This window comes from Cibotium barometz, chromosome 55 (assembly GCF_041138505.1).
Source record: "Cibotium barometz isolate CiBa-2024 chromosome 55, ASM4113850v1, whole genome shotgun sequence".
Lineage (NCBI taxonomy): Eukaryota > Viridiplantae > Streptophyta > Polypodiopsida > Cyatheales > Cibotiaceae > Cibotium > Cibotium barometz.
In genome coordinates, this window is record NC_141100.1 from 36,670,866 (window position 1) to 36,742,954 (window position 72,089).

General features: G+C 39.0%; 1 long non-coding RNA gene across 1 annotated transcript; it reads right to left on the reverse strand.

The window, feature by feature from the left end:
- Positions 1–36,455: 36,455 nt before the first annotated feature.
- On the reverse strand, positions 36,456–37,662 carry LOC147607698 (uncharacterized). The gene is made up of 3 exons (XR_015264653.1): positions 37,492–37,662; positions 36,897–36,934; positions 36,456–36,800 (listed from the first exon to the last, which is right to left on the reverse strand). It is a non-coding gene; the product is annotated as an uncharacterized LOC147607698 (long non-coding RNA).
- Between the last annotated feature and the right edge of the window lie 34,427 nt (positions 37,663–72,089).

Sequence of the window (72,089 nt, forward strand, 5' to 3'; positions counted from 1 at the left end):
TTTGATGCTTAGGTTTGTCAGTCTTCATTTCTTTCACAAGGGGCTTTGCTCGTATGAGAGCATCCTGTAATGTGCTTGGCCTCATTGCTTCAAGGCGGGAATCTAAGGGTTCATTTATCCCTTGGCAGAAATGAGTCACTTGCTGGGAAGTAGTCATAGCTGGGGCATACTTCCGAAGAGTGATAAATTTGGAATAGTAGTCTTCAAGAGTTAAGTTGCACTGCCTAAGACTAAAAAACTCATTCATCTTTATGGATTCATGGGATGGGGGAAGATATCTTTCCTTCACTGCCTGCTTGATGTCTTCCCACGTTTGAGAATGCTCGGTGACTTCCTTGTCATAGCACCACTGTTTCCACCAGAGTTTAGCATCTCCGATGAGGCGAAACCGTGCAAGCATAGACTGATTTGCTACTCCAGTACCGGCGACAGAGAAATAATCGTCCATCGCCTCAATCCAGACTTCAGCATCCTTCTCAACCTTTGAACCTTCTCCTTTAAAGGAGGGAGGTTGCATTTGCTTAAGCAGGAGCTTCTTCTCCTGGGTATCAGTGTAAAGCGCATTGGGAAGTGGAGGGTGATCGTCTTGGCCACCATCATTGTAAAAACAATTTTGAGATTACAAGATTCATATTTGCACAACGCTTATTTTTGGAGAGTAAAACATTGAAATTATTTTATTTCCAAATATTTACAAGGACAAGTTTTATTACAAAGATCTGAGACTAATACAATTAGTCTTATTTGCTATCAAGGGAAATTCCTAGGCTTGACTATGACCTAAGGATAGAGGTCCACATAGGTGAAATATGGGGATTCCGCTATAGTTTCTAAGACTCTAAAAACTGATGGTAAGGGTGGTAGACTCTGGATTGGGGTAGATCCCAACACAGCTACTCTATCAGCAGGTAAGATCTGCTTTTGTCATACACCCAGTGATCTTGAGGTATGCGAATCCCATCTATAGTCACGGAGGTGTCGGCCTTGGGGGTACCGACGAACCAAAATAAACAGATCATCTTCAACTTTTCAATCCAACGAATCCGCTTTAGGTCGGTGGTGAGGTTCCCAAGTCGATCTGCTCGGATGAAGAAATATCTCGGCCCACGACTCCAGAAATATCTACCCCATCCTCTTTCAATACGAGAGAAATGAGGGAGGGACATCTTCTCTAGTATCTGCACCATGGTGTCGCAGAACTCGAAATTCGAGGAGTGACTAGCAGTCTCGAAGAAGATGCATTGGAAAACTAGAAACTTGGAGTAGGCATCTTCCTCTTCCTACAATCATTCAAACATCAATTCAACTTATTTGTTTTAGTAGGATGTTTTTACTAATTAGCATTATGTTAGGTAAAACATTCATTGCAAAACAATCCTTAAATGGCAATTCCTAGGAGCTAAGATCGGCTCTAATACCAATTGTAAGGTTCCCCCTTCTAAAATAGGAGAAACACTTAAGATAGTCCACTAAGTCTTAACTTTGGAGAAAAATTCCTATTTAGCGACACCTTGACCATGTAGAGATTCAAGGATACGATTCATAGGTAAGACCTAGTCCTATCCCACAGGGGAAGCGTGATCTTCTAAAAGTCAAATCACCCATAGGGTAATTTATCATAAATTGGGCAACTACTAGACTTGATTTCTAGAGGCAATGCTTTTTTCCTCATCCATGCAAGGCACAGCTGTTGACCTAGTCTAATAGAGTTGCCCAAGAACCTAATTATCTAGCGTAGGGCTTTCACTTGATTTGTTGGAAAGCTACCCGACTAATCGGGTCCACCCGTCCGTAGGATGGTGCCATCGGGGCATTCCATCCTCCCACTTTCCACCCTACTCATGCTTCAATTTGTTTTCTAATTAATCCTACCACACTGTTTGACATAAATAAACATGTTTCTTAATTACGGCCCTTTTCTTAAAACAGCCTTTTTACACAATATAATCATGCCAAAGATAAGATATATATATAAAAAGTTGATACATGAACCAATTCCATACAAGCCAAATCGGCTCTCTTATTCTTTTCCTTTATTCTGCCGATGATCTAGAATTCTTTTCCTTATGCCGATGATCTAGAGTTCTACGGGACCATAGACCTCATCGTCGGTCGGCTGGCAAGGACTCATGCCGGCCTGTCGCCCTCTCAGGCTCCATCGCTCGATCCTCCCGCCCCTCAGAGGGATGTCTACACACTAGGGTGGGCTTATTTATTGCACTAGCTTGGGCCCTCAGAACTAGGCAGCATCATAACCTCTCGCCTCAATCGGCGAACCTTATTCTTCCCATGGTACGAGGGATACCTTGGGCCATTCCCGGGCTTTGCTAACGACGTCGCCTGGCTACACAAGCACGGAACGGAGTTAGCATCGTAGGAGCCAGGAAAACTTGCACTCTTTAAAGAGACAACAATTTCAATGCAATTTATTAAATACAGCATCACACAATTCGTAACTTCATACAATTTTATGTCATTATTTCAAAAAGGAAGAGATACACATTTATTAGTAATATTTATAACAAAAACTTTTCTTTTAAAATCTAACCAATCTAACCTGGCCACCATCTCCTTGAGGAGCTTGAAGAGGGAGGGTTGGAGCATCTTCCCTAATTTTGTTGTTGCGTGCTCCTCTCGGGGCAATATTTTGACGTTTCTGGGATGGGGCCATCTTGGACATCGACTTGTAGGGCTCGCTGCTGCGGTCGAAACGCTTCAGTCGGATCTTGATTCTGAGATTGTTTGCTCGCCGTATGAGCAAAAGACTATAGCGAGTGAACTCTATCTAAAGGCAAAAATCCCTTATTAAAGTCTACGCAAATGGGGGGGGGGATTGTGAGATGTCCTTAAGACCAAAAACGTGGAGGGCTGAGAGGGCTGCTGTAAGTCTATTCACATGGGGGGGGGAAGGAGAAGAGTTAAGGACACTGCCTCTAAGCAAGAGGGGGATGGAGGAAAATTAGCTTATCTGAAAAGAGGCAAATGAGGGGGTGTGAGAGGGGTGGCTGTACTGCAGCAAGTACGCTACACAAGGATGGACGGTAGGTACGGACGACGGTACAACAGGGCATACGTAGCACAGAGATGCGTGTCGTTTGTGGAGCTCCCCGAGGGTTTATATAGTTGAGGGGTGAGGGTACGGGCGCTGCACAAAGCAAGGACAAAAGGACGGTGTACCGTCAAAGGCTATGGATCAGTGGCCTGCATGGGTCTAGGGGAAAGGTACGGTGTCGGTTGTCCGGGAAAGGAGTGGTATGCATGTACCTTATTTGGTCTGGGGCAACATGGGTGTAGGGGTACGTGTGGACCATACAGTGGGCGGCCATCCTTTGGTTCTTGGGCGGCCATCGTACGGCACCCTAGTAAGTGTGTACGGCCCAAATTTTGGGACGGGGTACCCAAATTTGGGACGCCCGTCTCGATTTGCGTGTCGGACCACCCCGAGGGGTGAAATTTTTTTTTTGTCCGGGAGGTTCTCCTGGTCGTTGGGGTTCAGACCGTTCGTCAATCTGACGCCCGGTCGTGCATTTATTAAGGTTTAAAGTCGTCACTTTTTAACTAAAATGACTAAAATTTGCATATAAGCTTGATCCGGTGTCCGTTTTGGATGCTGTAAAATCCTATATTAGGGTAAAATCATGCGCAGATTCCAAATTTGGGCTCAGAATTTGAAGATTCTAAGTAGAAATGACTCAATTAATAAAATCATTGATTTTTATACCATAAAAACTCATAAATTTATCTATTACATAAACATTTCTTTATTAGTGAAGATGGGTATGTTACAATACCACATTGCTTGAATTCTCCGCTTACGAGCGCCCCCCTCTCCACGACAAGTGTTTCAATGTGGTTGAGTAGCCTCTTATGCTCCCTAGATCCAATAGGAGTGCTTTTCATGTGGGAGACGATCTGTGTAAGGTTTTCCACACATGTTTGTCTCTCTTGATTTACACCCTCAAGCTCCTTGATTTTCACTTGAGCTTGAGGTAGGCCTTGGTGTACACTAGTAAGGCTAACTTGGAGTGTATGTAATTGTGATGACAAGTAGAAGACTCTACTAGCGTTAGTTGTTGCTAATCTCTTACAGTAGCCGAGCATCCCATTCTCACCATCTCCCACATACATAGTGAATACATGATTGTAAGATTCCTCCCTCCGGCTTTTGAGGTGTGCAGGTGTAAGAACCTCCCCTTTTGATCTTATAATTATTCCCCTCTCTGAAATAAAAGAAAGATCCTGTTTTACCCTGTTTTGGCCTAGAGAGAGAAAATGTCTAGAGGGAGGTAATTCAAAATTGATATATTTTTGGATATAAAAATCCTCCTAGTGTCTAAAATGGTTTCCCCTGAAATAGAATTTCAAAAAGAACTTTCCAATGTGCAATTGGAATTAATAAAAAATAGGTATAAAGGACCTTAGCCTAAGGGTCCAGATTTTCATAAATTTTTGAATAAGGTTCCTATGGACCAATAAAATTAATCCAAATGTAGGGAGGAGATAAATTGAAGAATAAAAGAAAAACCCCCAAAAATGAGTAAATACTCACATAAGATGAAGAGTTGACTAAGGATAAGGTTTATTAGTTAAAAAGAAGAGATATTTAGAGGAAATGATGCATTTTTGACACCTCAGTGTGGGGAATTTCCCTCATGAAGGAGGCGCCTATTTCACATGTGTGGAGGAGTTTTAAACTCATAAATAGTGAGATATGTTTATCTCTCCTCTCTCCTATTTCAACTAGATCCAAAAAGTAAGCTAAACTGACCCGAAAATGGCCGAAAATTGACCAAACTGATCTGGAAAATTCTAGAATCATTTTGCTTGGTTAGAGGCTCATTTTTTCCTATAAATAGTAGCCTCCCCCTTTGTAAAAGGTTAATAGTGTTTATGCACTGTTACTCTACTCCTCCCCAGAGCTAAAAACATTGAATTCACTTGATAATTCAATTGTTTTGACTAAATCCTCTACAAAGAATTGGTGGCTACTCTTGATCCAAACATCTTGATCCAAACAAGAGTAGAACCCTCAATCCCTCAAGCCAAATGAAAGCTCACAAAACTCCATGTAAGTTAATAATTCTACTTTTTTTAAAATTCTAATTTATGGTTTTCTGATTTCTTGCTTTTTTAATGTGAATATGGATGTTATGCCTTGATAAAAAGGCCACCCCCTTCTCTTCATTAAGAATTCAGCCTTTCTTTATCCTAAAATGAATAACAAATAAATTGATTTAAACTTTTCTTATTGTTTACTCTTTAGAAAGTGAAAAATTGAGTAGATTAGAGTGCTTTACTTCAACATGGGATTAATTTAAAGTGATATTAGAATGTAAAAATTGAGAAATGGTCAGCCATACAAAGGAGGTTATGGTAAAATTTTCTTAAATTTTATGGAGATAAAGTTTATCTTTATGTTATTCTAAAAGAGTAATCCTCACCATTTATGCATTCTAAAAGAAATTTTTATTATTATAAAAGTGTTATTTTTATTAGATTTAATTTTTATGCATAGAAAGATGCATAAAAGATTTATTTTTATTTCAAAAGTGTTATTCTCATTATAATTGAATTTATGCATAGAAAGATGCATAAAAGATTTATTTTTATTTCAAAAGTGTTATTCTCATTAAAATTGAATTTATGCATAGAAAGATGCATAAAAGATTTGTTTTTATTTCAAGAGTGTTATTCTCAATTATAATTGAATTTATGCATAGAAAGATGCATAAAAGATTTTTTTTTATTTCAAAAGTGTTATTTTCATTAAAATTGAATTTATGCATAGAAAGATGCATAAAAGGTTTGTTTTTATTTCAAAAGTGTTATTCTCATTAAAATTGAATTTATGCATAGAAAGATGCATAAAAGATTTGTTTTTATTTCAAAAGTGTTATTCTCATTAAAATTGAATTTATGCATAGAAAGATGCATAAAAGATTTGTTTTTATTTCAAAATTGTTATTCTCATTGAAAATTGAATTTATGCATAGAAAGATGCATAAAAGATTTGTTTTTATTTCAAAAGTGTTATTCTCATTGAAAATTGAATTTATGCATAGAAAGATGCATAAAAGATTTATTTTTATTTCAAAAATGTTATTCTCATTAAAATTGAATTTATGCATAAAAGATTCATTTTTATTTCAAAAGTGTTATTCTCATTAAAATTGATTTTATGCCTAGAGAAAGATGCATAAAGGATTTAATTTTATTTCAAAAGTGTTATTTTTCTTAAATTTGAATTATGCATAAATAGATGCATAAAAGGATTTTTATAAAAGTTTTATTTCCACTGAAGTTGATTTTTATGCATAAATAGATGCATAAAGAATCTTTATATCAAAAATTAGAATTCTCTTAAATTCTATGTTTAAATTCTATGAATAGATGTGATGAGATGTGATGTGAATCAAATAGATGTGAATGGATAGAGGGATGTGATGTGAATAGAGGTGATGAGATGTGAGGTGAATAGATGTGAATAGATGTGATGAGATGTGATGTGAATCAGATAGATGGGAATGAATGGATGGATGGATGTGATGTGAATAGAGGTGATGAGAATATGAGGTGAAAAGATGTGATGAGATAAGATGTGAATCAGATAGATGGCAAATTGGAATGAATGGATGGATGGATGGATGGATGAATGGAATGAATGGATTAGATGAATGGATGGATGTGATGTGAATAGAGGTGATGAGAATATGAGGTGAATAGATGTGATGCGAATTATGTTGAGATATCGAGCTCGTCGAGTGAGGCGGTGGACACTGATGACCCGCCTGGGGGATAGGCCCCACACTTACACCACTGGCATGGTTGGTGAGATCTTAGGTGATATGCGGCCAGTGGGATGTCAGGCTGTGTGACAGCCATTCTAGATACTGGCATAGTTATAGCACCAGCTCATTTAGTTGGGTTCACACTATAGAGAACCCGTGTATGTATTGGTTGAGTGCCTTTTATATTGTGTGTACTCTTATCTTTGTATATGGTGTGTTGAGTGTTGTGTGAAGAAGAAGAAGATTTCAGCCTCTCACCTTGTGTGTTCTCTATTAGGGTTTTGTGAGTGTGTGTGTGCTTGCAAGCGCTCAAGCTCTCTTCCTCCTTGCATCTTTTCATGGTATCAGAGCCTGGTTCGTGCTAAGGGCTGAGCTGCAAGCAAGAGAACCACAGGAAGCGGTACGAGGGTAAGAGCTTCAACTACTCTTCCCTATTTGTGTTGGTGACTACACCCTTGTTGGGAGCTCTACAGGAGGCACCGGCAAACGATCTCTGATTGAGGAGCTTTCTTCGCGGGAGTAAAGCTATATCGGACAAAATTTTCTGGGCCGAAAATGCGTTTTGGGTGCGTCTGGACCTCCGTTTTTCAGAAAGCAGGCGATTTCGAGCACTGCGGGTAAGTCATCGATTCTTTACAGAACTCTATTTTAAGAACTACAGGAAGACAGATTGACTGTGCAGACACTGTGGGTGCTGCAAAGAGGTCAACAGTTGCCATTGGGTGTATGCATGCACATTGAAGTCACTGGTTGTGACATTTGAGAGTACTACAGTACCGCTGCAGGAAATACAGCAATTTGTGCAGGACAAACCAGAGTTCTATTTCTGGTAAAATTGTGTGTTTGGCAAGATGTCAAATGATGGGATAACCCAGATTGTGGCTGAGAAGCTAGATAAGAATAACTTGCATGCTTGGAGGTTCAGGTTGACAAATTTCCTGATGGGAAAGGGCTATTGGGACTACATAGAAGGTGAGCATGAAGAGGCACCGGAGATACCGGACATAAATCCTACTGCTCTGCAGATGTGAAAGAGTTTAAAGACTGGAACCAAGGAGCCAGGAAAGTCATGTATTGGCTCTCCATTAGTATACAGGACACCATGATTGGGCACATTCAGGATGCCAAGTCCCCCAAGGAGGCATGGGACACCTTGGTAAAGCTTTATGAAACAAATACCAAGGCACGTACGATACAGTTGAAGAATGAACTTCATACTGTGGAAAAAAAGAGCATGTCTGTGAATGACTATGCGTTGAAGATAAAGGGTATTGTGGAATCCCTTGCATCTATTGGTGTGTCAGTAGATGATGATGATAAAGTGGAGGTCTTGTCTACGTGGTCTCGGGCCACAATACAAGGCGTTCAAGACGTCTATTCAAACTCGAGAAAACATTCCCAACTTTACAGATTTGGTGTCTATGCTGATTATAGAAGAGAAGAGCTTGGGTGAAGACCAACAGTCTTTACAAAATAAAAACAGTTCAGAGCAACAGGCCTTCTACACAAGTTCAGGAAGAGGATGAGGTAGAGGAGGTCGTGGACGCGATCAAGGAGGTGGCCGAACAGGTAATCAGAATTATGGACAGCAGCAGCAACAACAACAGTCCCAGAATCAACAACAACAACAACGACACGTAGGTGGAAGAGGCAAATTCAGAGGCAGGGGGAGTCAAAGAGGCCGTAGAAATTGGCAAACGCAATATAATGATGCACGTGAATGCTATTATTGTGGTAAGCCTGGACATGTGCAGGCAGAATGTTATAAGAAGCAGGCTGACATGCGAAATGGGAAAGTGCAACAAAACAACTATGCATTCTCCTCAAGCAGAAATAATGAGGATAATGAAAGGTTGTTTGTTATGCAGCATGTTGTGAATGCCATGTCTGAAAATGTTGATGCAGTACAAAAAGATGATGTATGGTATGTGGATTCAGGTGCTTCGAACCACATGACAAGTCATGGGGAGTGGTTCAAGGAGATGAAAAACCCAGAAAGACCAGGTTTTGTGGAAACAGGGGATGACACTGCTCATCCAATTGCCCATGTTGGAGATGTGCCATTGTCTATGCAGGATGGCAAAGTGAAGTACCTTGCAGATGTACTTCACATTCCAAACATAACAAAGAATCTGGTTTCAGTTGGCCAGATGATTGAGCAGGGTTTGCAAGTTCGGTTTAACCCTGATGGTTGTTATGTTGAAGATTTTAAAGACAAGTGCAGGTTGGTTGCAAAAGGAAACAGAGTGGGCAGAATGTTTACATTGAATGTAGACATGCCTGAAATGAGTGCTGCGATGTTTGTAAACGGTTCAGGAATTGTTGCAGACACAGACATTTGGCATAAAAGGATTGGACATGTGAATGTGCAGAGATTGAAGTCTATGTAGACTAAAGGAATTGTGACAGGACTACCAAAATTTAAAGTGGAAGGTATGCAGAAAATATGTGAAGCATGCCAATTTGGGAAGCAAACAAAGCATGTGTTTCCACGTAACAGGTATGTGAGCAGAAATGCACTAGATGTTGTGCATTCAGATGTATGGGGTCCTACGAAGACCATATCTATGGGAGGCTGTAGGTATTATGTGACTTTCATTGATGACCACACAAGGAAAGTGTGGGTATATTTCATGAAGGAGAAGAGTGAGGTGTTCACTCACTTTCAGAATTTCAGAGTTTTGGTTGAAAAGCAAACAGGGAAATATGTAAAGTGCCTAAGGTCAGATGGAGGGGGAGAGTACTTCTCCAATGAGTTCTCTGAATTTTTGAAGAAGAATGGTATTCGGAGACAGTTTACATGCAGATACACTCTGCAACAAAATGGAGTTGCTGAGCGGAAAAACAGGCACATTGCTGAGATTGCGTGAGCATTGATGGAAGAGAAGAATATGCCGCATAGCTATTGGGCTGAGGCTATTTCTATAGCAGTATACATCATGAACAGGACTCCAACTGCAGCCATACATGATGTAACTCCAGAGGAGAGGTTTACTGGTAGAAAACCAGATTTGTCTCATCTGAAAGTCTTTGGATGCATTGCATATGTGCATGTGCCAGATGAGCTGAGAACTAAGCTAGATCCGAAAGCTGACAAATGTGTGTTTATTGGATACTCCCTTGAGCAAAAGGGATACAGGTGTTATAACCCTGCTACACGTGAGTTGAGGGTAAGCAGGGATGTTGTCTTTGATGAGATGAGCAGCTGGTATGCTGCTGAAAAAGAAGCTATTGGGGCTGATGTGAGTGGAAGTGTGGTTGCACAGAATGCAGGTCAGCAATCACAGTCTTTGAGTGGACCAGGAGAGTCCTCATCTAGTGGGTCTGTTGATAGACCATGGAGTGGCAGGCTCGCATCATAATACCAGTCCTGCAAATGTGATTAGTACATCACGTAAAGGAAAAGAGAAAGTGGTTGAGCCCCTTGGTATGCCTGACATTTCTGCAGGGCATTCTCATGTTGATGGAGAGTCTAGTGGCTCAGATATGAGCCTTGATGAGGAGCTTGGGATCCCAGCTATGAGAACACCTGGTGTAAAGAAGGCTATGGAAGCCATGAATGTAAAGCTGCGAAGATCTGGGAGAGTGAAAAATCCTGTGTAGAGATTTACCTATGATGGTTATGTGGCACATCACTATGCATATATGGCAAAGGTTGTGCAGGTTGTTGAGCCCACATGCATTGATGAGGCTGTTGGAAATGTGTGTTGGGAGAAAGCTATGGATGAGGAGATGGATGCACTATATGGAAATGAGACTTGGGATTTAGTTCATTGCCTGAAGGCAAGAAAGCCATTGGATGCAAGTGGGTGTACAAAGTAAAACATAACAGTGATGGAAGCATAAACAGGTACAAGGCTAGATTGGTAGCCAAAGGATATGCGCAGACATATGGCATTGATTATGAGGAAACTTTTAGCCTAGTTGCCAAGATGGCAACAGTGAGAGTTGTGATAGCAGTGGCTGCGTCAAAGCAATGGTCTTTACATCAGATGGATGTAAAGAATGCATTCTTGCATGGGGATTTGCAAGAAGAGGTGTATATGTTGCAGCCACCTGGTTATGAGGATGTGGGTCACCCCTAGCATGTTTGCAGGTTGAAGAAAGCCTTGTATGGCTTAAAACAAGCACCAAGAGCATGGTTTGACAAGATTTCTGAATATCTTGTCACTATTGGCTTTCATGTAGCCAATGCAGATTTCTCGCTGTATGTGAGACATGGTGATAGAGGGGTTGTGCTTGTTGTCATCTATGTAGATGACTTGATCATTACGGGTGACCATGATGCAGAGATCTTTGATGTAAAGATCTTGCTTAGACAAAAGTTCGAGATGAGGGATCTGGGGGAGCTCAGATATTTCTTGGGCATTGAGGTGATTAGGTCACCACATGGTATTGGATTACTGCAGAGACAGTATGGCTTGGACATGTTGTCTAAGTATGGTATAACAGGTTGTAAGCCTATTTTTGTGCCATTGGATCAGAATGGCAAGTTGAGTGCAGATTCAAGAGAGATCTTGGAGGATCCTACTATGTATAGGCGCATAGTAGGAAGCTTGATCTATATGACGATCACCAGACCAGATTTGAGCTATGCTGTTGGGTTGGTGAGTTAGTTTATGCAGGTTCCACAGAAACCGCATTTGGATGCAGTGAGACGCATACTGAGGTATGTGAGGTCTACTTTGCATTGTGGATTATTCTATGAGACTGGGACAGAGATATGTGTACATGGGTACACAGATGCTGATTGGGCTGGTAGTATCTCAGATAGAAGATCTACCAGTGGATTCATGTTTTCTTTGGGGAGTGCTGCTGTGACTTGGAGCAGCAAGAAGCAGCCTACGATTGCTCTATCGAGTACAGAGGCCGAGTACAGAGGAGCTGCTATGGCAGCATGTGAGGTAGCTTGGTTGAGAAAGCTACTTGCAGATTTGGGTCTATCAGTGGATAGACAAGTTGTCATTTTCTGTGACAACATTAGCAGTATACAGTTGGCCAGGAACCCAGTCTTTCATGCTCATACGAAGCACATAGAGGTTCACTACCATTTCGTTAGAGAGAAGGTCTTGGCAGGAGACCTTGACCTTGTTTATGTTAGCACAGAGGATCAGGTAGCTGACATCTTCACCAAAGCATTGGGTACAGAGAAGCTCCGCAGATTCAGGGCTTCACTTAGTGTACATGAGATGGAGTTGAGCTCGAGGGGGAGTGTTGAGATATCGAGCTCGTCTAGTGAGGCGGTGGACACTGATGACCCGCCTGGGGGATAGGCCCCACACTTACACCACTGGCATGGTTGGTGAGATCTTGGGTGATATGCGGCCAGTGGGATGTCAGGCTGTGTGACAACCATTCTGGCATAGTTATAGCGCCAGCTCATTTAGTTGGGTTCATACTATAGAGAACCCGTGTATGTATTGGTTGAGTGCCTTTCATATTGTGTGTACTCTTATCTTTGTATATGGTGTGTTGAGTGTTGTGTGAAGAAGAAGAAGATTTCAGCCTCTCACCTTGTGTGTTCTCTATTAGGGTTTTGTGAGTGTGTGTGTGCTTGCAAGAGCTCAAGCTCTCTTCCTCCCTGCATCTTTTCAAATTAGATAGATGTGAATGAATGGATGGATAGATGTGATGTGAATAGAGGTGATGAGAATGTGAGGTGAATAGATGTGATGAGATAAGATGTGAATCAGATAGATGGGAAGGAATGGATGGATGGATGTGATGTGAATAAAGGTGATGAGATGTGAGGTGAATAGATGTGATGCTCGGGGGGTCACTATATGTTGAAGGGTGGTTGCAAGATGAGGTTATCTAGTTTCATGTCGTGGGCGCCCTTGGCTTTAGCTGAAAAACAGGCATTTTTTCGGGAAGAATAGCCAATCTCTCATAGTTAGCCAAAGAGTTTCACTTCAAGGTCTTCTAATGAAACATCATATGCAAATTTGGGCACCTAAAACTATAATCTGATTGAATATCCAATAATTGCAAATCCTCTTTTCTTTGGGAACCAAGTTTGTATACAGGCCCTGTCCTAGGTTTAGACAGGTATAGTGAATGTGAGTAAATTGCCTATAACTTTTACATTATTACTCATATGATGTTCCCACTTTGTATATCACAAATACAAATAACATAGAGCCACTACAAGACAATGCTGCCATACACGCGTTTCATACACGCGATAAATTACGAACGCGTGTATGGTCGCGCTTGTATTTGAATAAAATCGGGCGCGTGTATTTTAGCATTTAAATTCGCGTGTATATTTGCATTTATCAACGCGTGTATAAACGCGTTTATATACACGCAGTAATACACGCATAAATACACGATAATATTCACGGGGTAATACTCGCTATTATACACGGAAAAATACACGATAATATTCACGGGGTAATACTCGCTATCATACACGGAAAAATACACGCCACTGTACACGGATTAATACACGCATGGCAGAGAAAAACTGAATTCCTTAACAAAATTAAAAACTATTTTCCTTAAACCATCTCATAGTACATTACAGTATACATCATTACACAATCCCACTACATGCATTTACAACAATGAAATATATTCAAAAATAAATCATGCATATGAGATGATAGAAATGTCATCAATTTAGAACATACAGTGACGGATTGGTTAGGGTTCGATCTCATCTTCAATAAGATCCATCCTTGTCAAACGATCAACATCAATATCCATTTGATCAATTGGTAAGGCTACGATTAAATTTATTCCACTATCGATATTCTGTACTCCATTGATAATGGTATCGATGTCCTGATCATCCTCATCATCATCACCATCATCCTCAATGGTAGGGTCATTCTCATGATCATGAGAAATGGCATGCTCATCCTCATTATCACGATCATCTCTTATTTCTTGATCATCGATCACAACATCTTCAATGGCATGTTCGACGTCATCTTCATTGCGGCTTGTTACATCCTCCATATGCTCCATATCAGTGAATGTATTATACATCACTTTGGAACGTGGTGCAATAGGGATGACGTACCACCATTTGATGTCATGCACCATTGGTAGATAGATAACCTACTCAAATACCCACAGTACAGTAATTAATTAGCATATCAAAAGTCAAGGGGTACGCGAGCTTAGATATATATGTACATGAAACACATTAGTAAAAAAATGCATACCTGCTCACATTGTTGTGGCAATACGAGCCTATCTTTCTTTGTTTGCCAGAACTTTGTAGAGTCAATAGTTACATATCCACTTGCATGGCGTTTTATCGTTGCATCAGGCCCTTTTTCCACCACGTTCATTTGCCATTTGACATCCAAAACATACACAAAGAAGCGACGAAAGTCAAGCCTAAATATGTCTTGGATTATGCCACAATAATCATCCATTTTTCCATTAGCTCCCTCAAAGCTACTAATGACACCGCAATCTTGTGTATTTCTCTTTTCATCAATTCTTTGTGTTCGAAAATGCTTGCCTTCACACCATATAGCATTGAACATAGTGCACTGGACCAAAATAGAAGCAATATTTGTGTAAGCAATGTGAATAAATATTAAAAGAAAATCACTTACAACTAATGCAAAACATTAGTTCTATGTACCTTTGACATGCATCCTCGTGCATACTCCCATTCTTCCGCCGTGATATGCAGCCCCTCGTCACTCTCTGCTCTCTCCATTTCCTCATGCAACCAATCAACATGGATATCATTCGGAAGTGTTGCTAGATGCTTAGGGTACGCCTTCCGAGAGCCATGTTGCCTCCGAAAGAGAGCTCTTTCTGCTTGCCTTTTTGTCTTTGCATCCTCATATCTTGTAACCCATCTGCTCATCACATCACTATTAAGGATACAAGTGAAATTGAGATCATCAATCAATGTTCTGTCAATTACTTTACTCTGTCCTTTTCCTTGAGGCACAATAGAGGTCATCCTCAAGTCCTCTTCATTGCTCCATAGTCGTGGCAAAGAGCTGTCCACCTGACCAAGAAATTCTGAAATATATACAAGAGACTCTTGTATCAACCAACCCTCGGCCATGCTTCCTTCAGGCCTTGCACTTTGCCTCACAAAGTCTTTTAAGGTCTTCATGAAGCGCTCTAGGAAGAACATCCAACGTGCATGCACAGTACCACATAAAGCAATTTCGTCCACTAAATGCACAATGAGATGTAGTTGACTTGTGAGAATGGTTCGCGGAAAAGTCTCCTCTACCAAACAAACCACCTCCACTGCCATAACACGCGCATCATCCAACGTGGCTGGATCAATTGCTTTGGAACTAACATATCTGAAAAATAAATAAATAGTACGTTATACCTCATGCACGTTCATTTTGCAAGGTATAATGAAGGGTGATCTGAGCATGGGTTTTACATACCTCACAAGCTCGCCCATCTTATAAATACATTTTTTCAAACTCTTATTCGCACAATGGTCGATGCTAGTAGGTAGTATGAACTGCGCACATAAGAGCACATTTATGGTTTATGGCATTATAAAATTTAATTTCAACGTACGTACAAGACTTGGAAAACACTTACTTGAAGCATCTTGTGCCAATCGTGGGACTTCAACCCATATAGTTGCTCAACGCCTCTTTTCTTAGTGGTTGTAAAGGCTCCCTTCAATGATCTCATGCATCCAGTGGGAGTACGCAAAGTGGTGATGGCCTGCTTTACCTGCTTCTCCTCTTTCTTTGATATAATCCATGGTGCAGGCGGAAGACGAACGTGCCCACCCACCTCTCGTGGCCAAGCTTGACGCATACGTCCTGCGACCCGCAAGTCCTCACGTACGCTAACATTGTCTCGTTTACCAGTAATATGTTCCCAAATACCAGATCCCACATTCTTGAAGATGTGCATGGGATCAAGAAGATGGTTGATCTTAAGATGGGTCCAATATGGCAGCCGGAAAAAAATGGAGTACCTGCACAAGGGATTGCTCTATGTGACCTTTAATCCAATTAGAGACTACACAAAACAAGATTGAAAAAACATCACTATACCTGTTCATGCCATCTGGAGGAAGAATAGTTGTAGACTCCCAAATACGCTTCCAATCTTTTGCACGAAGTGTTTGTGGAGGAATGTTACTCTTACTAGCAACATATTTAGGATGATCTGAGGGGAGAAATCGATGATGATTATCGAATATAGTCTTACACAAACCATCAGCATACTCATGTACTAACGAAGGGCCACAAACAGGACATGCATGTTTACCCGATGTTTTCAAACCTGTTAAAATATAAATAAAAGTTAGAATAATAAAGTCAAACCGTCTAATTAATATATATAGCCAATAGTAATAGAGTAGGGAGGTAATTAGAATTCTTACCAGAACAATCGCTGTATCCTGGAAAGTCATGCATTGTCCACATCAACACTGCTTTTAAGTCGAAGTGTCGAGAGGAGGGAGGCCTACTAATGTCCACCACCGCAACACCTCTCCATAGTTCCTCCAACTCATCAATCAGTGGTTCAAGATAAACATCCATATGCTTGACTTTATGTTTCCCTGGAATTAGAAGGGATAACATAAGATGTCCCTTCTTGATCGCCATTGATGGTGGAAGGTTATAATTCACCAGCACAACTGGCCACACGCTGTACGCGGTGCTTTTGAAACCAAATGGATTCACTCCATCCATACCCAGGCCAAGTCTCAAGTTTCTGGGCTCTGTTTTAAAGCTGGGCCACTCATCTTCAATATGCTTCCAAGCAGGAGTGTCTGCGGGAATTCTCCACATGCCATCATCCGATCAATGTGAGGAATGCCATGACATGAGCTCTGCTATGGATTTGCACTTGAACATGTGTTTGATGCGAGGAATTATAGGAAAGTGTCGCAAGACTTTACGAGGTACATCAAAACTCTTCATATCTGTTCTGTACCTTGCTTCACCACAAGTGGGACATGTCAGAGCCTCCTTATGCGTCCCACGAAAGAGAATGCAATCATTGACGCATGCATGTATTTTATCATAATCCAGTCCTCCAAGAGATGTCACATAGCGCCTCGCTATGTCTCTTGAGGTGGGCAGTCTATTTTCCTTTGGAAGCATGTTTGACAATAGCCTGCATCCAATATCATCAATTATAATTAGTCTTAAATCCTAAACCTTAAACCACTAATTCAAATTTATAAGTTAGAATGCTTACTTCAACAATGCGTCAAGACTTGCATTGCTCCATCCATAAACTGTTTGTATATTAAGTAGTTCAAGGGAAGCACGTAAAACTGAGAATGTGCACCCGTCAAACACCGGTGTCGATGAAGCTTTATAAAGATGCTCTTGTTCCATATCATCGTCGTCCATACCTTTGGGATCATCCTTAAAAAGATTCCGCACCATATCATCAAGCACCTCCTCTTCCACAACTTCGTGGGGTGCAGGGCTATTGTCGTCCCTTTCCCACTCATCTCTGACATTAGATCCCGAAGCTCCAGCATCATCTCGTCGACGCTTTACGTGCTCTCGTCGCGCGTAGGGTACCATGTTAGGGTGTGGTACTGCATCCTGCTTCAATTTATCAAATTATATGTTACAACTCTATTAATTTAATTTGGATACCATGAGTCATTTGAATACCATCAATTTACATCTACTCACCTCTAAACCTGTTTGATTCCATTCTCCATACATGGAGATGTGATTCAAGGTAATTCGACGTGCTCGTACAATGCATCCTTGACATCGATTACACATACATTTGATCCGTTGTCCCAACCACACATCGCGATTACGATGACGCATTGTCTCATCTTCCCCAGAACTGCTTGAAGAGGTTGATGACATCCTGTGTACAAATCAGAAAACACAAACTCATTATATATTTTTAATGAAAGCACAAAAACGCGTGTATTCGCGCGGCTATCTCCTAAAACTTGCGTGTATAAACGCGGCTACTTCCTAAAAAACGCGTGTATTCACGCGGCTACTTTCTGCAAAACGCGTGTATAAGCGCAGCTGAAATCATGTACACGCGAAAATACCTGCGTTGATAAACGCGAACATAAACGCACCCATAAACGCGACGGCATATTTAAACTAAAAACAGCCCGCCTTCCCCAAATATAGATTTTGAACTTAGAAATCAACAGTGCATGCGTTTTCACCTGTTTTCGCCTTTTCCAACAGCAAGGAGGGAGCAGAGAAAGGAGCACACACACGGGAGAAGGAGGGAGCAGAGAAGGAGCAGAGAGGACTCACTTTTTCAGAGGTGAGTCACTTTGTCCTGTGCCTTGTCTCTTTTGTCAGATTTGTTTACTTTGCTCTTTGCTCTTTGGGTTTGTCTTTTTGCATACGATTGGGTTGCTGCATCCTGACAGGGGCGACAATGGCTGGTCCTTTTATAAGGACATTCTGTTTTTGTCGGGGGTCGGTCTTTTCGAAAAATTTGTTTCGCAGGTCGCGTGTACGAACGCGTGTAGGAGCGCGTGTAACCTGTCTGCAGAGTTTTTCCACGCGCATATACACGCGTTTTTTGCCGGGTATATACACGCGTTTTTTAACGGGTGTATACACGCGTTTCTGCAGACAGAAAACTGCGGCGTTTCAGATTTCATGGTTTGCAGGCATTTGACTTGTGTAATGACAATGTGTGCGTCAATGATGTACATGATGATGTTTGCTGCAGGTTCTTTATGGATATTCCAGGTTCTTCATCCGATCCATTTGCGTATAGCAATTGGTTGATGGAGATGATGAATCACTTTGGGCGCCAACCTGGTCCGGTTGAGCTTACAGAGTATATGTATGCTCATCCCCCTCCTTCCCTGCCTGGTGTCTATACCCCTACCGCGAGTATCCAGGGCACTCCAGTGCCGTCTATTCCTCCGAGTCCGACGAGACGGCATGCAGCTTCTCCTCTTCCACGTCCACCGAGGAGACATACCTCGTCCCAGACACACTCACGTACACCCTCACAGCCACCATCACGTGCTCCCTCAGAGCCACCGTCACGTCAGGGCTCACAGCCACCGTCACGTAGACAATCCCCCAGTCGTGACTCCACCCGCAGCAGTAGGAAGAGTGGGAGTGGAGGATGCGGCGGGTGCTTTGGTGGGGGAGGTGGGGGAGGTGGGGGAGGTAGTAGGGCACGGGATGAGAGAGGAGATAGAGGGAGAAGAGTTAGAGGAGACAGTTCGGAAGAGGAGGAGATGAGAGAGATGGAGAGAGTGGTTTGCTATGATGTGACGGATAGGGGCGGGATAGTGATGGATGCGAGGGGGAGGGAGGTAATGGAGTACATGCGTGGGGTAGTATCAAACTCATATAGAAATTGTTTTATTAAATTTAAAGATCAAAATAGCCGATTAGTTGGGGAGGTGATAGAGGCTGTACACAGTCGGTACCCCAATCCCCCACATGCTACATTCTCGGATGTATGGGGAAGGACGCGAATAAGGGAGATCTTAAGTAATAAAAGATCTCACCTTAAAAAACTCGCGTACGATGACCGGCTAAATGTAGCTGCGGGTGGCTATCCTGCCGAGAAACCTGCCACTGCGCACAAACGCGAGTGGAAGGAGGCAAAGAAACGAGCAGAGGGTGGCGTGAAGAGCAGGCAGCATGTGGAGGCACGACGGATCCAGATGGAGACCGTTGGATCTTCGCATTTCGGATCTGGCGGCGTCGAGTCATGGGAGGCAGAGTTCGTAAGTATCCTGTCACTTTATTTGATTGTTTACTTAATTCATTGATTCTATGAATTGTTTTAATCTTACAAATTGTGTTGATTATGATACAGCGACGGGTTACGGGGAGGAAGCCCACAACCCACGATACTGCGTATGCTCGCCGGCATAGCAGACGTGACACGTGGGCCATCTTCAGAGCCGAGGGACGTATTACGGACGCGCAGTTTGAGTTGGCCATGAGACCATACGGTCGACAGGTACTTGAAAATTCGTAACGAATGGTTTTGGTTTATTGAATTGCATATATATATATATATATACTTATATACTATATATTACTTGAACAGGCACAAGCTGCTGATGATCCACCGGCCGCCGCTGCAGAGGGTGGACGTGAGCACTACTCCTCGGACATTCCGACCGATGCGAGCTCATCTGAGCATGAGGGGAGCACCGAGTCATCATCTGGGTCTGAGTAGTACTCAGATTTGTAGTATCACATTCCATATTTAGGATGTGATTGTATATATTTTTTTGTAAACTCAAGCCATGGGCTACTTCGAGATATGGACTCCCTTGTATACATGTATGAAATTTTGATAGTAATATTGAATTGATTGATCGATAGTATTACATTCATGGCTGTCTTGAATCGTGTAATGACAATGTATGCATGCATTCATGTCGTTCTTGTCTTAATCTCCCTCGTGCATATGTTCTTCGTGGATGGTCTAATGGGATGGTCTAATGCACCAAAAACCCTAAACCAGAGAGTGCTATTGGGTGCTGGAATGCTGGAACAGTATTCAGGCACCAAATAGCACTCTCTGGATTTTTTTTTTGCTCTCTGTTCGCGTGTATAAACGCGTCAAAACTGCTAAAAATTGCGTGTATCTGCGCGGATACACGTCTAATGGGATGGTCTAATGCACCAAAAACCCTAAACTCGGGGGGGTCACTATATGTAAATCCTCTATATCACGTGCGTTCAAGGCCTATTTAAAAAGTCCCTTATCTGTGAATTTTTTAGTGAATATAATGTATCCTTTCCTATTCAAATCTGTAATTTTTTTTTGAAATACAATAAATAAATCCCCTCTGTAAATATATTTCTGTAAGTTTTAAATATTTAAAATGTCCTTCTGTTGAACCCACGTGATACTTACATATTTATACGAGTGACCCCCCCGAGACCCTAAACCAGAGAGTGCTATTGGGTGCTGGAATGCTGGAACAGTATTCAGGCACCAAATAGCACTCTCTGGATTTTTTTTTGGCTCTCTGTTCGCGTGTATAAACGCGTCAAAACTGCTAAAAATTGCGTGTATCTACGCGGATACACTGGAAATTACGCGTGTATAAACGCGTATAAACTGGCAATAACGCGTGTATAAGCGCATCTAAATAAAAGAAACGCGTGGATCGATCGACCATCCGAAGGGTTAGTGTCCCCAAACAAGAAGATGGCTACAGCTGTGGGTGGAGGGTTGCACTTAATGCAATGTTGCTGCTACGAAGCATTTTTCAGCTCCCTTCAGAGGATGTAAGCATTTTCAACTCCCATACGCATTTGTGCTCTTGTTTATCTTCTTATATATTGTCATGTTGATCTTATTTATGCCTTGATGAATTGTGATGGCAGTTTCCATCAATGTCTCGCTACGTGGACCTAGACGTCCAAACGTTTAGGGAGGAAACGATTGCGAAATTGATCGAGGTCGCTGAAGTTATGCCTCCAGACGGGCCAGTGGACTTCATCCCGCCCAATCCACGAGGGGGGATAGGCCCCCCTGAGCCTCTTACATGGGCTCCATACTTGGGAGAAGAGCCCTAGCTCCATCCTGAAGCCGATACCTATGGGTTCCAGTAATAAATAGTTTTTTCCTTCTTCCAACAAATGTACGTTTGTAAATATGCAGCTATACATGTATTGGAGAGAGAACATCAATTGTAAATACACTTATCATTTGAAAATCAGAGGATCAAATTTGCTACTGTGTTCCTTCACTGCTTGCTTTCTTACTTTAAGCCTTTTTTGTGTACATAAAAATTCAATTGGGGAATTCTTGCCTTCATTACATTGTTTTAAACAATAAAGCATTACAAAAGCAATGTTCTGAATAGATAAGTTTATTGCATATGGAAAATACATTGTCACCGTATACATGGTCACATCATATATCTTCTAGTGCCTCCAATTCATGTGGGGCTGCAACATCTTTACAAATCATTAGGACCTCAATGGAAGGCTTCTTGGGCCCTTTTATTTGGCAGTTTAAGGAGTCAAACCTTTTCTCTTAAGAAGAAACGTTTTCTAATTAGAAGCTTCAAAACGGCTACTTTATTCGAATTTGAATTTTGGGGGGAAAATGGAATTTAAAATCTAGCGGACAAAACCATATCATGTAACATATCTATGGAAAGCTCTTGATGCGTAGATCACGGATCTATAATCTCCGCTTAGATCGGAGCTTGTATGTAGAAGTTATGGAGGTCCGAAAATTGTAAAATTAACTCCCCCCCTTTTTGGGGGAAAAAGTGCACCCTTTGACCACTCTTACACCTCTCTTACAAACCCAACATTTTAGTCCACATGGCAACCCCCCATTTGGCTATTCCTTAATCACCTTGATTAGGCTTGGGCAAATTAAAGGGCCCAAGAAGACCCCATTCACTTCCTAATGGATCTGATGCTCTCTTCTTTTACTTAGCTTCCTACCATCGAGCTTGAAGCAAAATTGATCTGGAGGATTCTGAATAGCTACTTCTAATTCCTTCCTAACATATTCGAGAGTCCAATTCTCTTCCACTTCCAATGTCAAAGATGGGTGACCCTGTCGAATCATAACTATATCCATCAAGCAAGAGTGGCTGCCATCTCTTGTATCTTAGTCCATGCTTTCCCAGTTGTTGTTCATCCATCGCCACCTTCTATAAGTAAATGAAATGCACAGATGTTGCCTGGCAATATAGTATCTGATTCCAAAATATCATTAGGATAATTTTCCGAGTATAATCAAATAAGCGTTGTAACTGTTTCACGAAAATACATTATAATGTTTTAACACTCACCGAAATGCAATGTCGGAGGTGTTCAATCGACATTCGATCAAATCATCTCCCTTTGATGATTTCACTCTCCAACCTTTGTCAAACAAATGATCAAGCCAGGCTTCATCTACATCTTTGCACACAAAAGTTGTTCTAGTTTTTCTCAATTGTTTACAATCAAAAAATAAATGAACAAAGCATGCAATTGGAACAAACAAACTTAAGTGCACATTTCTTGCACCAATGCTAGGCTTCATAGCACATTTAATATCATTAAACATTTTGGTCCTGTATGACTCTATCACTTCTGTGTCAAGCAATGGCCACTCAGGACTATCAAGTGCGGGCAACGGAATACGTTCCAACTTTCCATGTCGACTCGATTGAGTGGGCAAGGTATAAAATGAGTCATAGAAATATGTTCTACTTCTTGCGAGATCACTTGGTGCACGACCTTCATATTGAAGTTCCCCCACCTCACCATGTACGACATTCAAGAACCCCGTCAAGCATTGTGCAGGCTCCCACTCCTGAAGATTGGATGGGTACAAATCTGTGCAAGGCAGAAAAATGTATATCAATCACCTTATTTGCAACATTGAAATACAAAACACAAGCACTTACAATGTGGTCTGTGTCTTGGAAGTCCTTCCAATGGTCCCACGTTGATCTCTTTTTGCATGAATACATGCTGGATCAACACTTCTTTGACAGTTTTCCCTCGTGGTGCCATCTTAAAGTCAAGGATCCTTCCTTTCCAATGTTTGGCCAAGTCTTCAGATGCCTTTCCCTTCACTCGGTAGTGGCCTTGTTTTCCTGGCTGCATAGTGACCCAAGAGTACTTCCTGTATACTTGGGGAATCCATTCTTCGTTCTCGTCTTTTATGTTATACAACACAACAGATGAGATACTGCTCCTTGCTCGTTTCAGTCCACTTTCGGGTGCCATGATAGATTAACAGACGTATGAGAAAGAAGAAGTAGCAGAAAGTGGATGACTGGGCTAACCGCTTTTGTGGATCAAGGAGGGAGGATGAAATGAGGGACGGTGTGTTCTTTTGGGCGCCAAAGATGTTTCGAGATTCAAAAGTGGAACCAAGTTGAGGGAATAACCGGGAGAATCTGTATCTATCTATTCCAAGCATTCAAGCTTCATTAGTTCTAGGAGTGGTGGAAAGAATTTTTTAGTGCTCCACGTCTAACACAGGAATGTGGAAAACATTCTTTTATTGTGTTAGTTTCTGACAAAAAAACGGTTTTAAATATTTTAAGACAAGGTGATGGTTTTTTTTTATATTTCATGAAGATAAGAGTTTCTCCACGTTTTGGGTGGGTTTGTACAGAGGTCCCACCACCGGTGAATCTCGTTCGTAGATTACATGTCACTCAATCTATGTGTCTATTATTATATTATTGTTGAAACAGCCCTCTTTTGAGTCCAGAATTTTCCTAATGCGAGACAAAACCTACCCAAATTCTTAATTGGATCCCATCACTACAGTGGTTGGACAATTGGCTAACCCACGGGATTGGATGGGGTTAGGCTGGACTGATGGATCCCTAAATTGAGACTCAATTCTGTTATGGTACGATAGATGAAGTAAATCCTGGACAAAAGTTGTTCTATGGAAAAGAATCAACGGGTGTGCCTCTCAATGAGGAAAAAAGCGTTGGTCTCTATGATCCAAGTGCAATCTTTTCCCTGATCTGACTATGGGACTTACGGGTTCAGTCAGATCAGTTCAGTGAGTTAAGGCTTTTGACTACGTTAGAGAAAAATTATCCCGGAGAAATCGCCCGTGCTTTCCGGGCAAGGGAAGTTTTTTCGAGTTCGGTTTTGGAAGAACCGATGGATTAGTCTCTTGTTCAGATATCCGTGGGCAAGACCCCGAGTGTGGGACCCTTCCCCACGCAAGAAGTGCTACTTCCGCTATTAGCACCCCTGAATTCGTTGCACGGTGGGGACAGGGATCTTACAACAATGATGGTAAGTCTTTGAAAGTAGGTGGGTAATGCGTTCTTGGGTCAGCTAGGTATAGATGCCCATCAACTCATAGATCCACATTAGTGTGACTCCATTGTCTACGTACATTCCTCTCCTATTCCGTGATATGAGCCTTGCTCAAAGTTGCTTACTCTTTCAACACCCGCACATGCAAATCCACCTTGTGTTGATTCAATGGAACATTAGTGTTAGTGATTTTATGAAGTGCCATGCTTAGAAGGAGTTAATAGTGGAAAAGAAGAGGGAGGCCCTGAGATCACGAGAGAGAGAGAGAGAGAGAGAGAGAGAGAGAGAGAGAGAGAGAGGAATAGGAGTTGAGATTAGAGGGAGTGAGTGCATGCCATAACCTTCCAAGGAGTTAAGATTAGAGAGAGGGAGGATGTAGTCATAGTAGGGGAGAGAGAGAGAGAGAGAGATAGAGAGAGAGAGAGAGAGAGAGAGAGAGAGAGAGAGAGAGTTTGTAGGCCATTACCTCACAGTAGAGAGAGAAAGGAAGAGTTAAGAGTAGATGAGAGGATTGTAGAGAGAGAGATAGAGTGAGGCTATGTAGGTCAAGCTCATAGTAGAGAGATGAGTAGAGAGAGAGAGAGAGTTTGTAGGCCATTAGCTCATAGTAGAGAGAGAAAGGAAGAGTTAAGAGTAGATGAGAGGATTGTAGAGAGAAAGATAAAGTGAGGCTATGTAGGTCAAGCTCATAGTAGAGAGATGAGTAGAGAGAGAGAGTTGGTTCAATTTTGGGGGGGAAAAGAGATTGAAATTTGATTTTTTGACATATATATGGGTTCGGGATAACTTTTAAAGCAAAAAAGTTCAAAAAAGAGAAAAACATTCACTATTTTTGGCCCCCCCCCTTAGTTGCGAGATTGATGATGTGGAAAGTGATAAGAGATCTTTGATTTGGTTGATTTAGTGGGGAAGTGGAGGCATTAAATGAAGTAGAAAAAGGTGGAGGCATTCATGAGATAGAGTGGGTTTTAGGGGGAAATCAAAGTTAAAAATTGAATGTTTTACATATATATGGGTCTGGGGTCAGTTTCAAAGTATAAAACTTGCAAAATGGGATTTTTTTTGGGTCCATTTTGGCCCCCCCCCCTAGTTACGAGTTTGCTAGAAAAAGAAGAGGAGAGAGAACGACAACATTAGACCCTATTTTTGTAGGGGAGCTATGGGCTAGAAAGCTCAAATTATAGGCTCTAAGTAGCCCACTTGATTGACCTTGTCTCCTTAAGAAAGCACAAAATTAGCCTTAATCCCTAAAAATTAGGAATCCTTACAAGGCCCAAAAGATGTCCAAAGGTCTCCTAATGAATGATAGTGATATTGATATGGAACCCCATCTTTTCATTGAGCTTCCATTAGATATAGACATTGATGAAGCAACACATATCCAGATTTATTACAAGATGGGGTAAATTCATGATCTTGACATTGTTTCCCTTCTCAAAAGTTTTCAACTATCTTTTTTTTTTTTGGGGGCTCGAAACATGGCTCCAAGGGTTCTAATGGATGTTTTTTTAAAACTATAATCATTTTCTATGTGTATGTGACTTGTATAACTTAAATTGAGCACTCAACAACTCTCTAGAATTTTATCCAGTGAGAATAGCAGTAAAATTTCGTTGCTATTTTCGTTGATCAGCACCAAAATTATAGTATAGCAGTGAAATTTTGCTACCCAGCAATGAAACAACAATGAAATTTTGCTGCTATAAGTGCTGCTGAGTAGCCATATTTCCCTACGGGCGGCAAACGACTGAAATCCGTGACATCTCGAGATAAAGTAAACATTTCTATGCCTCCGACGTGATGTAGTGGAATAGCCAAGTATTAGGATATTGTGATATGAGGCCCTATGTGAGCCACTCTACCCTTAGTGTGATTTCCATGCCATATGTAGAGCGTTAGGGGTCTCACAACTGGTATTAGAGCTAGGTTTAGATGTGAGGTTACAATGTTTAGATGTATTTTTATCATATGATGCATTGCTTGGAACAAAAACTTACAATATTTCATTGGGTTTCTCTTTCAAATGAAACAGTAGTCAGCTAGACTGTATTTATCTCGAGTCCCCATTTATCTTAGGAGGATGACATGATAACTTTCATATTTGAGAATCTCCTATTTCAACTCATTAAGTAGATTAAGTCTTTATGGCCCGACATAATTTTGAGAGCCTTCACTTTGTGAATACTATTGATTAGAGGCATAGGTGGTACTTAGGACTATGGATCATAGCTAGCTATAATCCCCGGATGAGTGGCTATCAAAGGACATTGCCCTTTTGTAATGATCCTTATTTAACTGGATGTTGTAAGAGGTATGGTTGTTTTTATACCAATTCAGTGAGATCTTAGGGTTCATAGGTTAATATAGATGCTATATTCCTTGACATAAGATCTCAACTACTAGGATGAACCTCTAATCGGCTCTAATCACATGTGTTATGACATGTCTGTTTGGATGTGTCATCACTCCATGAGAGCTAGGCTTGGTCGTTGATAGATAACCTTCCTTTTTATGTATTCAAACAAAACTTTGTTGGAAGAAAATATATGATATCTTGTCTTCTGTTTTAACCTTGTCTTCTTTTTTGAGTAATATTATGTAAAATTAAAATGTAGTATGCCCCAAAAAAACGTGTCTTCTTCCTTAAAGGACAAGTGATCTGAGTTTCTTTTGAGCATCTATCTAGTGACAAAGTGATGGTTGTAATTTTTTATCTCAATTGTCGAGAATTTTATTTTGAACAGTCTATTCAGTATTTATTTATGTGACTGGGAAGAAGAAGAAGAATTGATTATTATAGTGATAGAAATAAATTATCTTCTATTCTATGTGTCAAATCTAGGCTTGGCCATGATTATGGAAAGTCTAGAATACAAAATTTGTGGTAGAAGTCTTTTTTACCCTAGATGATTATTTAGCTAGACTAAATCATCTTCTCTAGCTTCCTCGTAGAAAAATTATAATCGTAGGCCAGTATCATTGTTTTAGCTTTTTGGATCCCAAGATTGACATCTTTCCCTAGCAACATGATAAAGATTTTGAGAAAATAAAGGACATCTTTTCTTGTTATGTAATCGTTGCCAAGATTTTGATTTAAGGAAATACTTTTATTTCAAAATAATCATCAAGAACAGGCGTTAAGCTCAAAACATTTTACCCAAAATGGAGCCATTAGATAATAATGTTAAAGAGGCACTTAATAAACCTCAGCCAAGACCCTTCCAAAGGCGAGGGTAGCAATCTTGGAGAGGCAGTGCTAAAACTAGACAGACTCTATGGATGAATACTTTGATATTGTAAGGTATAATGATAGAAGCAAAAAGGCTCTTACCAAATTATAGATAATTAGTGTGGCACAAAGCAACTAGAGGAATCACCTTGAATCTAACCATCTCAATCATAGAACCAGCTGAGATGGGAAGACATGAAGAATAACCTTCATTAGAGGTTTTGTTTCCCTAGCTTTCAAGAAGAGAAGACGAATGAGTTCTTATAGCTATCTCAAGCTAGCAAAACTAATAAGGCATAACAATAGTCTTATGAAAGTGATCATAACACTAGTGCAAAATGATCATATTATGCACATAAGCACACACATCTAGCTGCCCTTGGGGTGAATTGAACTTGTGACCTCCACTCCTAGCCTAACGACCTTACCAACTGACATAGCACGTACCACTAAAATCATATGTTTTCTAATGTTTGATATCATTGGTTGGGTCCCATCCCCTCTAGTGTGCTAGAAAAGCAAAGCATTGGGGGTGGGGCCTCATATGGATGCATGTGACAAAATACAATCGTATAGATTTATCTCTAGCCAAAAAAATATGATACATGGCAATGGTGATAAGGCGTTGAAGAAATTAGAGGATGAGGAGTATAATAGAGCAACTACTATCCATGAGAGTACTAGCGTGTAACAAAGTGAAAGGGGACTTAAGTTAATTTGGTCCCAAGGCTAAGGGATGAAGGGGATGAGAAAGGGGCCAAGGGTTAGGACTATGGTTGGACATGCCCATGGACACTTTTAAGTGTAGTGTGAAAGGGTGGTCCTAATCTCTTGTTAACTTTGATAATCACTTTTCCTAATGGAAATCATCATTTTTTTCCATAATCATACATTAATCTCTTTCATCTTTACTAATCTTTTCTTAATCCATGTATATAAGTGAATATGGGTCCTAATCTCTTGTTAACTTTGATAATCACTTTTCCTAATGGAAATCACCATTTGTTTCCCTAATCATACATTAATCTCTTTCATCTTTACTAATCTTTTCTTAATCCATGTTTCCTAGGTTAATCTATGTTAATGAGGCTAGCTACTTTCTTTCATTGGTATCAGAGTTTAGTTTTGCTCCATCTTCATCCTTATTTCAAGGAAATTTGATAAATTCTTGAATTTCTTGGTATATTTACAAGAAATTTCATAGATTTGATGGTGATGGTGACTAATTCTTGCATGTTTTGTGAGATTTGGAAGCACTGGATCAAAATTTTGACTACCTTAGCAAGAGTGGACCACATTGGTAATATTGGACCAAATTTGAGGTGGCGGATCAAATTTTGAGAGAGGCAGACATGGTTTGGCCAAGTTGAGTGTATTGTGGATAAATTTTGTGTGGTGTGAGCCTGGTCCTCTCCTTCCCCCTTCTTTCCCTTCACGTTTTTGATTTAGGGTTGATTAGGAGCAAGAATCATTAAAATTGAAGCTTGGGATGGCTTTGGGGAGGTTATTAGCAAAGGATTGAAGGCTCAATGTGGTGAAAAAGTGACCGTCTATACTCCAATAGCCTCACGATGATTTGCGAGCAGCGCTGCCTATGCCATGGTCATTTTCTCCAAGATCTAGCCATTGTAAACATCATAGCATGATTTCTTGTGATATTATCCCATGTTATCAAGCATACAAGCCTACTACGTGTGTATTTAGCACTCTTTCTTGCTTGTGAGAGGGTAAATGGGTTGTGCCAATTTCCTAGGGTTTCTTGAAAGGGGATTAAGCCTTCTTGGTCACATGCTCTCTTGTTTGTTTGGTCTCACAATGATTAGCACCACAATGATGTGATTCTTGCAATAATTTGGGTATGCTTTGATTCCATGGTTCATAAATTAGGGGTTTTCACCAAGAAACCCTAATTTCTCACCATTGGCCACTAATATATGCTATTGGCCTTGCATAAGCATCATTTGATCAATTAATGATGTCATTGTGCAAACTATTTCATCACATTGGCCATTGAATCAATCTTAGCTCTCAAGATTTGGAAACTTTTATGAAGAATCAATCATTCCTACTTTCTTGAGGAATCCTAAGATTGATTTCATGAATTTGGAAATTTTGGAAAATTTTGCCAAGACTCAATTATTCCTACTTTCTTGAGCAATCCTATGACGATTGATTTCATGCATTTGGATGCCTCATATGCTTAATTACATACAAATATCATGTCAAATGTGCCAAATCTTTGTAAAGCCAAATACAATGAGAAGCATTGAAGTACATTATTAGTGCTATGCAAGGCAAGGGCATTGAACAATTGACTCTAATTGCTTTTGGATGTACTGAGATCATTGGGAGACTCATGGATGAGCATGAGTACATGTATGAGTATGTGAACATTTGTAAGAGCACGAGTCATGCTCAAAACACTTGGTAAGTGATCTCAACCATCTATTTTGGGATTCACTCACTCTATACATTACATATTGTACTACACTTTCTTGTCACTAGTGATGTGTGAGGGTATCCTAGTATGTGGAGGAGATATCGGCGTGGTAAAGTAGTATGATGAGGGACTAGGTACATGGTGTGAAGACATGGCCTCAACCCTTGCCATTGGATCTAAATTTTGGTAAGGGGGTGAGAAGATCTTTGTCAAGAGATCGGCAAGCTTCACGTGTTTCACCGACCTCCAAATGTTGACAATTGATGTGGCAAAGTTTTGGCAAAGAGTGGGCATATCATTGGAATTGAAATTCATTTGAGTCTATATTGAGATTTCGTTGCAAATACAAAGGAAATGCTTCCAATTGTTTTTGCAAAAAGCACATATGCATGGCACTTGGGGTTAGTTTTGGATGCTTGAGGATACAAATTAATGTGGTGCATGCTTTTGAATGATTTCGAGGCATTGCCAATGCAAAGGGAAGGAGTGGATAGCAAGTGGAGACAATTTTGATACTTTTTTGTAGCATACAATCCCAATTTAGTTCAAAGGGTTGGGGCTATTTTCAATTGGTTTACATAGCCTTATTCTACTCTCCAAGGACTACATTTGGATCCCTTAAGTGCTCCGTTCCAACACCATTTGCATCTCCAACTAGCAAGTCTCTTCGTGCAAGGCAAAAGTTTGGCCCAGTTAAAAACAGCAAGTTTCATTTGAGATTTAAGCATGTGGGTGCGTGGTGTTATCAGCTTCCTGACAAACCAAAGATCTTTTAATTACTACACCATTAACATGGTTAAACAAAAAAAGTTGATTGGTAAAAGGGGTCAAAACAAAGGAATGTTGACGGTCAAACTTGGTCAAAGTGTTGACATGGATCCATAGTGCTTACTTTAGGCATTCCATCAAGATAAAGAATTTCAAAATGAGATTTCGTTTGATCAAGATTTGGTCACTTTTGGGTTGACTTTTGAAAAACTCAAGAGCATGCTAGCTACTATGGGGAGGAAGATGGCTATAGCATTGACACTGACAATGGGATTTACAGCAATGTAGAATAAGGTTACATTAAGAATCATACCTTCAATGAGAGGATTCATAGCCTTGCAAATTCCACATACATAGGGGGTAACGCGGAAGAGGTGGTCTAAGCTTATGATTCTCAAGGATATTGGGAAGGTGTGGATTTTGGTGGCAATCATAGCCTTGAAGATCCCACATACATAGGGGGCGATGCAAAGAGGTGGTCTATGCTTATGATTCTCAAGGATATTGGATGGTGTGGGTTTTAGTGGCAATGCATATGCCTATAATGATCGTGCCTATGATGTGACCGTGATGCCTATGCCTATGATGATTGTGCCTATTATGACTGTGATGCCTATGATGAGGGCATGTATGTCAATGAGGATTGGGTCAATGATAATGAAGACTGTGTCAATGGAAGTGAAGAAGAGTTCCAACTTGGCACCGGCAAGGGCAATAATGCAAGTGACCTTGTGGGTGAATTTGATAAGAATGATGAGGAAGAGGACTATGATAATTTGGCCTACAATGCCAACAAGGAGCAATGCAATGCAAGTGACCTTGTGGGTGAATTTGATAAGAATGATGAGGAAGAGGACTATGATAATTTGGCCTACAATGCCAACAAGGAGCAATGCAATGCTAATGCCTAACAATAGTGGAGAATTGAGAATTTTGATGATCTCTATGTAAAATTCCTTTGCTAGAAAGGACCAAAGGTTTCAAGCCATGGTTGACAAACCTCAAGCCTATGGACCCTTTGTTAGCGCTACTCATGCAAACACAACGAGATCAAAGTTCTATGCTTGGAAAGGGGAATTTATCTCCATATTCAATGCAACAAGGTGGAACTTATGTGTTTGGTGTGCCTATGCATCAAAGTGGTGTATATGGGACAAGTGTGTTGGGGATGCCAATGCAACAAGGTGGGGCAAATGTGTTTAGTATGCCTATGCATCAAGTTGATGTATATGGGCCAAGTATGCCTATGTATGGTTCCTCTTCAATGCATGTGTGCAATCAATGATACCCTTCATCCTTGTCTATTAATAAGAAACATTGTCAAACACTATACTCTTTAAAAGGATTGATTGGGAGAAAGGCAATGCACAATGCTTGATGGTGAAACCACTACAAGTGAAACCAAGATAAGGAGGATCAATGCATGTGAATTGTTGGTGCCGAATCTTGGTTTTCCTTTTGATTTGAAGATCTATTATACATGAGTTATACACTCAATGTTGCTAGATTTGGGCTTTGCCAAAAGATATGGAGGATCTCCGTTCACTTTCGCATTTGGCCAATGCATGGAGTGTGACTATGTGGGCCTTTATGCACACATTATGTGTGTTGAGTTGGAGGAGATGCTTGCTATAATTTTGGACAGCAAGTAGATGAAGATACTTGGTTACCAGATCTTTCTTGACAAGTCACCAATGTATCCGTCGTCAAAGGGGATATGTAAGCTGAAAATGGATATGATTGGATACCTTTCATAAGTGCTTTGATTGAAGAATTTTCAGATCATGATATGATGCCATGAGATTTTGAGGACATGGTCATTGATGACATTTTGGATGAGTACTCATTTGTTGTTGACAAATGGGAATCCGATGATGACACATTTGTTGGTGATACATGCGACCATGATTTGGATGATAATGCATTGGGTGGCACATTGAGTGGCTCTTGGAAGGTTCATGAGAATGCATTGTATGATCCATTTTTTGAGTCCGGCTTGGAAGATATATGATTTAGGGAGGGCTTAGAGGATCTGGATCATGATGCATATAAAGGAGTATTTTCTCATGATGAGATACATGATGTTCATAGAAATTTTTATGGCCTTGAGGAGACATATCCTACTTTTGGGGATTTTGTCTATCATGCTGATGATGTATGCATTGGTAGTGAGCATGAGGATTTGGAGAATTATTCTTATGTTCATACAGAAGCTAGCTATGAGGGTTGTACCTTCAAGTTTATGTTCATTACCGAAGCTATCTATGAGGGGTGTACCTTCAAGCTTTGTGGATGCCAAAATGATTCTACAGTTTATGAGATTGGGGAATTAACTTTTGGATGCATCACTTGTCATGTGAGATACATGGTGCATGATTATGTGGTACGTTGTGGCTTTGGTGTATTGCCCTTGGGATGATGGAGGTACTCTTGCACATGGAATATTGGATTTATGTTTTGGAATGATGCATATACTAATATGCTTTCCTTTTGACCCCAGTATACGTGGTAGCCAAATTGTATGGGTTGGAGATTATAGTAGCTATCCTTTTGATCCGGGTGGCTACTTGTGCTTGAGGAGGTTTGATTCGTTGGTCTCTTTGTTTGCCTTTTGATCCAAGAGGTCAAAGCTTTTGATGAGTTGTAATTTGGCTACCTTTGATGAGTCAATCAATGTGTTAAAACAATGATTATGCATTGCTAGAATTTTTGAAAATCATTATTCGGAAAGCCCTATACCTTTTGGTTTTTGATGCGTAATATACATGAAAGCTTCATGAAGTTCATATGCCATTATGGAGTACATGATATGGCTTGATTTAAGGGCATTGGGAGGAGCAGCCATACATATGTCTTTTTGGCCCCAACATACATGGCTCTCACACATGAGCATGCTACTTGACGTGAGTTCTTAATTGTATTCTCCATCCATGCAAGTTTGTAAATATATACCTAAGGTTTTGAGGATGAAACCTCTTAGGTGGGAATAATTTATAACTAAGTGAAAGGGGACTTAAGTCAATTTGGGCCCAAGGCTAAGGTATGAAGGGGATGTGAAGGGGGCCAAGGGTTAGGACTAGAGTTGGGCATGCCCATGGACACTTTTAAGTGTAGTGTGAAAGGGTAGCCTGGTAAACAAGTGAATATAGGCCCTAATCTCTTGTTATACAAGTGTAGTGTGAAAGGGTAGCCTGGTAAACAAGTGAATATAGGCCCTAATCTCTTGTTATACAAGTGTAGTGTGAAAGGGTGGCTTGGTATACAAGTGATTATGGGCCCTAATCTCTTGTTAATTTGATAATCACTTTTCCTAATGGAAATCACCATTTCTTTTCTTAATCATAGACTTATCTCTTTCATCTTTGTTAGTCTTTGCTTAATCCATGTTTCCTAGGCTAATATATGTTAATGAGGCTAGCTAATTTCTTTCATTAGCTCTTGCATATCAATTTATGTTTGTTTCAAGCCCCAGTTATACAAGGTTTTCCACATTGTGGCTTCTCAATTATAATTTTATATAGCTTATGCATTGTATTTAGTGTGCTTACATACATTGTGGGAGCTCAATGTGTATTGTTTATTTCAATTTTTAATGTCCTTATCTTAAAGCACCCAATTTTTATGGCACTTCCTATATGACACTTGATGCATTTTTTATGTTTGTGTTTTAAAGCACCCAATTGTTATGGCACTTGCTATATGAAACATCTAATACATTTTTAAGCATGACCATGTGCATGTATGGGAAATGATATGGATCCATTATTCAAGAGAGATATCGTAAACCATTTTTTCCTTGAAAGATATTTTTTTCTTTGGAATGAAATTGGGGGGATTGAAATTTGATGGACCAAAAAATTACTCTAATTTTGGTCAATATATTTTGTCTTAACTTAGCTTTCTAATCATTATTATTGTGCATGCATTGTATTGCAAAGGGTGAAAGTATGCACACACACACACACACACTGTGTGTGTGTGTGTGAGAGAGAGAGAGAGAGAGAGAGAGAGAGAGAGAGAGAGAGAGCTCTTAGACTCTGTCTGATAATTAATTTCATTCAAACTTACGCTTGTGTTAAAAGTTTCATACAACTATTCTTCTGGTATTGTGTATCGATTTATATACATAATTACCTTTCATTTTCTATGTAATTTTAACAATTTTAACCCCTTAAATCCCTTAAATTTTCAATTAGCAAGTGTTTCTATTAGCAAGTGTTTCTTAGTGTTTTCTATTATCCTATCTATGTCATAATTAATGATCTTTGCTTTTGTAGATTGTACTGAACATACTCTAGGAAAACATCATGTAAGGCTCACATAAAAGATTATATGAATCCTCTTGGTAGAAAAACAAGTGAACATGTGCTTTCAGTTAATCTTATATATGTGAGCTAAGAAAAGTTACGTTCTTCTATGTTAATATAGATGTTTTTAACAAGATCATTCATTTACATTTTTATCTTTAAAAAATAATAATTTATGAAGGGGTTTTGAGTGCTTTTAGATTTTATCAAGATTTTCATGTTGCTTGAGCACTACTAGAGGCATAAGTTATTATGGTTATCTTATCATGGTTATAGGGTAGAAGCTCTTGAAATTTACTTGATTTTTTGCTCTTTTCATTTGTGTTCGCTATGAAGTACTTTGACATTTTTCATTTTTTTAAATTTGGGATGAAGAATAAGTCCCCCATGCAGACCTTGTGAGCTATTGCACTCCATGTGGTGGGATTTCATGCTGCAAAACTTTTGGAAAAGGATCAATTTTTGCTCCAACATTTTTGGAAAAGGATGATTGTTACTTTGCTCTATTTTAATAATTTTGTGGGAACCTTTAATTTAACAAACACATTGGTGATCTATAATGCTTATTTAAGTTGTTATAGTAAATCATACCAAATCTTTTTATCACCTTTTACTTTGTGTCTAACTATTGTGTGTATATGCACACACATACGGAGACATTCAAGTTGTTATAGTAAACCATACCCAATCTTTTTGTCACGGCCTTTTACTTTGTGTCTTGTGTATATATGCACATCATATCAAGACATTTTGCATTACTTTCATGGTTAAAAAAATAAGGGATCAATCTCATGGCTAAGTGGGTTAGAAAATGTCTTAGTTTCATTAATATAAAACTTTAGAGATGGGGGACAAATATATTTATAAGTTTGCAAACAATGTGTTGACATGTAAGATGAGAAATTTTGGGCGATTTTACAAATTTAAAAAAATGTTGTGTCTTAAATAGTATAACACATTTTTAAAGACCTTCTAAAATAGCCCTTGGGCTAAAAATAGCCCCCCTTTTTTTTCCCCTAATTAAGTCAAAGCATGAGCCTCTCTTTGAGGGTGAATATTTGCATGTTCTCATTGGGGTTTGCCGGTGATTTGAATTTATCTTGTGCTTCCCATTTGTATATTTTGTATTTTTTTGCAACATGTTGATTTTGACCTTCCATATTCAAATATAATCATCACACAAAGTATCCATCAAATTCACAAAAATTATCCATTATTCCACAAAAAGATTCCACTAAATGGGATGGGGCTAAGTGAATTATATGTCTCCATTTTCAGCTGGTGAGAATGGTTTTAATTCAAAGAAGATATGCTAGTGCATAACTAGGGGAGGCTCTAATTGAAAGCCATGCATGCAAATAACTACAAAGTTATTGAGAGCCTCTGATTATTATTATGATGGAATACAATGTGGAGAAGGTAAGGTTTGGGAGGGGGGGGTGGCTATGGCTTGTGCTTTGGGTTGTGGCTGTTGTTTGGCACAGGTAGGCTGTAATCTGCTAATGATGCGTCCCCGCCGTTAATAAGTTCGCTAATCGAGGGCACTTGACGGCTCTGATCAATGGGAAAGAAAAAGACGTTGGGTAATTAGAATGAACGGCTTTGATTTAAGAAAAAGCAGCAAGTTTGATGTCGTGGAATATCACTCACCGTCGGTTGCACGTATGCTTGGCCAACCCTGGAAGAATCTGCACAGTGATATGCAAAAACACGGACGTGAACTGGTTAAAACATGATGGCGTGCTATGCACGCAAATTGTGTGCGCTCAAAAACCAACAGTAGCGTGCCAAGAAGATCGTGAAATACTGTAAGATCTGAAGTGCAGCTTAAGTACGTTCGAGAGCGCGCGCACATTCTCTCTCTCTCTCTCTCTTTCTCTCTCTCTCACACACACACACGCACGCACGCACACAGTCTCTCACACACAGACACAATGACCACACACACAGACACAATGGCACAATGCTGTTTGGTGGCCTCATGGCATGCGCGTGCAACTATGTCTCTCTCTCTCTCTCTCTCTCTCTCTCTCTCTCTCTCATACACACACACACTCTCTCTCTCTCTCTCCCTCTCACACACACACACAGACACAATGACACAATGTTGTTTGGTGGCCTCATGTCGTGTGCCTGCAACTCTCTCTCTCTCTCTCGCTCTCACACACGCGCGCGCACACACACACACACTCTCTCTCTCTCTCTCTCTCTCACACACACACACACACACAATGCTGGCTGTCACCTGATAGAATGTGCCTGCTGCCTTCGACCTTCGCTGTGCAATGGACAAGTAGGATAATGATGACCACAAACAAACTCCACATGGCCTTTCTACACGCCATGTTCTCTTCAAGTTTAGCGAAGATATATGCAGTCAAAACTACTACTAGGACTTCTTGAGTAGAGAGATGATCTCCTCTGGAGAAGAGAGCCCCTTGGGACTCTCAGAGTCCCAGCCCTGTTTTTATAGTTATGCTTTACAGCTTTACATTCAAATTTCCACTATTTTACCTTCGGGTGCACTGCTCCATTATTCACCACACCTTGCAACTTGCATTCTCATCTAGCAATGTCGACCACTCCCTCTCACAACCATTCTTTTTGATATATGCAGCACAGCCTCCCAAAAAACTAACCTTTGAAGATAAAAATACGAATGTTTTGTGGAGTTTCTAAATACCTTCTTCTAACTTTCTCGAAGAGCTTGCCACTCTGGAGATCACAAAATTATGTGACTCTTCTATTGTTTCTCTTTTAGTGGTCTGCTTGTCTAGATTCACGAAACAACTATACCCCGGCCCCCCATAACTATACCCCGCGCCCCGAGAGAGAGAGAGAGAGAGAGAGAGAGAGAGAATATGAGAGCACACATAATCACATATGTAGTGCTCTTTTGTATGGCGCTCAAGCTCATGTGCACGCACTTGCATGTGTGCACACATATCTCACACATGCTTATGATTGTGTGTAGGATGTGTAGGAATGGCCCCACCCCCCATAAGTATACCCCGCGCCTCCCACCAGCAAGAGAGAGAGAGAGAGCAGAGGGGAGAGAGAGAGAGAGAGAGAGAGAGAGAGAGAGTTGTGTGTGTGTGTGTGAGAAAGAGAGAGAGAGAGAGAGAGAGAATATGAGAGAACACATAATCACATATGTAGTGCTCTTTTGTATGGCACTCAAGCTCCTGACTAGACACTTGCATGTGTGCATATTCATATGTGTTCATGCATCTCACACATGCTTATGATTGTGTATAGGATGTGTATGAATGGCCCCACCCCCTATATAGCAATTGTCTTTTGTATTTCACTAGCTTTTAGTAAACATCTAAAAAGAGATTCTACACCAAAAAGAGCTCTCATGATATTCTGCTTTCATCTTTAATCTCTAGCCTTCAAGGATTTGCATAACATCTAGTTTTGTATCCATTATGATTTTGAATGAATGGTAAGCGTCAAGAAGCTAGCTTTACATTTTTATTACCGTTCAAGGCATGGGGCCCTAGGGGGTTTTTGCAATGACATGTTGATGGCATAAACACACAAAATGTGAGGTTATTATAAGGATTATTTTGGCAAGCTCATGTCAATAATGTTAATGACTAGGAGGGAGGATTAGGTAAGAGACTAGGAGGAAGGATTCTGTAAGGGACTAGGAGGGAGGATAAAATCGATTGTACTAGCCATCTTCTAACCACCAATTTATTAAGATTACTGATTTTACTAAGATTACACCCCTTGTTTATCCTTAAAAAATGTCAATACTAATACGTTTATGTGTATATGTATCACACTACTAACATGTTTAACATAAAAACCAGTGATATGCAATTTTGTGGAGTATGTGTGATATATCGATCAACTTTTGTGGAGTATGTGTGATAAAAACTAGTGATATACAGGTGATTACAAGATTAGGTTATCTAGTTTCGTTTAGTGGGCGTTCTTGGGTTTAACCTGGGAACATGCATTTTTTCAACAAGAAGAATAGCCAATCTCTCCTAGTTAGCCAAGGAGTTTCACTTCAAGGTCTTCTAATGAAACATCATATGCAAAGTTGGACACCTAAAACTATATTCTGATAGAATATCCAATAATTGCACATCTCCTTTTCTTTGGGAACCAAAATTGTATACATGCCCTGTTGGAGGTCTGGACAGGTACACTAAATGTAAGTAAATTTCCTATAACTTTTATATTATTACTCATATAATGTTCCCACTTTGCATATCACAAATTCAAATAACATAGAGCTTAACTTGATTTATCGAGTAATTTTTTATGTGTTCTACTATTTTCTATATTATTTAAAAGACATTAGAATTGTTAAAAAACATACTATTTTATCCTCCCATCACATTGTTGAAATTTGAGCAAAATGATGAGCTATGGTGGATCATACACTAGAATCAACATCATTAAAAAAGTGATTAGCAAATGATTAAGACGTAATTAGTGAATAATTAGCACATAGATTAATGTAGGCATGGATACTCAAAAACCAGCAAATTCTCATTAGGGCTATGCCTCAATTTATAGTGTTTACATCAAGCATCAAATCCCATTGATTTCTCCATGATTCACTCCCAGAATATCTCTACCTTTTGCCTGATTCTCTCCACCTCTTCTCTTTTCCCTGATTATCTCCCAGAATATCTCCACACTCCTAAATTCCCTCATGCTACCCATTATTCTCTCCCAGTAGATTCTTCTAACCTTTTCACAGGTTCTTTCACAATTACATCTTCTCTTTTACAGCCTCTATCCAAGAGCTTGTTCCCACACACACCCTATTCACTTGTATATTTCAACACCTCCCCTCAAGTGAATACTCCTAGTACACCTAGACCCTATACCAAGTTTGCCACCCATTACTTGGTAGTTTGCGACCAGTGTCTACTCCTCCCCTCAAGTTATCTCAGCACACCTGGACCCTGTATCAAGTTTCTCTCTTACTTGACAGTCCGCGACCAGTGCCTCAAGTCCCTAAACTCCATAGTCCTTGACACTCTCTCTCTCTATGTGTCCAAGGCTACTATAAGTGCCCGCGACCTTGACTAAAGTGCTCACACATACATCTACCACGTGGCCTACATCATCGGTGGCTCAGAGGTGGTTTTACTTTATTGGGGCAGGTTACATTGGGTTGTGGGCTCTCTCTCTCTCTCTCTCTCAGAGATTTTCACATGGCTCCTCACTCTTTGGAGCCTCACATCTTCTCTTTTCTTCAGTCTTCTTGTCGTGGCAGCTTCTCTCCACGCGTTCGTCTCTTCTTCCAGTCTTCTCGGGGCAGCTTCTCTTCTCGTGTCCATGTCTTCCTTCAGGTCTTCTTCTCGGTGTGGATCCTCTTCTTGGGAAGAGATATTCTTCTTCTTTCATGGCTGGGGCCATGAGCTCGTCCGTCAGGTCATTTTGCTCCATGTGAGCAACATGTTTCAATGTTTTGCTGACAGTTCCTTTGGGTTTTTGATGTTTATATTTTGTCATTATGCAATGCAAACCCAAATTTATGCAGGAGGTCTTACCTCTTGCCTTAATCTGGACAAGGGCAGTGTCTATTCCCATTTTTACACTGATAAAATGTGCCCAATACATAATGCGTATAGCATTCATTCTCATGCACATTCCAAATGCAACTCTGGCTGTGAATAATCTTGAATTTGAGTGAGATTTACAGGCATTAACCAAGGGTTAAATGCAAAATGATGATTTTCACAATTTTATCAGCACAATTTTCCCAAAAATTACACTAAATTAAGGGTAACCAATTTGTACGGGATGGTTGGGATATCAAACCAACTCCGATTTGAAATCTGAAGTTATAGGGATCTGTATCAGATACCTAATGGTTAATTTGAACCCTCAATTGCACCAAAGTACAGTGATTAGCACTGATTAATCATTGATTAGCAAATTAATACTCTTGTTTGTGTGCAGAAAACAGAGTATGCGGGGAGCCCAGATCTGGTGCCTTCCACTTCAAATGAGCTCAAATGCTTTCAAAGGCATCAATAGCAATGAGTCTAGTAGAGGATTAAGCCAAGAAACACAAGATTTGACCAAATAATGAAAGCTTAATCTCTGTTTTACCAAAGTCACCTGCAGATTTGATGAAGAGCTTTGATCTCAATGTAGACTTGATGAAATTGATTTCTGTCTTCACCAGCTTGTAGAGCATGCTTGATTACCCCTTGGGCTAGGAGGAATTGAAGTAATTTTATTGGAGCAAGTAGCAATGGCAAAAATACCTCAGAAAAACGGCGCCCTTCATTCTGCGAAAATCTGCGTTTCTGCGCTGAATTGGCCCACAAGAATTAGGTTGAGTATAGCCCTATGAGTCTACTATGAGTGCCTAAAAGGGCTTAGCCTAATACTATGTGTGCAAAGAGAATGGAGTCCTCCACTGGCTGGGGGTGAAGGGGAGAAGTGAAAGCTTACTAAAAAATTGATTTTTTGCTAATTATTTTACTAATCCTAATTAATTCACTAATGGGCTCATAAATCTGGTTGATTCTAGGCATGGCTCTGATACCATGTTGAAATTTGAGCAAAATGATGAGCTATGGTGGATCATACACTAGAATCAACATCATTAAAAAAGTGATTAGCAAATGATTAAGACGTAATTAGTGAATAATTAGCACATAGATTAATGTAGGCATGGATACTCAAAAACCAGCAAATTCTCATTAGGGCTATGCCTCAATTTATAGTGTTTACATCAAGCATCAAATCCCATTGATTTCTCCATGATTCACTCCCAGAATATCTCTACCTTTTGCCTGATTCTCTCCACCTCTTCTCTTTTCCCTGATTATCTCCCAGAATATCTCCACACTCCTAAATTCCCTCATGCTACCCATTATTCTCTCCCAGTAGATTCTTCTAACCTTTTCACAGGTTCTTTCACAATTACATCTTCTCTTTTACAGCCTCTATCCAAGAGCTTGTTCCCACACACACCCTATTCACTTGTATATTTCAACACACATTAACCATTTAAAATGCTCAATTTGTATGGATCTAGTGATGATTAGATTGGGGAAGATTAGTAGGATGTGGGTCTAAGGTAAAATTACAAATCTAACGATTGGATTTTTGTAGATTTACTTCGGAAAATTTGTTATGACTGTTAGAGACCCATTAAATCAATTGTAATTTAATTCTAGAAAATTAAATATTTAATCTTTCAATCTGAAAACTCTAGGGATCAATATAATTATTGCCATGAATTTATTAAAATCATTTTGGCTTAATTTGAGTATGGGAAAGTCCATTTTCAATCCTCCCAAGTGAAAATTCCCATATTGTGTCCACTCTCCCCTTTTCAAGTCGAAAACCAATCCTAGTTAGGTTTGGAAATCTAGGCTTGGTAAACTTCAAAGCCTAGAAATCCTGCCAAGTGTGAGGCTTGGGTATATGCATGCCACTTTATGACTACATCAGCTTCGAGAGGATCCACATAAGCACCTTGCCACCTTTACCCTCCATGTCAACATGGTCAACCTAGTTGACTCCCCACCTCATCATCCTAGTCATCATTAATGCCACATCTTCTTGCCACCTTTGCATGCCTCCATATGCTCGCACATTTTGGTCACCATCGAAGCATGTGTTAGGTATGATGGTATGGGGAAGGGCAAGATTTTGCAAGCATGTGGGGGGGACCCACCCCCACATGCTCACAAAGTTTGGTTACCCTTAGAGCATGTTTGGATTAGCAATCAGCGCCCAGTGCAAAATTTTCAAATCTCTTGGTGCTTGAGAGGCCATGGAAAATCCCGCTCTTCCCCATGCCATTGTACCCAAACATGCTTCCATGGGGACCAAAATTTGGAAGCATGTGGTGGGGACCCACCACCCCCACATTCTTGCAAAGTTTGGTCACCCATCAGAGCATGTTTGCATTAGCTATTAGCACCTAGTGTGCAGATTTTTCAAGTCTCTTGGTGCTTGAGAGGCCATGGAAAATCCCGCTCTTTCCCATGCCATCATACCCAAACATGCTCCGATGGTGACCAAACTTTGCGAGCATGTGGGGGGGTCACCATCGGAGCATGTTTGGGTACGATGGCATGGGGAAGAGCGGGAATTTCCATGGCCTCTCAAGCACCAAGAGACTTGAAAAATCTGCACTAGGAGCTAATTACTAATACAAACATGCTCCCATGGTGACCAAACTTTATGAGCATGTGGGGGAGACCTGCCCCAACATGCTGCAAAATTTGGTCACCATCGGAGCATGTTTGGGTACGATGGCATGATGAAGAGGAGGATTTTCCATGGCCTCTCAAGCACCAAGAGACTTGAAAAATACTCACTGGGCACTAAAATTGCTAATCCAAACATGCTCCAATGGTGACCAAACTTTGTGAGCATGTGGGGACGGGTCCCCCCCACATGCTCGCAAAGTTTGGTCACCATTGGACCATGTTTGGGAATGATCGTATGGGGAAGAGCGGGATTCTCCATGGCCTCTCAAGCACCAAGAGACTTGAAAAATCTGCACTGGGCGCTAATTACTAACCCAAACATGCTCCGATGGGGACCAAACTTTGTAAGCATGTGGGAGTGGTCCCCCCCCACATTCTTGCAAAGTTTGGTTACCATCGGAGCATGCTTGGGTACGATGGAACGGGGAAGGAGCGGGATTTTCCATGGCCTCTCAAGCACCAAGAGACTTAAAAAATCCTCACTGGGCGCTAATTGTTGCTAATCCAAACATGTTGCGATGGTGACCTAACTTTGTGAGCATGTGGAGGTGGGTCCCCCTCACATGCTCGCAAAGTCTGCTCACCATTAGAGCATGTTTGGGTACGATGAAAGAGTGAGATTTTCCATGGCCTCTCAAGCACCAAGAGACTTAAAAAATTCACACTAGGAGCTAATTGTTAATCCAAACATGCTTCGATGGTGACCAAACTTTGCGCGAATGTGGGGGTGGGTCCCTCCCACATGCTTGCAAATTTTGGTCACCACCATCGGAGCATGTTTGGGTACGATGGCATAGGGAAGAGCGGGATTTTCCATGGCCTCTCAAGCACCAAGAGATTTGAAAAATCTACAGTGGGCTCTAATTGCTAATCCAAACATGCTCTGATGGAGACGAAACTTTGCGAGCATGTGGGGGGGACTTGCCCCTACATGCTCGCCGCAGAGTTTGGTCACCATCAGAGCTTGTTTGGGTATGATGGCATGGTGAAGAGAAGGATTTTCCATGGCCTCTTAAGCACCAAGAGACTTGAAAAATCATCACTGGGCACTAATGGCTAACCCAAACATGCTCTGATGGGGACCAAACTTTGCAAGCATGTGGGGGCGGGTGCCCCCCCATATGCTTGCACATTTTGGTCACCATCGGAGCATGTGTTGGGGGTACGATGGTATGGGGAAGGGTAGGATTTTTCATGGTCTCTCAAGCACCAAGAGACTTGAAAAATTATCACTGGGAGACTAATTGCTAACCCAAACATGCTCCGATGGAGGACTAAACTTTGCGAGCATGTGGAGGGGGGGCGGGTCCCCCCACATGCTCGCAAATTTTGGTCTCCATTGGAGCATGTTTGGGTACGATGATATGGGGAAGAGCGGGATTTTCCAAGGCCTCTCAAGCACCAAGAGACTTGAAAAAATCCGCACACTGGGGTCTAATTGCTAATCCAAATATGCTCCGATGGTGACCAAACATTAATTGAGCATGTGGGGGCAAGTCCTCCCCACATGCTCATAAATTTTGGTCTCACCATAGCAGCATGTTTGGGTATGATGGTATGGGGATTTTTAAGAAACAATATAATAGCCAAAGTGTTAAAAAAATCCAAAAATCATAAACATAAACTAAAATGCAATGATCCTCAATAATGAAAAAACTCATAACGATATACACATCAACTAAGTACATCAGAATGTGAGCTAACCCAACTACTTTGGGTTTAGTCACTAACTCAATAGATCAAGGCATAATGAAAACGAGCTACAGCTAGATTGAGGTTAGTCAACTGCCAAAAAATCTAAGTACAATATAAGTGAGCTAACCCATCTAGTCTTCGTTTAGTCACTATCAACGGCAACCCAATCAAAATCATCTTCTCTCACTATTGATCGATGTGCACGTCGAGGTTGCTGTGTACGTCGAGGAGGTTGTGCTGCGGGGGCCGTCGGGCAGGCGGGGAGGTCTGCCTTAAAGGTAGGATCATAAGAGCTGGTACTGGTGTACTTGGGAGATCACGAGTCCCATAAGCTGCTACAGCCCTCTCCCTCTCTCTACGTCATGCTACTGCAAACGTCTCTATCTGTGAACCCAAAATCTGTAATCGGCAATGGTCGATGCTGTCTGCCACTCTGCGTATGTAAGCTCCTCTATTGTAAGGACACGTTGCTCATGTGAAGCAGCACTACTGCCAACACCGTCACCTGAGGTGCCACTAGGACCAGAACTACCCACAGGCTCATGTGCTGTGAGCTGGCTCTCCTGAAGGACTCTCTGGTATGCATCAAACTTGTGTGCACTCCACTCAATCTCTGGAGGCACCTTAGGCTCCTGATCTCTATCATCGGCAGCATCGAGTTCTAAGTCAGTAGTTGAGGTAAAATCAAGTGGCTCCACTCAATCTCACTGGTAGGTGGTGTGGGACTCTACATGACACAATTAACCATGTCGCTCATTTTAAAAATATAGAAAAGTACATATAAACATGCAAACAAATGACTATGAAAAAACTTAAGAAGTAATAAATATGTGTAAATACCTCGACATCTATTGGTATCGATCATGAAACCAAGAATACCATGTGTTGGATGGTCTCCATGGTACTCCGTACGTCGATACCCACCTAGGTGCCAAGTGCCTCGACCGTCGACAAAGGCACAAACGTAGGATCTATAGCATCTATATGAAGGGCTGCTAGGGTGGAGGCCGCCTACCGTGGTCTTGGAGAGACGACCGCGGCCAACATCGCCACACCGGGCCGATGGCTAGTGTAATCCACCTCCTACCCTAAGACAAACTCCGTATATAATTACTTTGCGAAGTATATGGGAATGTGGCTTGTTCGGCATCCTCCCATATGTAGCAACATATCGACTATAGATATGTGCTGCCATACGAGGATGCGAACACCGCGAAATAATAAGGGGCTTCCTCGCCCCAGGCTGCATCCCACGGCTCTATTAAGGAAAAGGTCTAAGTAGGCTCTATCCCTAATCGGGCCAAGATCACAGACCTGACGATATGTCAGGCCATGTGACATAGGAGCAATGCGATGGTGGGCTATCTACTCATCTACATAAACAATATCGTAAAGGCTACAAAGGGACGATAGCATTGCCTCCAGGACTGACATGATATGTAATGTAGACGGTGTGTCTCTAGAAGTCCAAAAGATAGCCACCGCTAACTCACGGTCTATCTCTGCGATGAGGTCCACAAGACGAGCGGCCCTCCTCACGTGACTCCATGCTAGAACCTAAGCCTAACACAAACGGGCAGGTCAATGTGAAAGGTCCAATGCTTAGTGCTGAGTACTAATGAGCCCACTAATTGCTAATCCAAATCAAGAGAGCAAGGAGAGCAAAAATGACATGTGAGAATGAGGTGAAAAAAAAACTTTTCGCTTTTATAACCTCGATCGAGGTTCGGTGGCATGCATTTTAGGGCTTGCAAGATCAACGCTTTAGATGTACATGCGGTTTTAGGGTTAGTGAGACAAACGGCCAAGATATGCATTTGATCTTAGGGTTGGTGGCGATGGGGATGACTGCGATTTGAATTGTGTATCTCGTTCGAGATACATGGACGGATTAGATTTTGAGTGAGTACCACGATCGAGGTATGTTTGACGGTCGAGATTCACTTCATACCTAGATCGAGATATATAAACAGCTAGGATCACATCTTCAAGTGGGCGCAAATGGATGGGTTGGATTGTGTAGATGTATCTCGATCGAGGTGTTTCAACGGCTTTGATTACATCTTGGTATCTCGAACGAGATATGTGGATGGATGAGATCACATTTCTATACCCAGAACGAGATTTTTCAATGGTCGAGATGATATTTCCTTATCTCGTTCGAGATACATGGACGGTAAAGACGGTCGAGCGAGAAAGTCGAGGGGGATCCACCATGGCATTGACGTGGATCCAAGTTGCCTGCATATCTCAATCGAGATTACAATGACTAGAAACTCGGACTTGCTGGCATGACATTAGTTGGTATCTCATTCGAGATATGGCACTTTAGGCTTAAGAGGCACGTGTTGCGTTTTAATTGATGGCGATATCATGAACGAGGTACTCCGCCTGAGTTGCGTCGATATTCCAATTTTAGACAGAGTGAACGAAAGTGGGTACCCTCATCTTGCAACCACCCATACAATTTTGTGGAGTATTCCTAAGTTCACTAGATAGTTCCAACTTCTAACCCAATGCACATTATAACAACATTCTATCACGAACTTATAATACTAGCACAAGTTTACAAATGCCCTAGGTCTAGAGGCAAAGCAAAAATAGGATTATAGAAAGAGAAAATAGCCTTAGGTGAAGAAACATATCCTAGATTAATTAAAAATTGGTTGAAGGAATGTTTAGAAATCTTTTCTAAGTATTTATTCAAATAACTCTAGAGAGAGAATGATTCTACAAGGAGAATTCTAGAAAGAGAAGAAGAGATTCGAGAGGGAAAAAGAGAAATGATCTTCTGAGTAAGTAAGATTAAATATAAGATTAGGTTAAATTTCTAAAATTAAGTCAAGAAAATCAAGTTGATCCCAATTATGATTAGATTAAGTTAATCTTTCTCAAGAAAAGAAGATTTTTAGAGAGAGAAAGTCTCGGATAACCCTAATATCAAAAGTTTGAAAGTATTCTAATCAAGAGAAGGGGTGTATTTCAAAGCAAAGTCTAGGGTGCCTTGAAAAGGTTGGATTATGTGACTTTTGATGGAGAATAAGGATTGAGACTAAAATTAAGAACATAAAAAGTAGTGATTGGTGTACTTAATTCAAAGAGAGGTCCAATCCTTAAGAAATGGGATGATGATTAGGCTCGAGCAATCAAGAAATTATGGAATCTTCAAGAAGAGATATCCTAACACTAGTTTGGTAATAGGACAGAAAAGTGTCCATGGACATATTTATGTCATGTTTACTGACCAAATTTATGAAATTATTTAGAACACATGGATAGTGAAAATCAAAGGTTTGCTTTTTTTATATCATCAGGTACATAGTGAAGGAAAATTGGGTTTCTTTGGGATCACATTGGTTACCTCTAGGGTTTTCAATTTCATAAGAATTCATAGGCCAAATTACATAGTAATGCAGGGCTATTTGGACTATATTTGGATCAAATGCTTTAATTAGCCAATTTGTCATTTCTTTCCAAAGTTTTTGGATATGCATTGCTTCACAAACATATGTATGGTGTAATATAATCCATCTTAGCCTCAAAAATCAGTTATTAGAACTCCAAAATTTAGGTCTTACTGAAAATTCTAAGGTATTAAGATGTCTTTAAAAAAATTGACTGAGGATTTTTATAGCTAATCAAACAATCATAGACTAGGACCAAATATTGCATGCATGTTCTGTACAATGTTACACCTATCCTTTTAGGCACTTTGTTTTAGACGAAAATTCATAAATTTTGAACCATATTTATTCCTATAGAATAAGAGACTACTTCACACATTTTTAAACATCTCGTAAGGCTTAAAGTGGAATATCTAGTTATTTTATATAATAATAAATAATTTTTTTATAAGTTTCTTATTAGATGATCCAAATATAAGCAAGGGTTCATATACGTTATTTTGTTATCAATGCAATTTTGAAAGTTGAGACCATCACCTTGTCTTCTAGCTAAATTGAAATATTTAGATATATATTCTTGACTGATTACTTTATTGGAGACATGCATATAGCTTAATGCATGCATAGAGTTGTATTCATAGAGCTTAATCTATGCATAGATCTCTATGCATTATGAATGCATGCATAGAGCTTAATCTATACATTAAGCTCTACGAATAGAGTTGAATGCATAGATTAAGCTCTATGATTAGAGCTCTATTAATAGATTAAGCTCTATGCAGCATAGAGGACCTACAAAACAAAACCCCTCTTTTTGGTAGATAAAAATAGAGGAAAGAGAGGATAAAAGAGATAGGAAAGAGAGGAAAGATAAGAAAGCACTTATCTCTTTTTGGTGATGTTGAAAGAAAAGATTAGAAGACCTACAAAACTAACATAAGGGTGAGGAAAGGATTAGTAATGCATACATACAAAATCCCTAAGAACCTAATGCATGCATACAAAATCGAAAAGAGAGGAAAGAGAGAAAAACAATTACCTCTTTTTGGTGAAGTTGAAAGAGAGGATTATAAGACCTACAAAACAAAACAAAAAGTTGAGAAAAGAATTAGTAATACAAAACCCTAAAAGTGTAAATAGCATGGATACACAAGGAGGTTTAAGCCTTATGCATAAGGAGGTTTAAGTATATGCCTCTTATGCATAAGAGGCCTCTTAGGCTTATGCATAAGAAGAAAGAGAGAGAGAGAGAGAGAGAGAGAGAGAGAGAGAAGAGAATACCATTCAAAAAATTTAAACATAAGAAGCTTATACATGAGAGAGTGAGAAAGAGAGAGTGAAGAGAATACCAATTAAAAACCCTAATTCTAAACATACCATTCAAAAACCATGAATATATGAAGAGGTGGGAGAGACAAGTGGGATAGAGACATACGTCTACTTATGGTGATTTATCAATTATATTTAAGGTTATTTTTATCATTTTAATATTTTTAAGGTTTTCTATATTCATGAAGATATGCCTTAGAAGATAAATGCTAAAATACTGCTTCCATTCACAAGATATAAAAATTTTAGCAAACCCCTAAAAAGATGTATTTATGTCCTGCTCAGCTACCAAACTAGTGTTCAAACCCTTAATAAATGACCAAGGTTCCTTGGAAGGATTCTCGAGATATGATAAAGCCTAAATACAAGAGCTAGATCAATGACTTTAGAATGATCATCTTTGTATGTAAAAGACCTTAAGCAAAAATTGATTCGATTAGTTTATGGACTCATGACTTGGGAATGAATTGAAGAAGGGAAGAATCTTGAGAAGACCCTACCAAGATATGTTGTGGTGTGGCTGGAGAAAATTTGACTAGAGAGATGTGAGTCTCATTGAGCTTGTGATGGTTAAAACTGCTTTAGATGTGAATATGGTTTATTTTGTTACATGATGTGGATATATGTTATATGCACTAAGGGGGATTTTTTTGAAAGGTGGCCTCTATCACCTCCCAAGAGAACCACACTCACAAAGACAAACACTAGATAATTCTTGATCTTAAAAGAAGCACAATGGAAGAACAAAACAAAGGCATCCACTTCATAAACACACACCAAAATCAACTCGCCAATGGAAACCAATGCTCGAAACCATGTGGAGGTAGACCCAAGATTTCTTATTAGTGGTTGGAGACAAAGTAAAGTAAATAGAGAGGGAAATTTATGGGCTATATACTAACATGGATGAGTTGTACACACCTATAATGGCATTGGAAGGAACCATATGGTGGAGAAAACACCCCAAAAGTACTAGCACATAGGTTGATAAGTAGAGATGTGTAGAGAGATGGGGTGAGGAAGTGAGCATGGGGAGAAGACTAAGGACTTTATGATGGCATGGGTGTTGGGAAGAAGAAGATTAACACAAGCTTGAGGGCTACAGAGGAAAGAAGAAAGATGTATCCCCTTGATGGTGATAGATGGCCCCTTTTTATAGGTGGAGGACTCCCTTAACAAAGATAAGTGGTTTGCTGAAGAGGTTGTAATTGGACCAGGTCTTAGCTTTTGCTAGGCCCAAGGTGGTGGAGGAAGATTCCAAAAGATATTACAATTTTTCATTTGAGCCAACGTTTTCAAAGGTCATATTAAATGGGTGTGGGGTGAAAACATTACAAAGTAGTGATTGTGATTGTGGTAAGAGAAGAAGTGAGGAAGATATTTGAGTAGGCTATCTAGAATTTGTGCAAGCCAGTATTTTGGCTGTAACTTTTTGTGTGTGGCTCGGATTGAGAAGCTTCAAAAAGCAAAGTTGAAGTTCACGACTCATTCTTCTATAGAAAAATTTTGCACGAATTACTTTGTAGGTCGTGAACTTTGATTGCCAAGTTTCGAGCGAAAGATGCTTAAAATTTGAATCAAATTCGCCTACCCCAAAACAAAATTCTTCCACCAAAAGGGCCCATTCATTTTTACATTCTTTATTTGGAAGATGCTTCCTTAGCCACTCACCCCCACCACAAAATAATAAGGCATGTGAATACACATGTTGTATGGACTTAGCACTTTAATGCAAGGTCAAAGTAGTCCCCACTTATAAGAGTATGTCAACTAGGCTTTATCATATCTCAAGAATCCTTCTAAGGAACCTTGGTCATTATTGAGGGTCTTAAAAGGATATCTCTCCTTGAATATTTCCTAATTTCATTTCAATCTTGATTGCTCAAGTCTAGAATCATCATCACATTTGGGCCTCTCTTTGAATTAAGTACATTAATCCCTACTTTTTTTGTTCTTAATTTTAGTCTTGATCCTTATTCTCCATTAAAAGTCACTTAATTTTAGGTACCCTAGTCTTTGATTTTGAAATACACCTCTTCTCTTGATTAGAATACTCTCAAACTTTTGATTTTAGGGTTATTCGAGACTTTCTCTCTATAAAAATCTTCTTTTCTTGAGATAGATTGACTTAATCTAATCATAATCATGATCAAATTTATTTTCTTGAGTTAAATATATAAATTTAACCTAATATATTGAATCTTACTTACTTAGAAGTTCATTTCTCTTCCTCCCTCTCTAAAGTCTCTTCTTCTCTTTCTATAATTCTCCTTGTAGAATCCTTCTCTCTCTAGATTTATTTGCATCAATACTTAGAAAAGATTTCTAAACATTCCTCCGACAAATTTTTTACTAATCTAGGATATGTTTCTTCACCTAAAGCTATTTTCTCTCTTTATAATTTGTCTAAGTTCTAGACCTAGGGCTATCCCTAAAATAAACCTTATTCTAATTATAATTTGTCTAAGTTCTAGACCTAGGGCTATCCCTAAAATAAACCTTATTCTTAATCTTAAATCTTGATTTTCACTTGATCCCAATCCTCTTAACCTAAATCATTTTTCGTAAATAAGGATCAATGTACACATTTATGTAACATTAATGTGCACATTTCAATGTAAATCTTATTTCAACACTAAATAATATATAAAATCAAAGCAATTTATCTTATCCTACCCAATGCCCAACCTTCTAAATTTTGAATACACAAATATCAAAATATATTGTTTTATTCCTTAGTCTAAATTTTATCCTAAGGCCAATTTATTGAATTATCCTAAGGCAATCTATGAATATTAATTTTCTATTCCTTGATTTGGCCAAACCATGGTTTTTCTAAACCTTAGGAGAATTACCTCGGTCTAATTAATTAAATTAAGATGTACACACATATAGGGGTGCATACCAATTAATTCTTCCATGGGGAGCCCTTGAAATTTTGGCCCTAGTATTTTTCATTAAATATTGGCACTTGACTTAATAATTTTTATTCTGGCCTCCCAAATAATTTTATCATTTTTCATTTTGACCTATATTAGCTGCATGTGTGCACGTGTTTTCCCGTAGGTCTTCTCATTTACTTATGCACATAAACCTTGATTTTTTTAAAATTCTTTTTAATATATTTATTTGCACATTTTTTCAAAATAAACATAAGTATTTTTCGTAGTCAATTAAATTTACTGCTTAGTAAGAGACATCTTACATGTTTATATATGTATATACATAATGGCTATTTTAGAAGGTCTTTCAAAATGTGTCATACTATTTAAGACAATATTTTTCATTTAAAATTTGTAAAATCACCCAAAATTTCTCATCTTACATGTCGGCACATCAGTTTCAAACTAAATACATTTGATCCCCATCTCTAAAGTTTTATATATCAATGAAAGTAAGACATTTTCTAACCCATTTATATCTATGCCATGAGATTGGTCCGTTTTTATTTTTTAAACTGTGAAAGCAATACAAAATGTCTCGATATGATGTGCATATACACACATTACTTAGACACAAAGTAAAAGGTGACCAAAAGATTGGGTATGGTTTACTATAACAACTTAAATGCCTCAATATGTGTGCATATATGCCACACAATAGTTAGACACAAAGTAAAAGGCAATAAGATATTGGGTATGGTTTACTATAACAACTTAAATGTCTCAATATGTGTGTGCATATATATACGCACAATAGCTAGACACAAAGTAAAAGGTGATAAAAAGATTGGGTATGGTTTACTATAATAACTTAAATAAGCATTATAGATCATGAATGTGTTTGTTAAATTAAAGATTCCCACAAAAGTATTAACTAGAGCAAAGTAACAATCATTCTTTTCCAAAGAGGTTGGAACAAAAGTGATCTTTTTCCATAAGTTTTGGGGCATGAAATCCCACCACATGGAGTGCAATAGCACACAAGGTCCAACTCATATATAAGATATATGCATGGGGGCTTATTCTTCAAGGAAAATAAAAAAACTAAAAAAAATCAAAGTACTTCATAGAGAACACAAAATGTCAAAGTTCTTCATAAAAAAAATAAAAAATGTCAAAGTACTTTATAGAGAACACAAAAGAAAAGAGGAACAAATCAAGTAAATTTCAAGAACTTATACCCTATAACCATGATAAGGTAACCATAACAACTTATGCCTCTAGTTGTGCTCAAATCTTGACAAAATGTAAAAGCACTAAAAAACCCTTCATAAATTATTTATTTTTTAAAGACAAAAACATACAGATGAAGGATCATGTTAAAAACATCTATATTAACATAAAAGAACATAACTTTTCTTAGTTTAGATATATAAGATTAATTGTGCACATAAATAGTGCAAAAAGACACATCTTCACTTATTTTTCTACCAAGAGGGTTCCTCACATATAATATTTTATGTGAGCCTTACATGATGTACTCTAGAGTATGTTTAATATGATCTACAAAAGCAAAGCTCATTAATTATCACATGGTAGGATAATGGAACGTCACTAAGAAACACTCGTGCTAATTGGAAAATTGAGGAATTTCAAAAGCCAAAGTTTTCTTGAAAGTATTAGAATTCTTAAAATTACATACAGAATGATAGGTAATTATGCATGCAAATTGGTACACAATACCAAAAGTTTGGTAGGACATAGTTGTATGAAACTTTTAACAAGGGAATAAGTTTAAATCAAATTACATATGAGACAAAGAGTAAGATCTCTCTCTCTCTCTCTCTCTCTCTCTCTCTCTCTCTCTCACTCACTCACTCACTCACTCACACACACACACACACACACACACACACACACACACACACATACACACACACACACATTACACTCATATTGTTTCTTAACTTAACCAAATTAACATTGTTTTTGAGTGATAAGTGTTACATAGGGCTTTAAATACTTTACCTATCACTCTTGGCTGTATTCCCATTATTGGGCATAAACACACTGGTCATGCCTTGTGACACAGGATGTGGGTGCTCTAGACATAATCATAGTTAGATCCTCCTTGAACACACAGGGTGGTGGTAGCTGGCATACTCTTTGCGATGGTGGGTATAAAAAGACCACCTTTCATGTGAGTTACATATACTCACTTAACTTGTTGTGTAGTATTGTTTTGGCTATGTCGATTATTTTGGCTTCAGCTGGGAGTTCTTCTCAAGTAACTACAATGCCAAGGATATGGGTCATGTTTTCTTTGTTGTCGAGACAACACTCTTTGCATGCTTGGGATAATGATCTTTTGAATCCCACTTGAAGGGCTTTTGAGCATTGTTACTTGTGAAGTTTACATAACTCATTTATTTAAACTCTGCTAATCTTGCATGCTTGGGATAATGATCTTTTAAATCCCACTTGAAGGGATTTGAACAATATTACTCTATTGAGATGTTTGCATGTTGCGGGCGCATGACTTGTTTAAACTTTGCTAATCTCTTGCTTTTCTGAAAAACCAAATTTTAACCCTAGATAACATGCATGCATATACAAACTTTGATAATTTCTTATCATTGGCGAAAAAAATTCACATGCATTTCTTTCTATGTAAATATGTTGACATGATATTTTGAATGGTACTCGGAATAAGAGTTTATTTTTTCTATTCTGAAAGACGAAAGAGGGGCTCTGTGTTTCTGATAACTCACATTGTAGCAGAATTTGTGAGTTTTAACACAGTGTGTTTTACTCTCAAATATATATATATATTTGAGAGGTTCTCACTTTTCTGGTTAGCCCTTAATAAGGTGCTAGTCATTCAATAGATCTGGTTATTATTGGCTAGCGCTATTGAATTCGCTATTACTATTGAGGTACATTGGGGAAAATCGCAAACCATGCTTTTACTATGTAGTCATAATGATAACTTGATTAATGCATGACTTATATAATAATCTCGCTACTATTATTCAATAATATATAGTTAATTTCAAAACTTACACTAAAAGGGCCTTTTGAGATATATATTTGATTCGAGGCTATGGCAAAGATCACAATATCTTACTCATTTGGCTCGCTCTAGGCTTGTTAGAATCGATCATGGTAATTTTTTATCTCCACATAAGGATGATGCTGTCGATAGTGGTAACACGGGGGATTTTAGATCGGGTAATCTAAATTATTTTTCTATTTATGGAATACATTCATTATTGATACACATACTTTCTTTTAATAATTTGATGACTCTGGGTTTAGGATTACTGAGATAAGGTCCACTTTGTTGTATATTGGCATCTAGCGCTCAGGTAGGTTATACCCATGGTGTTGACTACAAGTAATCTGACCCTTTGATTGCTGGGATGCTTGATCAATAAGAAATTGTTAGATTATGGTTACATCTACCAAGAGGATCGTCTCCCCTTTTCTAATTTTTCTTCCAATAATTTGGGCCTTGATTCTATGGCCAAATATAGTAACTCACTCTACTTATCTCTTACTTCTGATGATGTTGGTAGCTGGCTAGTAACTAATGTGTTAAACACTGGCTAAATTGTAATTGAATAGATGACTAGTTTCAAAGGGGTGTAGCTTGAGCGTGGATATACAAAGCCCATTAGTTTACCCACTATGAGACTATTTTGTCATTTATCTATCTTACATTTCTTGAGGATGATTACAAGATGTGTTTATTGGTTATCTATCTGAAAATTCGAGAATCGACTCCTAAAGTCTATCCGAGTAAAAAGGGACCAATTGACCCAAACATAGCTTAAAAACATTGGGGTCTTTGAGTGACATCTATAACATGTGGTAGGTCTTAGGACACTTGTAATACACATACAGGATAACAATTTGTTTGTCTGTGTTGGATGGATGCAGGTAACAAGATCTACCCTCTCAAATGTCTCGCTATTTAAGCTTTCTGACACAAGTTTCAATATTTGAGACACAGTCTCCCATGACTTATGGCATGATTATTGTAGAAAATACTATTGTTATGTAATCATGTTTAACTCTTCATTTATCAAGACTGTTTGGGTTTTGGAATTCATTGTTTCAACTATGGATATGTTATAAATATAGATCACACACACACACACACACACACACATGCGCATGCGTTCAACCTCCATAATACAATGCATGTAGGATAATCATGACCACAAGCTAAGTCGAGAAAAAATATTTTAACCATGATTAGAGTAATTTTTTGGTCCGTCAAATTTCAATCCCCCCTAATTTCATTCCAAATAAAAAATAGACTTTTCTTGGAAATTTTTTTTATGATATCTCTCTCGAATAAAGGAGCAACATTCCATTTTTTTAAAGAACTCCCTCCATTTTTCCTCTTTAAATTGTCTCTTTATTTTTGTTGCATGTGTAGTGTGTACACTTCTTCATGTGTGTTGGCACACTCCATCCATGCACATTCTAACATATTGTGATTAATATAATAATTACAAAATAGGTTTATGGGTGACAGTAAGGGCTAAGAAGTGGATGTATATGGTATGATCACACAAGGAATCAATTTGTATTCATAAGCTATTGTGGCGAGCTATAGCCGTGTGTATAACATGAATATTACTTATTCTTAGGAATAAAACTTTTGCATAAAGCTTTATGTAAAAGTTTATGCATAAATTTTAAGCATAAGATTAATGCCTAAGCTTTGTGCTTAAGGCTTTTGCATAAACTTTATGCGTAAGGATTTTTCATAAAGATTTAAGATTAAGCCTTTATGCATAATTATTTTTTGTAAAGGTTTAAATTCATAAGATTTGTGTGTAAAGCTTATGCATAAAGCTTAATGCATAATCCATATGCATTAAGCCTTATTCCTAAAGCTTAATTCATATGGCTTATGGTTTGTGTAAAAGCCTTATGCATAAAGCTTATTGCATATGGTTTATGCATTAAGCTTTATATATAATATTTATACATAAAGCCATATGCATTACACTTTAGGAATAAGGCTTAATGCATAATAAACTTTTATGTAAAAGCCTTATTTATAAAGCTTAATACATATGACTTATGCATTAAACTTTATACATATGCCTTATGCATTAGCTTTATACATAAAGCTAATTCATAACTCTTTTACATAAAGGTTTAAGCTTAAGCTTAAGCTTTATGAATAAGGCTTTTACATAAAGTTTTAAGCTTAAGCTTTATGCATAAAGCTCAATGTAAAAGCTTTATGCAAAAATCTTTTGGTATAAAGCTTATGCATTAAGCTTAATGTATATGGCTTATGCATTAATCTATGCATAAGCTTTATACATTAAGCTTAATACATAAGGATTTTGTATAAAGATTTATGCATAAGGCTTTTACATAAAGGTTTATGTAAAAAGCTTAAGCTTTATGCATAAAGCTTAATGTAAAAGCCTTAATGCATACATATTTTGGCATAAATCTTAATGCATATGGTTTATGCATTAAGCTTTATGTTCCATAAGACTTATATATAAAGCTATCTTAATGCATAAAGATTAAGCATATATATATATATATATATGGATTATGGTTATCCTTATGCTTATGCATAAAGCTTTTGTATTAAGGTTGTACATAAAGCTTTTGTATTAAGGTTGTACATAAAGCTTTTGTATTAAGGTTGTCTCTCCAACTCTCTTCACCCCTCTCTCTCTCTCTTGCTAGAGGGGGAGGGAATCTTTTTGGAATCCACTCGCTCGCATCAAGCTTGTACATAAAGTTTAAGCATAAGCTTAATGCATATGTGCTTGACTAACATATATATTTACTTTAACTTTTATATTGGATTTGCAACATAAGCTCAATTTTGCAATGCAAACGCAACTTCTCTTCTTCTCAAGGTAAGAGTACTTATCTTTCATAATCCTTATATTTACTTGTTTATGGTACACCCTCGGGTGCTTGGGAGCATTTTTTTTTCATCATACATATAAAGCATAAGGCTCATGTATTATGGCTTTATACTTATGCTATGCATTATTTTTTTATGCATAAGGTATTATGCATAAATCTTTATGCATAAGGTTTTATGCATTAAGCTTCATGCATAAAGGTTTTATGCATAAAGCTTATGCATTAAGCTTCATGCATAAAGTTTGTGTATAAGAATTTATGCATTAAGCTTGTGCATAAAGCCATATGTATAAAGCTTATTCATTGATTGAATTTGTAACATGAGCTAAATTTTGTAATGCAAACTCAACTTCTTTTCTTCTCAAGGTAAGAGTACTTGTCTTTCATAATCCCTTGTTTATGGTGCACCCCCAGGTGCTTGGGAGAATTATTTTTTCATTATACATATAAAGCATAAGGCTCATGTATTATGGCTTGATACTCATGCTATGCATTATGTTTTTATGCATAAATCTTGTGTATTAAGCTTTATGCATAAGGTTTTATGAATAAATCTTGTGCATTAAGCTTCATGCATAAAGCTTGTGTATAATAATTTATGCATTAAGCTTGTGCACAAAACAATATTTATAAAGCTTTATGAATTATGTTTTTATGCATAAATCTTTATACATAAGGCTTTATGCATTAAGCTTTATGCATAAGGTTTTATGCATAAATCTTGTTGTGCATTAAGCTTGTGCATAAAGCCATATGCATAAAGCTTTATGCATTAAGGATTTAGGTATTATGTTTTTATGCATAAGGTTTTATATATAAAGCTTGTGCATATAAAGGTTTATGAAAAAGTGTAATACATAATAAAGCCATATGCATAAGCTTAATGCATAAAGCTTCATGCAAAAGAGTAATGCATAAAGACATATGCATAAGCTTAATGCATAAAGCTTATGTATAAGGTTTTATGCAGTAAGCTTATGCATAAGGTTTTTTGATGTGGAGTGCTATGCATGGATGGAGAGTATAGGTTTTCTGAATTCTTATACTCTCTTAAGCATATAACATATATGTACATGCTCTCTTTTTCTATGCATAAGGTATACTCTCTATTTATAGATTTTACATGTGTATAGACATAGTCATCACTCACAACACTTGCCAAACCTCGTTATATTAGAGTTTGAGTGGAAAGTGAAATTCTATGCTAATGTAAGGAGTTTTGGCAAGTATTGTGAAGTGGGATCCTCTCACATATTAGAGCATACATAAACTCTATGCATGCATGTTACAGCTCTAACATACATATCTCTAACATGCATGCATAGAGAGCATATATATTAAATCATGCACATGCTCTATGCATGTATATTAGAGCATTTATATGCTCTATGCATGTATATTGGAGCATCCATAGGCTCTATGCATGCATATGAGCATACATAATATTTATGAATGCATATTGGAGCATACATAGGCTCTATGTACTTCACACCATTTTACAAGCTTGATGTCTATATAAAGGAAAAATCCCTTCCATTCACCGAGCAAAGAGTAGAATCTTGTGCCGTCCGATTGGCCTCTTTGTGCCTTGGGCAGACAAAAACTTTCCATTCACTGAGTGAAGAGAAAATTCCTACGCTATCCGATTGGCCATGGATAGATAATTTCCATCCATCGAGCGAAGAGCAAATTCTTGCGCTATCTGATTTGCCTTGCTGCACCATGACCGAGTGAAGGGCAACTTCCACCGATGGTAGATTCGCCTGTTGACCGAGTGAAGTCTCCGCTGGCATCATCTGAATCTCTTCATCGAGCCGTAAACAATGTTTTTCCCGACCTTGGAGGACTACAAGAAATCCATCTTAGAGGCTTGGAAGCATGGCGAGGACATTGAACTAGCACGGTGGGCCAACTACAATCAGGAGAAAACGCTACCTACCCCCCAGCCCTCAATTCAACTGGAAGTCGATCCCAGGCTATAACCCTTTAGATAGAGATTCTTGTGGTAAAATTGAGTGAAGGGACATCTCCTTATGAATTTCCTTTTGCATTTTTCATTTTACTAGCATCATGAATGGGCAAGACTAGCCCTTTAGGAAGGGAGAGCCTTATCCTCCTACCCATAGGTAATCTGTGCATGTAATCATTGGCCCAAAAATGCATTTCCAACAACAAAGAATAGGTTTTCTATTCGGTCCTGAAAGATTAGCGGAAGTTAATGCATCACCCGATCCCTTTATCCTTCCTTTGATCAATTACAATGATTAATTTGATGTAATCATTCTCATTTTATTGTAACTTTCTTTTCCAGCCCTTGTAATCCACCCAAAAAAATGAAAAAAGGAAAAGAAAAGAGTTTATCCTCTAACCACTTTGCACTTTTCTCAAGCCTTGGCAAGTCATCATGTCTTTCCCTACTTTTCACGGGAAGTATGGGGAGGATGCACAAGATTTTTTGGATGGTTTAGAAATGGCTTTCTTAATGAATGGGCAAGATCAAGATGAAATTAAGGTGAGCCTTTCCACTAGTGTTGAAAGAAGAGGCTTGAGCTTGGTACAAAGCTTTAGCAAGGGAAGTTAGAACGGATTGGGAGCCCCTTCTGCTAGGCCTTCACCATGAAATATGAAATTGGGGATACACCAAAAAGACTCTGGGAGCAATTACTAGATTTGCATGACTATGTGAGATATTAGTCAAAATTTTAAAATTTGTTGGAAAGATGGGCCACATCTTTAGGAGGGCAGGAAAGGGCTCCAGATTTTTGAGAAAAGATAGATTCCTAGTAGAGGGCTCTTTACACCATGGAGGGAGAAGGTCAAGGCAAAATTCCCAAGGACATTCGAAGATGCACTCCAGTTGGCTTGGTTAAAAGATAAGTATCAAGCTCAAGTAACTAGAGGGGAGAATTAGCAAGGGAACAAGTTTCAGCTTTTGAGGTGTTTGCCCAAGGATCACAACCACAACACATCCAGCCTAGAGCAAACTCTCCAAAGGAGATCATGCAGCGGCTCACTGAACAACTGGAAGGTGTTTTAGTAACTTTGTTGTAGAATGCAAGGCAACCCACCAATCAGAAAAACCGAGAGCAAAGAAGGCAAGCAATGGAGTTCCACTACTACAATTGCAGTGAGGATGGGCACGGCATGTACAATTGCTCATACCCCAGGAGAACATAGGGGAATTACTATCCACCGAGAAGGCCTCGGCAACAAGTTACCCCTCCTTGGCCTAGACCCCCACCACCTCCACTTGCACCAATACCATAGCAGCTTGTGAAAATCCTACCACGCCAGGCACTAGCACCTCATCCTCCCACCCAAAGTGCCATTGCTACCATAAGAAGGTGAGAGGACAGTGGTCAATAATTTAAGAAACTAAAGATATGGGCTCAGACGAGCTAGAGGAGAAGCAAAAAGGAATAAGAGAAAAGAAAAATGGAGAAGAAAGCACCATCAAGCCAAGGAAGCCTCGTCATAAACTCACCATTGAGGAATTTCTTTCGGGTAAGGTTCACTGACCTTATGATCTAATTTCTAATGTGGTGAGTCAAGGCTAAGGTGAGGAGTAATGGTCTAAAATGGTTAGCACTCAAGAAAGGTTACCTAGAGCACTAAACTTGATTAGAGAAGACTTGCATTGAGATGTAGTACCACTAGTAGAAGCACAAATCAAAGGGCAAAAAGTTTCAAAAGTGTATGTAGATGGGGGCACACAAATGTGTGTTATGAGTGAGAAGCTGATGCACAAATTGGGATTAGAGGTGAGGGGATATTCTTTGTATAAGGCAAAATTAGCAAACAATACCTCAGTGAAGTGTGCGGGAGTAGTCAAAGGGGTGAGAGTGACTGTTTGTGGGGCTGAAGAAACTATGGACATGTATGTTATGCCATCCAAGGGGGAGGGCTATCCACTAATTCTAGGGAGACCTTGGCTAATAATAGCAATGAAGGCAGACCAATGTTGGGAAACCGGGATGCTAGTGTTAAGGCCATACCAAGATAAAGGAGGAGGAAGGAAGACCATCACATATGACATGAAAGTTGGAAGACCGGTGAATCTCAAGTATGAGATCACAGTAGATGAGTTTACTAGTAGTGAGAGTGCCTCGTCAAGGAATGAGATAAGTAGTGAGAGTGAAGAGAGTTTGTTAGAAGTGATGGATCTAGTCCTTAGAGAGCATGTTTCTCCTAGGCGAGAGGAGGACACTACCATGCCTAAGGTTGTTGAAGGGAAGGGTGTTAGCCAAGATCCTTTCCACAAAAGAGAGGGAATTGTATATTGACATGCTGAATAAGCATGATAATCTATTCATCAGTGACTACACATACATCATAGGGGTATCTGTAATTGAGCACCACATTGATTTGAAGGAGGAAGCAAAGCCAGTAGCACAAAAAATGAGGAGATTGGGAGTAGTATAGAGAGAAGCACTATTGGGAGAAGTGAAGAGATTTCTTCATATAGGGTTTATCTATCCAGTCTAAAATGTAGAATGGGTTTCACCAATGGTAGTCACTCCAAAGAAAAATGGGAAGTTGCGGATTTGTGTTGACTACAAACCTTTGAATTCAGCTACTAAGCGGGATCACTTTCTGCTTCCATTTTAGGATGAGATTCTAAATGAGGTGGCATGTCATGAATTGTATACTGTTTGTGATGGTTATTCTAGTTATTTTTAAATAATAATTACACAGAAGCATCAGCGAAAGACCACTTTCATCACCCCATGGGGATGTTTTGCATACAAAGTAATTCCCTTTGGTCTCACTAATGCTCTAACCACCTTCCAGCAACTTATGAATTATGTCTTTCAGCCTTACTTTGGCTCTTCTATTAGAGTCTTCATTGATGATTTGTGCATCTATAGCTCAAGAATTCTACATCTGGCTAAAGTTTAGGAAGGCCTCGATAGACTTCAATAGTTGGGTGGGTAACTAGACCTCAAAAAATGTCACATTGCAGAAGGGAAGGTGGTTCTCTTGGGCCATGTCATTTCAAAGGCAAGTATCGAGTCAGATCCAAAAAAAAGTTCAATCTCTTATAGCCCTCCCTTCACCATCAACCACAAGAGAGCTGGTGTCCATAATAAAGAAGGTCAAGTATATTAGTAGGTCATACATTTCCTCTCACAAGTAGTGTTTCCATTATAGCAATTGTTGACACATCAGAGTGTTTTTACATAGGGAGAAGAGGATGAAATGCATTTCCAAGAGGCAAAAAATGTTCTCAGTTCTTTGCCCCACCATTTCACCACCTAGATGGGATGAAACATTTTATGTTAATCCCATGTTGGGGTAGATACACTAGGAATTGTGCTTATGGAAAAAGATCCCTAGACCTCATTTTATGAGTCTAGTGCATTTCGTTAGCCGGGTAAGGACTCTTGCTAAGAAAGGGTACTGTTTCACATTGATTTTTCTCTCAGAGCGAAATGGCAAGACAATAGTATGGGATATTAGACCAGCCAAGCAATGCCGTGGCAGGCGTGTAGCCCTGCCAGAGCTTTTGGATTCAAACACCAACTCCAAAGTGGTCATGGGGACAGTCAGAATACTACTCAACTTTAGAACTTCACACACACACACTCTGCTCTCACTCCACTAAGTCACTCTCTCACTCTCTCTCTCTCTCTCACTCTCTCCCACTCTCACTCTCTCTCTCACTCTCTCTCTCTCTCTCTCAGGTGTACAGAGCATGTTTCTTAAAACAGAGACACATCATTCATATTCATCAACACTTTGTAGAGAGTACACAGAGATAAAGTGAATGGAAACATTGCTCTTGTTTAATGTATTACTTTCAAAATTAGTGCAAGTTCACTATAGAGCAACTACTTGGACACAAGGGTAAGACCTCCTAAGAACTATGACTATAGTAGTGAGTTTCACATCACTCGCTGTTCACTAGCTGTGAGCTAATAGTAGCATGCAACTTCTACAACCTTCAGCTAGTGTCTCCGCTGCTCACTTTGCACCATCCTTTTAAGCTCAGTCTTCTTGATCTTGGCAATGGCTACTCTAGTGGTTACAGCCCACCATCTTCACACGTACAGTATCAAGGTGGTGTCCTGACATGGAAGGTGGTTAGACTGAGCATTCTGTTTGACTGAGCTGCTGGATGCAACACCTGGAATGCTCGGTGTTGGAGCTTCTGCTCTGGAACTCGTTCCCTTGATAAATTTTTCTTTAAACTTCATAAACATCTCTGGAGGAGTGTAGTCTGGAATGTACACATTATCACAGTACGCGGCATACTTCTGCATCCTCTTTAGTTTTGTCGCTTGCTCTTCTGAACACCCAAGACCCTTGTTGTCGGTTTGCAGAGTCTGCAGGTCAAACACTCTTACCACTAGTCATAATGGGGTTTGCCTTAGGATTTTCTTTTTCGTCATTGGGATTGGCCTCCACTCGACCTATGCAGCTTCTTCGTACTCTATCGGATATTCTGGAAGTGGGCTTTTTGTATTTTCTGCATCCGGGTCTCCGGTGTCCCACCTTCAGACATCGATGCTGCTTGGTGATTGCATTCTCAGTGGGAGCATCTTCCTCCCCTCTAGAGTTTGAGGGAACTTAAGAATTGAGAGCATGGATATTCTAGAGGGAGGGGTTTCTTGGTCAGTATATGGACCTTATTCTATCTGCATTTTGAAAGTATTGTGGTAGCTCTTTGTTAGCCTTCAATAGCTCCAAGGACATCACATGAGAGGCTTCAAAAAATGGGTTATCCATGTTGGCCCATGGAGCAGCTGAGCTGTTGGCTAATCTATCTTTCAAATGCTCATTTTATTTGTTCAAGGCTTGGTTGGCATCCAGCAACTTCCGGACCTCAACCAGTAGCTCTCCACGCTCTTTCCTTGGCACACCCGTTGTTGGTAGCATCTTTGTGCTTTTTGAGGCTAGTTCCACATCAGCCTTTGCCTTGGCAATTTCTCCTTGTAGCCTGGCAACCTCTTCTTTTGCTTCATGCAGCTCCAGTTTCCACTACAATCTTATTTCTGGGTCTGTTGTACTTTTTTGCCATTGGTCGTACCTCCTCTATCTGCCTCTTGAGGGCTGTCTTGGATTCTTCCCAGTCTCTAGGTGTTTCTCTTATGAGTTTGTCTTCGTTTTCCAAATATTGTTGCATTTCTAATTCAAGGGATTTTAGCAGCTCACTAATTATGTCCATTTCAAATTTTGTGCTCTTCTCTAGTTTTTCCTTGTATTCTTCTGCCTGTGTTTTGGCCTTGTCTTTGTCTTCATAGGCTTCTCTTAAAATTTTTGCATATTCTTGGGAGGGTATGGCATCCTGCAATTCTTGCTATGATTCCTTATTTTTCTCTGCTAGATTCTTAGCCTCCTTCTTCCAGTGAATTTCTCCAAGATGTGGCCTTCAGGTCTTGCACCAGGCTCTGATCCTCATTTTCTGTTTGTTTCTCCTTTCTAGAAGTGCTTAGCTTGGGAGACCCTTGACTTGCAAGCTACTATTGCTGTTATTGTTGTTGCTATTGTTGTTGTTGTTGTTACTGCTATGGCTATTGCTCCTTGTTTGCACCATCATCTTCATCTAGGTCATGGATGACCTTTTGAGCTTTACAAGCCATTTGTTCATGTATTTCAATCAGGGCTTCCAAGGCTTGGTCCCACACCTTGCTGTGTTTGACCTTTGGGGCACTCGACCGCAACAAAGGGAGAGGAGCTTTCACGACTTCCCACGGTGTGGCCATTACTCTTAAAAACGGCTGGTTATGAGCCAGTTTTACGGAAGGCACAATATCTCTTCTTCCTCCTGGTTCTTCAGGGCTTGCACCTCCGTATGGGTGACTGCTAATGTTGTAGTGCTCTCCAGCACTTCTTCTTCCATCCCTTGGATGGTTTTTCCCTAGACCTTCGCTAGCCTTTGGACTTCTACTAATTCCGCCTTGAGTCTTTTCACATGAGCTTGGAGCATGTTTTTCTCGCTGGTGAGGGTTCTGATCTTCCCTTCACTCAGGTCTTTTTGCTGGACCAAGTCCTTTTCTACCATGGCAAGCTTGTTCTTCATCTCCACAATATGTTGAGCTATAATCTGTGCTTTGCTCTCCAAATCCCTGGCTTTGGCTGTAACTTTTGTGCACAGTCCGTGTTGTTGATGATTCAGGGCGCACATCTAGTGAATGGTGTTCTTGTAAGATTCCTCCCCATCCTCTCAAGATGTCCAGCATCTTCCCCTGTAATCAATCCCCTCTTCAGAAATATAAAAGATCTTGTCTCTGCCTATTTTGACATAGAGAGAGAAAATATTCTAGAGAGAGAATATTTAGATTTTGAATATTTTTAGATAGAAAAATTTCTCATATTATTAAAATGAATTCCCCTGAAACAGAAACTCAAAAAAAACTTTCCAATGTGCAATTGGAATTTATTGGAAATGGGTATAAAGGACCTTAGCCTAAGGGTCTAGATTTTCAAAAAATTTTGGATTATGGTCCAATTAAGGTTCCTATGGGCCAATAGCATCAATCCATGTGTAGGGGGAGGAGATAAATCCAATTTGTAAAAGAAGATACCCAAAAAGGAGTAAATGCTCACATAAGATGAAGAGTTGAAAATGTACAAGGTTTATTAGTAAAAAACTATGAGCAATATTAAAAATATGAGATATTTTGGGTATCCAAAAATGAGTAAATGCTCACACAAGATGAAGAGTTGAAAATGTACAAGGTTTATTAGTAAAAAACTATGAGCAATATTAAAAATATGAGATATTTTGGGTATAATGATTCCATTTTGACACATATGTAAGGAAGGGGAGTTCTTTAAAGGAGGTGCATATTTCACATGCTTGAATGAGTTTTAAACTCAAAAATAATGTGATATTTTTATCTCTCCTCTCTCTTGAACCAAACCAAATTAAAATGGAACCAAACCGAATCAAAAAGTAACCAAACTAGATCCAAATCTAGTCCAAATTCAACCAAACTAAATTTGGAAAATTCTAGAATTCAGTTAGCTTTGGTTAGAGCTTCCCTCTCCCATAAATAGAACATGAGTCCTTTGAAAAAAATATAGAAGAATTTTACTATAGAGTTATGCTGAAATAATGCTAATTTCTACTATTCTCTAAAATTCTCTCCAAATTGAAGAAATTGGAGCTTCCCTGTTTCTTCAATCCCCATTGGTGGCTCCATCAACATACTTAACCAATTGATTGGTTGGGGGCCTCTACCGTGAACAAAGAATCAAGCAAATTGTAAGGTAAATGGTGAATTTTGATCTTTTCTATAATTTCTCAATGCTTCTCTCTTCTCAACCCCTCTCAAGCTTGAGAAGCTTAATTGGAATGGTTTTTGAATGCTGTTGAAGTTAATTAATGAATGGTAGTGAAAGAGTTACATAATTTGATGAATGCTATTGAAGTTAATTGATTAATGATAGTTAAAAATTACATAAATTTTCATTTATGCTTAATTCAAATGGTTTTTATGTAAATTCTCTCTCTCACTCAAGAAATGGTCATACTCATGACCCATTCTCAATCCAAATGAAGCTTTTCATAAAGCTTTTCCTTAATCCAAGATTAATCTATGCTTGATTAATGGCTTTTTTCTATGCTTTTAGTTTATGTATATTGATGATTCAATCCATTATGGATTAATGATCCAATTAGGGATCATTCTAATTATTTCCTTAATGATAAGCTTTATCCCTTAGAAAAATTGAGATTTATCAGTCATAGCAACGGAGCTATGACAAAATTTTTATAAAAATTACACATAAAATATTTTCATTCAAAGCATAAAAAGAGGACTTCCTACCATATTCTAGGAATTATCATCCTAGATTAATTGAAAGATATTCATTGTAATCCTAGAGAAATTGATTTTTATATTATGCATAATTGATTTTCATGCATAGAGGTATGCATAAAAGATTATTATTTTAACATAAAAGTGTTACTTTTATCATAATTAGATTTCGTGCATAGAGGTATGCATAAAAGATTATTATTTTAATATAAAAGTGTTACTTTTATCATAATTAAATTTCATACATAGAGGTATGCATAAAAGTTGATTATTTTATTGTAAAAGTGTTACTTTTATCATATTGGATTTCATGCATAGAGGTATGCATAAAAGATATTCTTTTTATACTAAAAGTGTGATTTTTCATCATAAATGGATTTTATGCATAACTTAGATGCATAAGAGAAATTCTTTTATTCTAAAAGTGTAATTCCTACCAAATTGAATTTATGCATAAGAAGATGCATAAAGATTGATTTTTAATTCAAAAGTGTCATTCTCATCTAAATTGAATTTATGCATAGGAAAATGCATAAAAGATTGAAATTTAATTCAAAAGTGTCATTTTCATTTAAAATGAATTTATGCATAGGAAGATGCATAAAAGATTGATTTTTACTTCAAAAGTATTAATCTCCTTAAATAGAATTTATGCATAAATAAATGTGTAAAGAAATCTTATATCAAATATAAGAATTCTCTTGTATTCTATAAATAGATATGAGATGTGATAGGATGTGATAAGAGGTGTACAAGATGTGATAAGAGGTGATAAGATGCTTATGAAATAAGTTAGGAGGTGATAAGATGAATTAAGATGTGATAAGATGTGTATGGGATGAGGTAAGAAGTGTATGTGATAGAATAAGATGTATATGGGTTGTGATAGGGCGAGAATGGATGTGATGTAAAAGATTAGATATGAAGGCATATAGGGCTATACGAATGGGAATGTAGAAATGGATGTATGTATGTGGATGTGTGGATGTGGAGATGGGAGTGTCGATGTATGAATGTGAAAATGGATATATGCATGAAGATGTATATGCATAGATGTGAATGTGGATGTAGATATGGCTGTATAGATGTGAATGTGGAATGTGGATGTGGGTGTATGTATGTATGTGGATGTAGATGTGGATGTATAGATGTGAATGGGAATGTGTATGTGGATGTATGTGAATGTGGATGTAGATGTGGATGTATAGATGTGAATATGGAATGTGGATGTGGATGTATGTATGTATGTGGATGTAGATGTGGATGTATAGATGTGAATGGGAATGTGGATGTGGATTTATGTATGTATGTGGATGTGGATGTATGAATGAGGATGTGATAGTGGATGTATGCATGTGGATGTGGATGTATGGATGTGGATATGGATGTGTATGTATGTATGTGGATATAGATGTGGATGTATAGATGTGAATGGAAATGTGGATGTGGATGTGGATGTGGATGTATGTGAATGTGGATGTCTATGTATAGATGTGAACGTGGAATGTGGATGTGGATGTATGTATGTATGTGGATGTAGATGTGGATGTACAGATGTGAATGGAAATGTGGATGTGGATGTGGATGTATGTATGTATGTGGATGTGGATGTATGAATGAGGACATGATAGTGGATGTATAGATGTGAATGGAAATGTGGATGTGGATGTGAATGTATGTATGTATGTGGATGTGGATGTATGAATGAGGACGTGATAGTGGATGTATGCATGTGGATGTGGATGTATAGATGTGGATATGGATGTGTATGTATGAATGTGGATATGGGATGTGGATGTATAAATGAGGATGTGAAAATGGAGGTAAGCATGTAGATGTGGATGTATGGATGTGAATGTGGATGTGGATGTGGATGTATGGATGTGGATATGGATGTGAATATATGATATGTGATGTGAAGGAATCTGAAGTGAAGAGATGGAAAATGATGTGATTGGATGATTACACATATAAATGGAATGTGGAATAAGTAATGTGGATTAATGAGGGATAATGTGGAAAAATGAGAGTTAATATAGAAATTGTATTTGTAAACTGTTTGTAAATGCTGTTTGTAAATGGCTGTTTTATGTCAAGAATGCTGGGGAAGCATTTTGACCGTCTTGTGATTAAGGTCGTGGAGACCTAACTGATAAAGTTGCAACTGCTGACGGAGAGTCAATGGAGGACGTCTCGCGTAGCAAGGTCGGCCGAGGTCTTGACCAGCCTCGGTTCGATTAAAATGGTGAGCTTCCGGTACGGTGGAGGAGGGACCAAGGAAGCGGTGATTCCATTTTGACACATATGTAAGGAAGGGGAGTTCTTTAAAGGAGGTGCATATTTCACATGCTTGAATGAGTTTTAAACTCAAAAATAATGTGATATTTTTATCTCTCCTCTCTCTTGAACCAAACCAAATCAAAATGAAACCAAACCGAATCAAAAAGTAACCAAACTAGGTCCAAATGTAGTCTAAATTCAACCAAACTGAATTTGAAAAATTCTAGAATTCAGTTAGCTTTGGTTAGAGCTTCCCTCTCCTATAAATAGAACATGAGTCCTTTGAAAAAAATATAGAAGAATTTTACTATACTAGAGTTATGCTGAAATAATGCTAATTTCTACTATTCTCTAAAATTCTCTCCAAATTGAAGAAATTGGAGCTTCCCTCTTTCTTCAATCCCCATTGGTGGCTCCATCAACATACTTAACCAATTGATTGGTTGGGGGCCTCTACCGTGAACAAAGAATCAAGCAAATTGTAAGGTAAATGGTGAATTTTGATCTTTTCTATAATTTCTCAATGCTTCTCTCTTCTCAACCCCTCTCAAGCTTGAGAAGCTTAATTGGAATGGTTTTTGAATAGTTAATTGATGAATGGTAGTGAAAGAGTTACATAATTTGATGAATGCTATCAGGGATTTCATTAACGTCTTCACAATTTCGTGATCACGTTAACAAAACCTTTTGTTAACATATTAAAACTTGTGATCACATTGTATATTCACATGACCTGAGCAATGACCTGCCAGAACCCACTAGTCCCGTAACACCTCCGAGCTTTTATCTTTCCCGGCGGGCCCGTCGGGAAAACTATATATCCCGGCGGGCCCGCCGGGAAAGATAAAAGCCCGGCAGGCCCGCCGGGCAAAAGAAGGAACACTGGCGGGGTACTATTCTGTATATAAACACTGCCCGACACCCATCGTACAACTTTTGGGGAGATAGTCCTTGTTTTGGGGGCGTGATATCTCTCCTCAAAGTACTTGTAGAGCTCTCGAGTTGCTAGAAGTGTCCTCTTGGGAAGAACGTCCTTATTTTAGGGGCTGTTGTCTTTCCTTGTAGGCACTCCTAAGGCTATTGAGCCACTCGTCCTTAGTTCTTTGAACTGGGGGCAGGGTGTGGTTCGTAGCTAATACTTGCAGAGATTTAGGGACAAATTTGGAGTCATTCAGCTTTGCATTTGAGCCACGTACGTAATCTACCTCATTCTGCTTTATGAATGGTTTGATGGAGCCAAGAGTCCTGCTTAGGGGCTTGTATTGGTTCTTGATACTTGATATAGTTTAGAGTAGACAAGGGTCTATTGTCCTATACTAGAGTATTGGGCAAGCATAGATCTTTGATTTTTTTT